Here is a 72,089-nt window from a genome sequence, read left to right as displayed (position 1 = left end):
GTAACATCTCTTTAGATTGTCTTCCCATCCTAAATGCTTGGCTAATCATTCAAAATTCAGAAAGAAGTTCTCTAGATCTTCGCCTTCTAGGTATTGTTGAAGTATCCCCTGTGGTAGACGGGGTCTTTCTTTTAACTTGACCCATTTTGTCAAGTTTTCTTGAAGCCCAGCTTCAGCCTGAACTAGATGGGCAGTCAATTGGGCCATGACAGGTGTTAGGTCGGCCATTTCCTCCGGTGGGGTAAGGATTCCGTTGGTGTTTTTTTCTGAATCGGAAAAGAAACAGGTCTTGACTCCTTCAGATAAGATTTTGAAGTTGAGTGACACTTCTGAGTCTGATTCCCCCAAAGGGAATTACTTAAATAGATTGGTCTCTAACCCTGATGGACCTAGGACCAATGGTAACTGGCTACCAAAAAAGGGTCTGGGGTGAAGGGGGGTTTTCAATATGATTCTATCCCACTGTTGGATATTATAATGAGATAGTGTGAGTGTGTCTAATAAGAATTGGGTTTTAAAAAACAAATATTATTGACCAGTTGGGATGTGCAGCTGAGAGAGCAAAACCTCTTGGATACACGGTCATAGTCAAGAGGTTCAATGACTCTTTTTCCCCTTCTGGTGGTAACAACTATCAGCATGGATTCTAAAATGTTATCAATTGAGTCACATTCCACCCCTGACACCACACGTAAGGAAGGCATGGTATCAACAGTAAGGCAGACACAATTGTTTTCAACACGGGACAAGGCTGTTCACTCAAGCGTAGCACAATCTCTGGCTTCCTTAGCATGAGGATACAGTTCAATCATTAGCATCAGGGCCTTGTATGCCCAAGTCTCCTTGCCTATCAAAGCCTCTTCAAGCAGAAGGCTTGATGTGACAAAACAAACAATGCGTTATTTTTCTCTTACAAGTACTCAATTCAGGTGATTCACTATTCACCCCAGATCCCCCTCAGATGGGCTCAGATACCTTTAATACATTGATCGTAACTTTGGATCCCCCTCATCTGGGCTCAGAACGTCTTTAACAATTTTCATAGGATATTGGATGACTCACAGTTCACTCCAGATCCCCCACAGCCAGTTTCAGATCCACTTCTTAATAAAATTAGTCTCCCTCAGATGGGTTCGCACCAATTTCAGTTAGCACCAACTATCAAAGACTTTCGAATATGCACATGGTTTGGCTTGACTCGTTGCAGGACCACTTCAATTTCGCAATTCCTTTTTTAATTTGCCACCATCAGTTGGATACCTAGGAGAGACCTTCGAATGAACACAAATGTGGCGCTGGACCACTCTGTTTATGGTATCTGTGTTGGCTTCAAAAGTTCAGTCAATGATCTGCTGTTTATTATATTTGCATTGTTTGTCGTGTATGCTTCACACACTGTTCTCTTCAGTTTTCTCTATACAATGTTGCCCCTTGCAACCTTTGCTTCAACATAGAACGGTCTGGTATCAGTCTCCCCAAATCACTGGCTGTGCTGTCTTTACTGGCGCTGCTTTGTTGTAGGAGCCAAGGACAGTACCACGGCAGCCATTAATCCTACATGCCCTGGCTATCAACGTGGGAGGGCGCTGGGTACCTCCGACACACAATGCATGTTTCTTCAGCTTTGATTGCGGGTATTACATTTCTTATTCTCGAAGGCTCATGAAAGTAATGGATTTTCTCTGAAAAGGTCAAGGGCACTTCCCTCCTTGCAACCCTCTTTGGCCTAGCGGTCTTTCTCCTTGTATTAAACTGCCATTTTGGAACTGCTGATTCCTCGTGTGCCTTGCCTTGCCTCCGGTATGCTTTTGTGCTCTGCCTTTTATAAGTGTGGGTAAGTGTGATGGAAGTCAGGTGTGTGCAATGATCAGTAATTGCCTGACCATTGTATTGGGACATGTCAGGTATACGGCTCAGGTGTTAGTCCATTTTCTCTCACAGTGAGTTCCTAAGTATCCTACCTGGTATGATGGGGAAAAGATGGTACAGGGAAGGGGATACCGCGTTTCTCTGTCCGGTGTCCCACTTCCACTCCCTAAAGACCCCTCATCCAGGTGATCCTCCTGCACTGTTACACCCCGAGGAACTGGATCCAAAAGTGATGGCCGTGTCCTGGCCACCTGGATGAAAGATCCCCGGGGACTAGCGGGTGAGACATGTTCAGGTTTCTCACAGCACTTAATAAATGTAAAAATAATTATAGCGACCTGTGTTGGTCGGATAGCAGAAAGGCAGATGCATAAACCTTTGATGTTCATGGATGCAGGTCAGAAGTACCCATTACCTGTGTGTAGATACAAGCATCTCTATGTTGTTTGTAGTTGGTACCGAGCAAGAAAGTCAGTCATATGGGCAGCCCCCAAACAGCATGGTGTTTGATAGAAGATGGATAGGGATTGAATCTGATAAGTGCACTAGACCTAGAAGGTTATCTTTAGGAGTGTGGTAGGTGTAGCAATGCAAGATTCTAGTAATGACTAGTTAGTTGAGGGATGATAGGGTGGAGAGTGGGGGTGAGAGTGTTATCACCTCTTGGCTCTTGGTGGAAGATTTCACTGAGATTAAAGGTGTGGACCAGTGTCTCACAGGAGAGGTTCCATGAGTCAACCTGTTTCCAACAGATGGTCGTGCCAAGAGTTTTGAAACATTCTTGCTGTGAATTAGCACAAGTTTCTGGTGCACAATTTTTTATCGGTTGGTATTATTTTCCTTTTCTTTCAAATTGGTTGGTTGAAAGGCCAAGCCTTGAGCTGTTTCCTGAAAGTCAGGTGGTTCTCAAGGTGGAGAGTTTTGGGTAGGGTGTTTCACTGTTTCGTGGCCAGAACTGTAAAAGAGGATGTTCCTTGCTGATTCTTGTTGAAGTTGTGGACTAGTACTAGTGCATCATTGCTGGACCTTAGTGCTTTGGAAGGAGTGTAGTGTTGAAACTTACTTCTGAAGGAAGCAGGGCCCCCTCCATGGAATGAATGATGGTAATGCACAAGGTTTTCAAACTAACCCCTATTTTAATGGGGTTTTTAATTTAGTGGAGAATACGTAACACTGGCGTGATATGTGAAAATCACTTCATTCTGAGAAGTATACTTCCCGGTGAATTTGGAAATCTTTTAATTTTCCTCATTAGGTAATCTGAGTCTGAGATAGAGACTGTTTGCATAGTCTAGTTTGGATACAGTTAGAGAAATTATGGCCATGGCCCTGTGGGTGAATGTTAAGTAAGGTATAATGCAGCATTAGGCACCCCTTATTAGTTTTGGTTATCTGGTAGTGCCTAAGAGCTGCCTATGAGCCAAAACTTTTACACTGGATTACATATAGGAGATATATAAGATTTCAGGAAAGGCACACAGCTTGTGGGTGTTGTTTGGTTATTGACTCACCCATTGAATACCCCATGCTAGAAATCCCTATCGCCATACCAGCTCACTACCTGCATCTTCCCAACCAAAACATATCCTCATGAGAACTCTTTGAACAAGCTCTATCAAACGGTAACACCAAACTTTGTGCAGTAGATGGCCTTACAGTGTTATTTCTAAGCAGTCTTCTGAGAGTTATTGGCTCAACTCCCCCACCTATCTTGAGACTGGGGAATCTGCTCCCTCCTCTTTCCTCCCCTGTTTGCTTGCATATTCATTGCTGCTAAACTGAATACAAATTGTGAAATTGTGGGGGGGCAGATTTTTCCCCCTATGGACGGCCATGTCCTATGCCCATGGCAGCATACCATGCACAGCTGGGAGAGTCAGATTCTGATGATGGCTTTGACCTGTGGATCAAGAGTGAGGATGTTGTCCATTTTATTTCCAAGATGTCTTACTATGGCTGACGGGTTTGGGCACGGTCCCATCTCGTCAGGGCACAGGATTGTGGTGGAGTTAGAACCCGTAGGATTACAGAACACCACCTCTGTGTTGCTGGGAATGTTTTGGTCTGTTTGCTGCCATCCATGCGTTCACCTGTGACAGACAGTTTTTAATGTCTCGGGTGTTTGGTGACGGGGGTTTCATAAATGTGCAGATTTTGTGTGTGTCATCCACTTAGTTGTAGCAGAAGATATCAGATCTATTGATGATGTCAAGTAGGGGTGTCATGTAGATTTTTAAAAGTAGAGGTGAGAGTGTGGATCCTTGGGGTACTTCACAGGTAAGTGGGCAAGGCAGAGAATAGAAGGGGCCCAAGATGTTGGTTTCCATTCTGCCCATGAGGAAGGGGTGATCCAGTGTAGAACTGATTCTTTAATGCCAATATCTTCCAGTCTCTTCAGCAGGATCGCGTGATTGACGGTGCCAAAAGCTGCTGAGATGTCTAGCAGGATGCGTGCACTCTCTTTGTTTTCATCTCCATTGTTTTTAAGTGTATGCTAGATGGAGCACAGAGCTGATTATGCACTCTTGGAAGGTCTAAAATCACTGTGCTGTGCCTCATTGAAGAGTTGGTTTGCTTTGATAAAGTCTCAGAGTTGAAGATATATGATTTTTCCAGACGTTTCCCAAGGAAATGTGTTTTTGAGATGGGGCTATAGCTGGCAAGGTCATACAGCTCTGCTCTAGGCAAAGCTCTGATGTATGCAGGTTTCAACTTAGCTAAGACTCCTCTGGAGCTTGTGGAGTCATTGAGGAGGGATAGGAAGATGGGCACTACGTCTGGAGATTTATTGATTTCTAAAGATTGGGGGACATGGATCCTCAGTAGATCCTGATGGGTTGCATAATTCAATGATAGCTTGTAGGACATCTGCAGACAGAAGTAAGAAAGACAATACAGAAGAGGTAGTTGGAGGTAGAGTTGTCTAATTTGCCTATTGTGGTATTCTGGGCTGAGGAAATACTTTGATTTTAAGAGGGGTGTCAAGGTGAACCAGTACTGTAACTGTAAGGAACTCATGCTGGCAACAGTAAAGACAGACACAAGTGATCACAGTTCAAGGGTTTTTATTAAACTGTAAATGCAGGGTGGAAAAACGCCTAACCTAAACCTAAATCTAAGATGGGAGCAAGCGTTGACCATCAAATGAAAAATAAGGCTGTCCTTGTGGCGGTTTGTCAAAGTAAATAGGCCTATACTAAAAAAAAAAAAACACTATTGCCAAATCCTTACAACTAATTATAGAAAGAGTGTGGGAAAGGGTTTTCAATAAAGAAAGAAGTGTCCACAAATAATAAGTCAGGATGTGATTGCCAGGGGTCTACCTTCACCATGTGTTCAGCATAGGACAAGGTGGAACTACTGAGCACAGCACACACTTGAACTTTTCCAGAACGAGCCGACAGTCCTGCTCGAGTAATCAGGTTCTCCAAAGGTTTCAATAAAAAGTCTCTTGTCTTCAAGGGGGCCTGATAGTTTCAACAAACAAACACCAAAATTCTGTTTCACGTATGGCTTTGGGTGATGGCTTCACCCCTGGGTCCCCCTCTTTCGGGTGCACACCCCTCACAAATCATATTCAACAAATCGACTAAACAGTTCCTTTCTCAATGAACTTTGTGTGTTGACTTTTCACCTCTGGATCGCCCTTGGCCGGGCTCGGTCCCTAAATGACAAGTGGGACAGTTCACTTCTCCTTGTCTTGCAATACTTCTTGATTTCACCCATCTTAATGTCTTTTTAAACAACAGCACAAGATTCACCCCTGTGTGTCGGCCTCCCTCTGCCGGGTTCACTCTGGCCACCTTTTGCAGAACAGTTCACTGTGGACATCCCTCGATAGAGTTCACTCCTGTCAACATTCTGTACATAGGGACTTTAGGCTTCGGCCCTTTCCATTAGCATACCTCTGCCGGGCTCACTCTTGCCAACCTTTACAAAACAGTTCACAAAGGGTCTTTTAGACTTCACCCATTCTCATTAGCATCCATCCGCTGGGTTCACTCCTGTCAACACAGTGTTCATGGGACTTCAGATTTCGTCCCCTCTGGTTAGCATCTGTCTGCCGGGTTCACTCTTTTTACCATGCAGGATTTGTTCCCTTTTTCTTTCCTAATCATCAGTCAGTCAAAGACTCTCGACTGTGCAGAGGATTTGACCCGACCCCCATATGACCACTTTGACCACTCTTCTCGGCTTTCTCCCAAGGCCTTCTGGTTACTGTAGCCTAATCGCAGGGTAATCGCCTAGCCTTTCTCAATTGAACACTGTAGGGTATTTTGTGGAGATTTGGGGCCTGACGGTATTTTCTTACCGCCAAAAAATAACTTAGCAACAATCACTCCTTGTATTCAGATTGGGCCATGTACAACAATAATACAGTGGACATGCATTATTTCAGCACCCAGACATGCGTATTTGGTATGCGTGGTTGGTATGCGTGGTTGGTGGTATTTTGGTGAGCAAAATTCCCTTGTTTTATTTGTGGCCCCAATATCCAGAATCCCTTATTTTTGCTTAGATTTTTCGTGTAATCACTAGAGAGACCTCAGGCTTGCATTTCTGGAACACCACATTTTCATTTTTAGTGTGCCACCATGGGCAATTTCTCTCTGTCTTATCTACGGCAGCGAGCTATCATGTGGTATTTTCACTATCTTATATACGGTAGTGAACTATGTCCCGGGCCTCCCTTTTTGCCGACTCATAGACCTCCGACAAACTACAACACACACAGTTAGTTATAACTGCTCATACTGAATTACATTGTGCACACGGCTGCAACCAAATTTGATGTTTAGCTACCTTGAAAATGACAATTGCACTGTCTAAACATCTCCCCACATCATCAGCACTGCTTTGGTAAATATAAAACACACTACCCGTCTGCTTTCAAATATTTTTGTGTATTATAAAAGTTGCATTTAAACACGATCTCACTCTTTACAGAAATAAATAAAATAGCACAGTAACAGCATTGTCTGTGATACACTGAAAAGAGAGTGGCGGAGACAAGAACTCAATTTGCAACATTAACATGTGATTAAAGCACAGGAATCTCCTTTCCTACACTGACTGAATATTCCCGTACACACTCAGCCCCCACACTTCTGTAATTACCTTATCTGTTCAGCCTGAGTTTTCTTCAGCTGTTCTCTTTCTGAATTTGGCTCCCTTGAAGATTAACCCCGGTGAAAACAAGCGTCTTTCGTTCTCAAACCGGGTTTATTGCCTGGAACTCTCAGCTTTTGCAGCAGGAATGCTCCAGCCAGGAAAACAGGTCCTTCTCCCAGCTCTCCAAATCCCGACTATCCTCCCCCTCTCTTCAAACTCCCCCCAGCAAAACTCTCATCACTGCCTCTAGCATGATACTTGCTATGACGCTGCTCCAATCAGAAATTAATCATGCCATCTCCTCCCTCTCTAGACAATGGCTCCTTTTTACAGTAACCATTTGTAACCAACTGATTTCCTGTACCTTCGAGTCCTTGGCTTCCTGTAGTTATGTGGACAGAGCAGCAGAGAAAAAGAAAAAAAATGAATGTGCGTTTAAAAGTTCACTTTCAGAGTAGGCCTATTTCTGCAGTGGAGACACATTTTTATTAGTGGGTTATGTTAAATGCAGTTTTATTAGTCAGGTTAGTTATTAAGAATGTTAGTTATTAATTTTCAAATGTGTCTCTTGCACCATAGGCATTTCAGGTGAAAAATAGTGTGCATTTTTGAATGTGCACGTGTGCTTTTAACTGTAAAAATAGATTTGCATCTTATATGTTAAAATCGTTTTTGACTGAATAGCCTGTCTTTACTTATATGTCCATGTTAATCTGGTAACACATATAGCAATGCACCACACCCATGTGGTGGTGCTGCATAAAAAAAAAATGCTACCTGTGCAGTAGTGCTGTACTCTGTGCTGTAACACGCCAAATATCCTTACATACCCTCCTTTTGTTTTTAGAACCTGGCTACAATCCAAGCCAATTCCTAAAAACAACTTGTTCTTTTTTTTTCTTTTAAAATGCATGTGTATTGGGATATCTTTCTCTTCCTGACGTAGCTAGTAAAATCGGTAACATTTTCATTTTTACTGATAGCACAATCAACCATCCACCCATGATTAGCACCAGGACAGCCAAACCCACTATTGAGCGTTCCCCCCAGGTTCCCCAATTAAATCTTTCACTTCTATTATCCCCAGATTACTAATTGTAATATTGTTTTTTCTCAAATTCATTTTTATAACATGTCTTTCTTTGTGATTCAATAAATATTCCACATCCGGATCTATTGGAAAAGTATCCCTTTGAAAAAAATCGATATTTTCCACTTGGCTTTCCCAAACATCATTTGTTACATGAAACAATGTTAACCCCCCAATTGACACAATTGTATCCTTTGGAACCTGTAAATAAAAAATCATTATATTTCACCTGTTTAACCACGTATGTTCCATGGTTTAAATGTACTACCGTCATGTTCTTTAAACAGGTGCTGATCAACCATTTACCTCTGACCATCTTAGCCTGTGCCATTTCTTCACTCCCCATATTGCTAATAATCACTTCACATCCCTCTGATATACTTGGGTCAGATTTCAAACCACAAATAGCATCTGTGGCATCAGGAACAAACGGTTTACCTGGACACATATAATTTTGTTCTTTAAATTTTACACATGTTTCCAGGTTTGGTATTAAATAAACTTCAGGTTCCCATGACTGAAATGCCACCACTTCTGGAGTCTTAATCTTAATAAATTTGTCCTCTTGCCAAAATCCCACGTTGTGTACCCACTTCGTTTGATAAATAAGTTCAGGGGCTACATATGGGATGCATAGCAAAAATCCGATCTCTAGTCTTTCCAAGTCCACATATAACGGCATTGCATTACCCATTTCAAATGCAATTTTTACCTGTATTATATCAATTTCCCTCCTGGTCAATCTTTCTATCATTTGACGAATAATATCCTGCGAAACAAAATACAAGGGGATATGTCCTTGAATCAATTGTGAAACTGCAGTTTGAACTTCTCTCATATAATTCGTTAATAGTTTATCAACAGGACTCATTATGTTCAATATTTCATTTAAAGTTCTGTCATGCTTAAGTATTATTTTAGTCGCCCGTTGCATTACATCCGCTTGTTCATTTAGAATGATTGCAGTTTCATTTATGAATCTTACTTGTTCACCCAGTCCCCCTCTAATTCCATCAAAAGTTTTTTGTATTATTTCTAGGTCAATACTCAGTTGTTGCGCTTTAGTACTCAGTGTTCCTACCGAAATAGAATTGGCTGTTGATATTGTGGTACCTATTATGGCTCCAACTATAGACATTACCAATGATATCGCGAGCATCACCGCACCTCTCTTTCCTCTCTTCTTCTTAATGTCTGCTGAATTCACGAATGTTTTTTCCAATTGCATTAATATATCTCTTATTGACTGCTTAGTGTCCTCTTTTCTTATTTCCAGCCACTCTTTAGTCTGTTCAATCTTAATTCTGGTATTGTTCAAGTGTTTTTCAATCAAAATCTCAGGATTCAATGGTATGTATATATTTTGGAAAATCATCCTTCTATCACTCATGATGAATCCTGGTGCCTCTTCCACCGCGATACCAGATGCTGGTCCAGGTTCAATGACAACCTGTGCTTCTGAATTCTTGAAGATCCCTCCAAATATCATCATCATTAACCATATCATCGGTATCATCTTCAATGCTGATCGCTTTGCAGCCTTGGTCTTCACCCCTCTTTGGGGCTTTCCCGGAATCCGTCCACGTGGGCTCCAGGACTCCATCGTCTCCCGTGGGCTCTGATCCCGGAACCTCCGACCAAATAATGTTAATTTTCTAAATCAAATAGAAAATAAACAAATTAAGTACATAGCACAATACTAACTTCACCCTTTTGCCAAAAATAAAACATGCTTGGTAAAATATTTCGTTTATTTATTTTTTTTTTTCTGAAATTAAACACAAGTTAAAAGAAAACAAGCACATATAAAACAGCATTCAATATTTAATACATTTTCTCTCTGCACACCAACCATGAGCTTCCATTATATATTTATGTATTTATTTATTTATTTTATATTATATATTTTTACATATATTACAGTGTTTATGTGCCATTATAACAATCAACTTTTAAACTTCTTTGTCACTGCCTCCTGATTGTACCCATTTATTTTCTCTTTTTGTGTTCAAGGGACTTTATCTGTTCTACATGCTCAAGCTGCCTGATCTCATGTCTGGGATGGCATGGTTTGATTTGATTTACATGGACAAACTGCTCTATTGCCGTTTCACCTTCATTTTTCAAAATTTTATAAACTACAGGGGAGACCTTATCTATAATTCGAAATGGCCCCTGCCAGGCTGCTAGAAATTTAGAATTTTTCTGTTTACTTTTTCCAAAATGAAACTTGTACACCTGATCCCCTACACTGTATTCCTTTACTGATGTCTTTTTGTCATAATAAGACTTTGCACTGTCAGCAGCTCTTTCCAGATTTCTCTGCACAAAAGCAAATGCATGTTGCAAATGCCTCCTCAGTTCATCAATATATTCATGAACTGTGGATGCACTCACAAGTGTCTGCTCATGTGTTCTGTATAGTAGGTGTTGTGGTAACACCATTTTCCTACCTGTCAAGACCTCATGGGGGCTAACACCTGTTGCTTTGGCAGGAGTTGATCTGATTGCCATCAAAACCAACAGTAAACGTAAATCCCAGCTGGAACCTGCTTCTGCCACAAATTTCTTTAAAATATCCACAACAGACCTATTGCTTCTTTCAACTGTACCTGAAGACGCCGCCCGATATGCGATATGTAGTTTCCTTTTCACACCTAGTATTTGCCATACCTTACTCATTAGAGTACTTGTGAAATGACTTCCTCTGTCTGACTCAATTCTTTGTGGCAACCCAAACCTTGAGAACACATGGTTCACCAGCAATGTGGCTGCTGTTTGCGCACTACAATCTGGTGCAGGAATGCATTCAATCCACTTCGACATCAAACATACCACACTCAAAATATAACGGTGTCCCCTGCTCGACCTTTTTAAAGGACCTACATAGTCTATTTGCAAATCTGACCATGTGAGAGTTAGGCCACTTTTCATCAATGGTGCTCTATGCATTGGTGAAGCAGGTTTAAATTGGGTGCATACTAGACATCCTCTAGTATATAATTCCACATCTTGGGACATATGTGGCCAGTAAGCATAATCTTTTAGTATGTCTAATGTTTTTTGTGAACCTATATGGCCTGCAGTTATGGCAGCATGTGCATGGTGTAGCATTAGTCCTCTGAATGAAAGGGGTACTACCCACTGTATTTGTCCTGTTATGGACTCTCTAATCATGAGTCCATCCTGTAATCTAATTCGTGTTTTGTTCTTTAATAGCACCCTCAACTCTTCTTTTCCCATACAATCATTTTCTGTTAAAGAATTTTGTTCGGGATCTATCAAATGATTATAATAGATTCCCAAAATTTGATCATTCTTTTGTGCCTCAATCAAATCTTGGTCTGGTGTGTCATGACTCCACTGCACCACCGGTTGATCTACCTCCTTTGGTGCTTTAGAACGTGTGACTGCATCAATTTGTATTTCACCCATTAAATAATCAATAGGTAGCAATTCTCCCATCACAGCCCCAATCTTAGCCAGGTGGTCTGCCTTATCATTTCCCTCCTTATCCTCTCCTGGTGTTTTTAAATGCCCACAAATTTTTCTCCAGTATATTGTTAACTTATTCTCTGACACCAATTTGTCTATGGCTTGTATCATTTTTCCATGCTTAAGTGCCTTTTTGTTGTATGTAACCATGCCTCTTGCTTTCCAACCAGGCAAATACTCCACAAAGCTATTCCGTGCATAGTCAGAATCAGTCACCAGGACAATTTCACTGAACTTTTTTATCAACTGCAGTAGCAATTGCTTTATAAATGGCTGCCAATTCCGCCACCTGACTGCTCCTATCTCCAATCCTCATCCCTATACTTGGGACACCTTCACATTTCAACCAGACATTTCCTATTCCTGCCACTAACTGTTTATTACTGTCATTTTCAATGTGAAAAGCACAACCATCCACATATACAGTTGGCAAATCCTTGCATGTTTTTTCATCAAAAGCTTTGTGTGGTGATTGTTCAAATTCCTGCAAACTAGTTTCCACTTCCATTTCATTTGGTATTTGTTCAGCTGCACAGTCATGTAAGTGAGCTAACCCTTGAGCAATTGGGTTCTTTTTATTTTGTCCATATCTCACTTCTACGGGAAAACCTTGTAATGCCAGCGTCCATGAAGTGATTCTGGATTGCGCTAGATTACCTGATCTAATTCTTTTACTCTCTAAAAATTGCAAAGGTTGATGATTTGTTTCAATAATCACCTTTTCTCCCTGAACAATGGGGCGGAAATGTTGTAGCGCCCACACAGTGGTTAATAGGGCCTTTTCACATTCATTAAATTTCATTTCAACTTTGGAAAATGCCTTACTTGCATATGCAATGGTTTTGTGATTCAAATCGTGTTTTTGTGATAACACTGCTGACATACAATGTTCAGAAAAACCTATTTCTATAAAGAAATCCCTGTCCTTTATGGGGTATGCTAAACATGGTGCCTTTACAAGACATTCCTTTAATTTAGCCACTGCATCAGACTGCTCTTTTTCCCATTTCCAGGGAGTATTCAGTTTAAGCAGTTTAGTCAATGGTTGAGTGATTTCTGCATAATTTTCAATGAACTTTCTGTTATAGCCTGTCATCCCTAATAAACGTTTTACTCCTTTCACATTTTTAGGATCTTTTAATCTTTGTATGGCCTCTATTTTCTTCTTTTGTGGATTTAGCCCATGTTCAGTCACTTCATGCCCTAGAAAGTTCACTTTGTTCTTGCACCATTGTGCTTTTTGCAAAGATACTTTGGTGCCTGCTTTCTGCAATTGGCCAAGTACATGTCTTATTTCATCAAAATGGCTTTTCAGGCTTTTATTTTTTATCAGGACATCGTCCACATAAACTATTGTTCCTCTTTCTGCTGCATCCGGCATGGCCTTTCTCAAAAATATGCCAAATTCACTCCCACTATTGATGTACTCGAACGGAGCTCTAAGCCAGGCATATTGAGTAATGTCAAATGTAAAGGAAAATAAATGTTGTATCTCCTCTGCCAATGGCACGCACCAATATCCAGAGGTGAGATCTAATGTGGTAAATACATTTGAACCATGTATCTGAGCTAGGCCCTGATCAATGAATGGCAGTGGCCATCTAGATACTGGTACTCTTTTATTTAACTCTCTCAAATCTGCACACAGCCGCCATTGACCATTTGGCTTTAACACACCTAAAATAGGTGTATTGGATGTGCTATGAATGGGTCTGATGATTCCCCGCGATTCCAAATTTTTAATAATCTCTGCCAATGATTCTAAACATGCCAGCGGTAGTCTATACTGGCATACAAACACTGGATTTCTGCTACACCCTTCTGGTAGTGTGGCCACATGTAAATCAGTTAAACCACAATCATAAGCATCTTTTGCAAATACATCCTTAAACTCCATAAATATCTCCCTCAGATTGTCCCTATCTTCATTGCTTTCACACGCATTCGCTAAGGAGATCTGCTCTTCTACCATTTTGGAAAATTCTGGAAAATCTTCTGGGAAGGGAATCTCGGCGCTTTCCTCTAACTGTGTGGCTATGTCTTTTTGTAAAACTGCCACTTTTAAATATTTTGGCATATCAGCTTCCACTTCAATGGGCTGATTTTCTGTTTCATTTTCATTTAAATTAAATATTATGCAATCCTCTTGATGGCAGCACACTGTCTCATTTGAATCATAAGGATACACAGAATGAATTTTAAATATTCCTTTGGGCTGAGAGTCCAGGTATTCTGGCAACTCACCCTTGGCATCTACATACTTTTCAGGAATATTTCCAATCACCATGTTATTTAAATCTGCCGTATAATGTGATTTTTGTATGGCCATTCCTAATGGGGAGTTTTCCTCTAAATGAATATCCTGACAACCTTTATTATTTACCATAATTTTTACAGATCCTTCACCAATATCTACCAATGGAATGTATTCATAAACCAGGCCTTGCTGTTTTATGGATTCATTCAGGCATACAAATGCATCAGAGCCTTTCATCTGCTGTCCATTTTTGCACTTCAGTGTTATTGCAAACTGTTTTGTAAATGCAGGAATAATAGTATCTTTCCTCATTTGTAATTCGATTGCATAAGGAACCAGTTGTGCACAATGATAAGCCCTTCTTTTGTCTTCAAATTCAGGTGCCGGACCACCTAGGCGTGACCATATTTTTTGATTAAGGAAATATAACACCATACACATTCTGTGCATGATGTCATTGCCCATGTAAAATTCATTTTGTGCTCCACTCACTATCCATACATTATGGTAAATTGTTTTCCGCCCAATGCTAATTTTAAGCATGCATCTGCCTGCAATTCGGTTTTCAAAGTCTGGACTGTCCAACCCAGAAACATATTGGTTTTTAATCCTAAATCTCGGGATTTCTTCCCTCTCCATTATTTTTTGCAACAATTTCTCATTAATGAAACTCCTTTCATGTTCAAGCGCTAAAGTGGCTTTTATTGTTTTAAAATAGTCATTTATACCAACATGAACCCATGGTTGCTCATCTTCCATGTGTATTTCTGCCAGAGTGGTAATGTGTTTTTCTGAATCTGTTTTAGGAGCAATATTCTGTTTGCATGTTTTCTCTTTTAAATAAAAACGTAATGTGTGCTCATCTATGGCAGTCTGCCAATTTTTCCTTGGGTCCAAGTATATTTGTACAGGTAGTTTTTCATTGTCGCTCTGCATTTTGTCTTGACACATTAATATAACAGTGACACTAGGTATGCAGCTATTCTGGAGATATACCTCCACAGCATCATTTGTTTTGGCAATGGTGTGACATTCATTTATACTGCTGTTTTGTGATTTTAGTTTCTTAGGCCTCAAAGGTTTTTTGGTTAAGGACCACAGCACTCCATTCACCCCATCTATTAGAGGAGACAATCTTTTCAGACAATCTGTCCCCATCAGAAATGGAATTTCACAAATAGATGTGATCAATACCTCTTGTTTCATTCTGTGCTTTCCTATTTTTATGTCAACCTCAGTTACACCTATGATGGGCACCTCCTCCCCATTAAAGTTATGCACTGGGCCTTGATTTTCCTTCACTGTGATCTGACTACGTGGGGGTCTCCCTTCATTGATACTCTTTACCAGCTCCTTGGACATAATTGTGGCCTGTGCGCCAGTGTCAATCATAGCAAACGTGTGGCATTTTTCTTCTACAGTGATGGGTGCATAATATCTGTCCTCAACTTCCTCTAATACACATAAGAAATTTGAATTCTTACTGATTTCAGGGCTCACCTTTCTCAGGTCTTTTTCACTTTTGGCTAAACACATTGGTAAATGGAAAGACATTTTTCCCTCCTTTTTACCCATTTCTGCGCGAGAGACTTTATTCATTTCTCCATGATCAGAGGTTTTTTGGAGTGTGGCCACTGTTCGCCCATCCATCTGGGTAACATCAGAGACCACATTACAACCTTCCAACTGAACATGTGTAACAACATCATTCAGCAATTTGTCATTTTTTAATTCTGTGCATTTGTGATCATTTAGTGTGATACCAGCCCTTTCAGCCTCTTCAAAAATATGTGGCTCAACGAATTCTTCAGGTGATTGACTTGTACCCTCCTTGTGAGTATTTCCTTTTTCTGTCTGTGTTTGGTCATTGTTTTGCTTGCCCAGGGAAGGAGCTATAGCATCCCCACTTACTCCCTGTCCACTGGTATTCCCCATGCATGAGTCATTTTTCTTAAGTCTGTCCCTTTGTTCTTTTGGAATTCCTAATGTTTCTTTTTCATTTGTACAAATCTTTACTGTTTTATTTAGCTCTAGGTTAAACCGTACCTCTTTTTTAGAAGTATTTGCACTTTCTGTCACAAGTTAATTTACTGGCACTTTCACATTTAATCCATTAGGCATCTCAGAGTTGTTATGCAAAATTATATCAGAGCAATCTGTCATTTTGGCACTGCAGTTATCATGAGTACTTAGTCACTTTTCGGAAGCCCCCCGGTCATTGCTATGGCCATCAGCCCCCTCTTTGGAAGGTTGTTTTTGCGCTGTACAGAGCTTTCCTATTTGCTCAGCTAACATTTTCACTTGGGCCTCAAGGCACTGGAACCTTTCCATCTCTCTAGGATCCTCTTTCTGTGGTCTAGGTCGATATTGGTTGTTTTCCCCCTGATTGGATCTATTCTGATACCTCTCAGGTGAATGATGTCGGTTGGGATGGTTTCTGAACTCTTGATTCATTTGTGGAGGGGAGCGGGTTGCACCCATCCTTTGATTATAGTCCCCTGGTGGGGAATCATTCTACTGGCGTGGATTGTAGTTCACGTTTTGCCTCATGTCCTGTCTCTCAGATTGTGGGTACTGGCCCCTAGGTTGATTTCCATTATCAGTAAATCGATCCACATATCGGGGCCTATCCTGATTACCATATATCATGGTGTTGGGATCAAATCTGCTCTGTGTTCCCAATGACTGGTAGGGACCATCATTTCTTTGATCTTGATTTTGTCTCTGGTTATTGTTCATACCTGCCATATCAGGCCGATATCCTACCCGGGGTCTGTCCCCTAAATACCTAGGGCTGATGTAGCTCTCTCTATTACTAGGATCATGTGATTGGAACATTGGTACAGGAAATTACGATCTTTGTTGATTACCCCTTTGTTCAGGTGTCACATTATTTTTACCTTGGCTTTGAGCAGACTCAAGGGACATTTTGGCTGACCTGATTTCCATTACTGTGGCTGAGGATTCTTTAGATTTAGGTCTAGTATCTTTCATTTTATCACTTTCTCTACCCTGACAATAGAGTACCTCATATAGTTTTGTGCTTTGATGTACAATCCATTCAAGGGACTTGTCACGGTCAAATTCACGGACCAATTGGGATATGATGTCTTTCTGTAGCCCATAGAAGTATGCAGTTTTAAACTCATTGGAATTTGAGTCAAAAGATACATCAAAGCAAGAAAATGCTCTTTTTAAGTCTTGTAAAAATTGGCGAGGGGATGTATTAGGTCCAGCAGTAATTGTGTAAGCGACTTTCTTTGCCTCCTGCAATGACTGAAAAGGAGAAAAATGACGCCTAATTTCTTTTTCAAACTCCAACCAGGTCATATTCTGCTGTTCATTTAATCCCCTTATGATGCTGGCCGTCGGGGCATCTAAAGTTAAATGAAAATATTGTCTGTACTGTTCCTTAGGTATCTGGAGTGCTTTAAAAATGTCCTGCACCGCTTCTAAGTGATCCTCAATGCAGCATTCACCTCCCTTTTTAAATGGTTTGATCAGGGCTTTAATGGATTTCATTATTTTTATGGGGCTACTTGTTGCAATGCATGGAATTGCACTATTTTGTGATTCAATCCTGTTTTCAGGTGTATGAGATTGGTGGCTGCCCCCAATGGGAGTATCAAATCCCCCAAGGGCGCTGCAACCAAGTTCAGTCACCGGCCCAGTCACTTGAGCACTAGTTCTTTGGGCAGAGCTAGAATTCACCTCCACTCCATTGAATGTGGTACCCTGCCGCCTCTCCTGGGTCCTGGGAATGCACATTTGCTGTTCTAAGTTCTTACACTTTTTAAGGAGTCTGTTGGCTTCATTTTGCAAATAGTTGTTTTCATCACTCATCTTATTAATCACCTCCTGCATGTCGCACATTTGCATTTGGCATTCATTGAACTCTTTATTTCTCTTGTCTCTTTCTTGAATCATTTTAATCATTTCTTGTTCTGCGCTCTGGAGATCACATTCTTTTTCACAATGTTCTTTTTGTAAAATCTGCATTTCTGAAACAACCTCATCTTTATCCTGTCTAATGTGGTCCACTAAGGCTTTTAAGTGTACCAATTCTTGCTCACTATTCTCAAATTGTTTCTTGCTTTTGGATAACTGAGTATCAAAGTCTCTGCATTTTAATTGCATGTCTTTTTGGCATACATCCAATTCTGCTCTCAACATTTCCTGATTTTTACTTGCCCCATCTAATTCAGTCTTTAACCTGTTAATTAGCTGAGTATCATTCTCCTGCATTCGCAGGGAGTTATTTAAAATAAACCATATTTTGCCGCATAGCCGTATTAAACAGTCTTTCTCTGCACTTTTATCGGCTGCATTCAATAATCTTGTAAGGCAGACCTGAATTATGCTGCCTTCTGCAAAAATATTGTCTAGTTTTTCTTTCTGCACCTCACCCTGAATGCGTTCACGCCATTCTAACGTGCTATTCGATGACCAATTTCCATGTGCAAACAACTTTGCCTCTAAATATTGCACTAGATCTGAGAATGTGGTTTCCCTTTGCGACATTCTGAAATTCGTTTTTAGTGGCACACTGCTATTATAAAATGGGTTCCCTTTAATGTGCAAATGGCAGTGTGAGACACGCTTGCCACGCCCAGTAGGTACTCTATGATCACTTTCCCGGCCTGCAACGCACCATAAATATGTAGGGTATTTTGTGGAGATTTGGGGCCTGACGGTATTTTCTTACCGCCGAAAAATAACTTAGCAACAATCACTCCTTGTATTCAGATTGGGCCATGTACAACAATAATACAGTGGACATGCATTATTTCAGCACCCAGACATGCATATTTGGTATGCTTGGTTGGTATGCGTGGTTGGTGGTATTTTGGTGAGCATAATTCCCTTGTTTTATTTGTGGCCCCAATATCCAGAATCCCTTATTTTTGCTTAGATTTTTCGTGTAATCACTAGAGAGACCTCAGGCTTGCATTTCTGGAACACCACATTTTGATTTGTAGTGTGCCACCATGGGCAATTTCTCTCTGTCTTATCTACGGCAGCGAGCTATCATGTGGTATTTTCACCATCTTATATACGGTAGTGAACTATGTCCCGGGCCTCCCTTTTTGCCGACTCATAGACCTCCGACAAACTACAACACACACAGTTAGTTATAACTGCTCATACTGAATTACATTGTGCACACGGCTGCAACCAAATTTGATGTTTAGCTACCTTGAAAATGACAATTGCACTGTCTAAACATCTCCCCACATCATCAGCACTGCTTTGGTAAATATAAAACACACTACCCGTCTGCTTTCAAATATTTTTGTGTATTATAAAAGTTGCATTTAAACACGATCTCACTCTTTACAGAAATAAATAAAATAGCACAGTAACAGCATTGTCTGTGATACACTGAAAAGAGAGTGGCGGAGACAAGAACTCAATTTGCAACATTAACATGTGATTAAAGCACAGGAATCTCCTTTCCTACACTGACTGAATATTCCAGTACACACTCAGCCCCCACACTTCTGTAATTACCTTATCTGTTCAGCCTGAGTTTTCTTCAGCTGTTCTCTTTCTGAATTTGGCTCCCTTGAAGATTAACCCCGGTGAAAACAAGCGTCTTTCGTTCTCAAACCGGGGTTATTGCCTGGAACTCTCAGCTTTTGCAGCAGGAATGCTCCAGCCAGGAAAACAGGTCCTTCTCCCAGCTCTCCAAATCCCGACTGTCCTCCCCCTCTCTTCAAACTCCCCCCAGCAAAACTCTCATCCCTGCCTCTAGCATGATACTTGCTATGACGCTGCTCCAATCAGAAATTAATCATGCCATCTCCTCCCTCTCTACACAATGGCTCCTTTTTACAGTAACCATTTGTAACCAACTGATTTCCTGTACCTTTGAGTCCTTGGCTTCCTGTAGTTATGTGGACAGAGCAGCAGAGAAAAAGAAAAAAAATGAATGTGCGTTTAAAAGTTCACTTTCAGAGTAGGCCTATTTCTGCAGTGGAGACACATTTTTATTAGTGGGTTATGTTAAATGCAGTTTTATTAGTCAGGTTAGTTATTAAGAATGTTAGTTATTAATGTTCAAATGTGTCTCTTGCACCATAGGCATTTCAGGTGAAAAATAGTGTGCATTTTTGAATGTGCACGTGTGCTTTTAACTGTAAAAATAGATTTGGATCTTATATGTTAAAATCGTTTTTGACTGAAAGCCTGTCTTTACTTATATGTCCATGTTAATCTGGTAACACATATAGCAATGCACCACACCGATGTGGTGGTGCTGCATAAAAACAAAATTGCTACCTGTGCAGTAGTGCTGTACTCTGTGCTGTAACACGCCAAATATACATACAACACCCACATGGTGTTTGATTCTGTTATGCTGACTTCCCCTTTTCAGTAAGCAATAAGTTCTTTGTTTATTCAAAGTTCAATTAACCACTTGCTACTTTTGTTGAGCACAGTTTGGTTTCTTTATCGGCTCTCCGCTCGACTCAAAGACTGTGATGAACTGCTCTGCTTTCTTGTCTTGTAGAGTCAAGGGCGGTACCAATGGGCGTCTCTCCCTTGATTGGCTGTCAGCAGAGGAGGCGTCCGGGTACCATTGACATCTGCTGCAACACATGCTGGCTATTTTGCTTGCAGTTTTACAATTCCTTCTCTTGAGGCTCTGTCGATAAGGGCAAGGTCACTTCTCCCCTTGGTAGCCTCTCAACTCGCACCATCTTTCGCCTTGAAGGTGCCTTGCTGAGTTAGCGCTCACGTTGTGCGTTCTGCCTTGCTTGTAGTGTGCTGTTGTGCTCCACCTTTTATCCCTGTGGGGAAGGGAATGGGCTGTCATGTGTGTTTGATTCTGATCAATTGCCTGACTTTGCCTGATCCCTGTTTTGAGACATGTCAGGTAAACGGCTCTGGTGTTAGTCTGTTGTCTTTCGTGGGAAAAGACTGTGTTCGGGTTGGAAAAAGGAGGGCCTAGTGTGTTTGGTTGTTCTACATAGTAAGATGGGGAAAAGGTGCTATATAGAAATACAACCTTGCTACTCTCTGTGAGGTATGATTGAAAGGGTTTGTGAGACAGACGGGAATAGTATTGTTTTGTCCGAGTAAAGGGGTGTACAGGAAATAATAATCAGAGGGAAGGGAAAAAGAATAACTGGGAGTATTCGGGTAGAATGTGGAAAAGCAGGGATTCTTAGAGAGGGTGTTTCTGGATGTAACTGGGTTTGGGATCCTAAGGGATTTGTTATATTTAGGTAAGAGAGATTTAATGGGAGGAATGGGTGTAGAAGTATTACAGCCAACAAAGGCCTCCTGTATCTCGTCCTCCTCTCCTTCTTCCCCGGTACAATACTGCGTCTCTCCTGGGGTTCCTCTATCCAGGTGATCCTCTCTTGCTTGTCTGGTCCTAGGGATGGAGTTTCAAATGTTGGCCCTTCCCAGGTCACCTGAATAAGGGCTCCCCGAGGTCTGCTAGGGAGAATACCCACAGGTTTCTCACATGACCCAAACAGCACAGTATCACATTAACATTTTTTAAAGGGAGTGTCCAATCAGGGTTCCATAAAAACATATCTACTTTGATAAAAAGCACACCATCTGCATGTACACAGAAAAGGATCCAGGAATTTTGAAGACAGAGATTGTGAATTATCTCTGTATATAGAGATGCTAAGGAGGATTTGGTGAGAGAAGTTTAGGGGCAGGTTTGTGAGAGTAACAATAGATGTGATGATGGACGTGGTGCCAGATGCAACTGTATTCTATTGGTTACAACATAACGGGCTAGGGTAATGTTGTTCGAAGTCAATTGTTATAGTTATGCAGCACATACTGCAAAGGCTTGGTGTGGAGTGCTATGTGGCAACTGGGCAAGATTTTACGTGTTACTCAGTTGTATCCTATGGGTTGCAGCATGAGTGAGGGTGAGCGGGATAAGTGAGAAGCCTATTCAATCCTAAAAAAACTGATTTCAGTTGCATGCTTTGCTGCACGTGGTTACAGGCAGGTATATTGGGAGCGAAATGGATGGTCAACGCTGTATTTCCATTTATCATTACTGTCTTTGTGTTGAGCAGTAACTATTATGTTGGCTTTATGTGTGGATATGATATTTCGTAGTCACCTATGGAGGATTGAGCTCGATGTCCATGTTATTGCCAATCTCATGTCTCATGGGAGTATACGGACATCATGAGAGAGCCCACACATTATTCGCTGAGATGCTCCACAAATCTGAGTACTCTGGGTGTATGATTCCCCACTAGGGAGATTTATGGAGGAATAGGAAATTGTGTTGGGCAAGAGGTTTGGATTATGTATGCAAGGGCGCAGAGGGGAAGAGCAACCTAGGTTTTGAATGCTTTCTAGAAGGCGAGGATGTACTTTATGCGATGAATGGCTAATGGCAGGGAGTTCCAGCTTGTAAAAGGCATGATAGGTGATACACATCACCTTGAAGGAATATCGCTACAATATCTGAAGCAAGTGTAGGATACAGGGAAGATTTGATCTCTGGGGCCTCTAGTATAATTTATAGTGTTTTGGAGTACACTGCCACTGTATATGATCAGATTACTGCTATAATGAGGCACACATATAGCCAGCCATATGTCGCCAGTGTAACATATGGATATGCAAATGTCGACAGGCTACAGATTTAAAAGCACCAGAATATATATACATATATTTTTTCTTTTTCCCTCATTTGAAATGCCTCATTTACAGGAGACTACATTAGTTGTCTAATTGACTGATTTAATTAACAAATACGAACACTAGTACTAATCCAATAACATTATAATGTGCTCTCCATGTGGAAAAAGAGGCAGAAAAGACATGCTCTGAGAGTCATTTTTAAACGTGAATTTAGATTTTTTTTTTCTTGCTCTCTCTGTTCACTGTGTTACAGGAAGCGAAATCTGCATGCCAGGAAATGAGTTTAGATACAGTTGCTTACTGTAAAAGTAGAGCTATTGTTGAATGAAGGGAGATGCTGTCTCTTGAAATTGATTGGTGACACGTAATAATGGGGGGATGCAACAGAGGTTTGCTGGACGAGCTCTGACAGAATTAAGTGGAGATCGCTTTGGCTGAGCTGCTGGGAGGAGATCGCTTTGGCTGAGCTGCTGTGAAGAGTTTGCTTTGGCTGGGTTGCTGACCTTCAGAAACTGGGCATTTCTGGTCTCACTTAGCACGGCTTGAGAACTGTAGATTGAACTGCATGCTTTCGCTGTGCATTTTAATCCTTCAAAATTAAAAAGAAAACCCGGGCCCATTCCTCGGAGACGAGCGCAGGAAGGTCGCGTGTGGGAGAACTACAGATAGCTGGTAATTATCAAAGTGAATGGAGATTACTGTGACTGCTGTGCGAATTATCTAATATTAGGCAGGCAGAGTAGCGATAGGGAATCCCCTGTGTTTAATTGACACGCTGTAATGTTGCAAAGTGAATGTGCTTTCACTGTATTTTTTTCCTTCTTGTTACAGATGCCAAGAGGATCTCATTCTGCTGCTGTACATTTTTCTGTTTATCTCTGTAAAACAGAAGGGTGAGGTGTTATTTTGAAATGCAATTGTTTATAATATAAGTATAATGTACATAAATCATGTAGAGGGTCTTTGTGTTGTCATTTTCTTTGGTGCATCTAGAATAATATGATAGGAAATGGGGAGGATTTTTTTTTAGGTAATACATGTGTCAAGTTTCCAATGCAGATGAAATAATAACACTAGCAATTATAAATAGCTGCGTGTGTGTTTCCACTCAGTGTGGTGTTTGAGTGGCTTATAATACAATAGATATTCCTGGGCGTACATGAATCAGCAAAGAGGCCTATGGAAAAAATAGTTCACTAATGTATATAAATTAGTGATAATACCACATGCTATTATGAATACTATATGGAAACATAGTTCACTGGTGTAGATAAATCAGTGATAACAGCCACAGGTGGCACTCTAAATGAAAATGTGGTGTTTCTGAATAATGTAAGTCCAAGGCTCTCTATAGATCACAGAAATATTATAAGAATAAGGAATGTTTCATATGATGGGGCTATAATGAAGGGAAGGAAAATCATGCTCACCACTAAGTAATTTACCACCAGAAAATACCACCTACAAAAATGTATACCACTAAATAATCCTATATAATGTAATAAGGAATGCTCACTGAAAGGAAGTAAGGCCAAACCCAATCTAAATGCAAGTAGACATCACCAAATTACCATTATTTTGGGGGTAAGAAAATACCCAGGCCCAAACCTACATAAAATACCCAACATATTTATGGTGCGTTGCAGGCCGGGAAAGTGATCATAGAGCACCTACTGGGCATGGCAAGTGTGTCTCACACTACCATCTGTACATTAAAGGGAACCCATTTCACAATAGCAGTGTGTTACTAAAAACAAATTTCAGAATGTCTCAAATGGAAGCCACATTCTCAGAACTAGTGCAATACTTGGAGGCAAAGTTATATGCACATGGGACGTGGTCATCAAACACTGCCACAGAATGGCACGACCACATTCATGGTGAAGTGCAGAAAGAAAAACTAGACAATATTTTTGCAGAAGGCAACATAATTCAGGTCTGCCTTCTGAGATTATTAAATGCAGCTGATAAACATGCAGAGAAAGATTGTCTGATACGTCTATGCGCAAAGATTTGGTTTATTTTGAATAGGTCCCTGCAAGAAAATGATACCAATCTGATTAACAGGTTAAAAGCCGACCTAGATGGGGCAAGTAAAAAGGAACAAATGTTAAGAGCAGAATTAGAAGGGTGTACAAAAGACATGCAGTTAAAATGTAGAGATCTTGATATTCAATTGTCCAAAGGCAAGAAACAGCTTGAGGACAGTGAACAATAATTGGTACACTTAAAAGCATTGGTGGACCACATTAGCCAAGATAAAGATGAGATTGTTTCAGAAATGCAAGTTTTACAAAAAGAACATTATGAAAAAGAAAGTGATCTCCTAAATGCAGAACAGGAAATGGTTAAAATGCTTCAAGAAAGAGACAAGAGAAACAAAGAATTCAATGAATGCCAAATGCAAATGTGCGACATGCAGAGGTAATTAATAAAATGAGTGATGAAAACAATTACTTGCAAAATGAGGCAGACAGGCTCCTTAAGAAGTGTAAGGATTTGGAACAGCAAATGTGCATTCCCAGGTCACAGGAAAGACGGCAGGGCAACACATTCAATGGAGTTGAGGTGAATTCTATTTCTACCCAAAGAGCCAGTGCCCCAATGACTGGGCCGGTGACTGAACTTGGTTGCAGCACCCTTGGGGGATTTGATACACCCATTGGGGGCCGCCACCAATCCCATACACCTGGAACCAGGGTTGAATCACCAAGTAATGCAATTCCATGCATTGCAACAAGTAGCCCCATAAAGATAATGAAATCCATTAAAGCCCTGATCAAACCATTTAAAAAGGGAGGGGAATGCTGCATAAAGGACCACTTAGAAGCGGTGCATGACATATTTAAAGCCCTCCAGATACCTAAGGAACAATACAGGCATTATTTTCATTTAACCCTAGATGCTCCCACAGCCAGTATCATAAGAAGATTAAATGAACAGCAGAATAAGACATGGGAAGAGTTTGAAAAAGAGATTAGGCGTCATTTTTCTCCTTTCCAGTCATTGCAGGAGGCAAAGAAAGTTGCTTATACAATCACTGCTGGGTCTAACACATCCTCTCGCCAGTTCTTACAAGACTTAAAAATAGCATTTTCTCGCTGCTTTGATGTATCTTTTGACCCCAATTCCAATGAGTTTAAAACTGCCTACTTATATGGGCTACAGAAAGACATCATATCCCAATTGGTCCGTGAATTTGACCGTGACGAGTCCCTTGAATGGATTGTACACCAAAGCACAAAACCATATGAGGTACTATATTGTCAGGGTAGAGAAAGTGATAAAATGAAAGATACTAGGCCTAAATCTAAAGGACCCTCAGCAACAGTGATGGAAATCAGGTCAGCCAAAATGTCCCTTGAGTCTGCTGAAAGTCCAGGTAAAAATAATTTGGCACCTGAAAAAAGGGGTAATCAACAAAGGTCATCACACCCTGCACCAATGTTTCAATCACATGATCCTAGTAATAGGAAGAGCTACATTAGCCCTAGGTTCTATGGAGACAGACCGCGGGCAGGATATAGGCCTGATATGTCAGGTTTGAATAATAATCAGAGACAAGGCCATGATCAAAGAAATAATGGACCCTACCAGACATTGGGGACACAAAGTAGATTTGATCCTAATACCATGATATATGGTAATCAGGACAGCCCCTGATATGTGGATCGGTTTACTGATAATGGGAATCAGCATAGGGGACAGTTCCCACAAAATGAGAGACAGGACACGAGGCAGAATATGAATTATGCTCCACGTCAATACAATGATTCACCACCATCAGGGGACTACAATCAAAGGATGGGTGCACCCACTCCCCTCCACATACGAATCAAGAGTTCAGGAACAATCCCAAAAGAAATCATTCCACTGAGAGGTATCAGAATAGATCCAATCAGGGGGAAAACAATCAATATCGATCTAGGCCACAGAGAGAGGATTCTAGAGAGATGGAAAGATTCCAGTGTCTCGAGGCCCAAGTGAAAATGTTAGCTGAACAAATAGGAAATCTCTGTACAGCACAAAAACAGTCATCCAAGGAGGGGACAGAAGGACATAGCAATGACCGGATGGCTTCTGAAAAGTGACTAAGTGCTTGTAATACCTGCAGTGCCAAGAAAACAGATTGCTCTGATGTGATTTTCCATAATGACTCTGAGATGTATAAGGATTCAAAAATAAAGATACCGGTAAATAAACCTGTGATAGAAAGTACAAATACCCATTTGAAAGAGGTACGGTTTAATCTAGAGCTAAATCAAACATTGGAGATTTGTACAAATGAAAAAGGAAAACCTGAAATTCCAAAGGAACAAAGAGACAGATTTAGGAAAGATGACTCATGCATGGGGAATATCAATGAACAGGGAGTAAGTGGGGATGCTATAATTCCTTCCCTGGGCAATCAAAGCACTGACCAAACACAGGCAGAAAAAAGAAATACTCAAAAGGAGGGTACAGGTCAATCACCTGAAGAATTCTCTGAGCCACATATTTTTGAAGAGGTTAAAAGGACTAGTACCATATTAAATAACCACAAACCCACAGAGTTAGACAATGACAAATTGCCAAGTGATGTTGTTACACATGTTCAGTTGGAGGTTTGTAATGTGACCTCTGATGATACCTGGATGGATAGACGAACAGTGGCCACACTCCAAAAAACCTCTGAACATGGAGAAATGAATAAAGTCTCTCACACAGAAATGTGCAAAAAGGAGGGAAAAATCTCTTTCCATTTACCAATGTGCTTAGCCAAAAGTGAAAAAGGCCTGAGAAAAATGAGCCCTGAAATCAGTAAGAATTCACATTTCTTATGTGTGTTAGAGGAAGTTGAAGACAGGTATTATGCTCCCATCACTGTAGAAGAAAAATGCAATACATTTGCAATGATTGACACTGGCGCACAGGCCAAAATTATGTGTAAAGAATTGGTAAAGAGTATTAATGAAGGGAGATCCCCACAGTATCAGATCACAGTGAAGGAGAAATCAAGGTCCAGTGCATAATTTTAACGGGGTGGAGGTGACTATTATAGGTGTCACCGAGGTTGACATAAAGATAGGAAAGCACAGAATGAATCAGGAGGTATTGATCACATCTATTTGTGAAATTCCATTTCTGATGGGAACAGATTCCTGAAAAGATTGTCTTCTCTCTCAGTTGGGGTGAATGGAGTACTGTGGTCCTTAAGCAAAAAAACATTGAGACCTAAGAAACTAAAATCACAAAACAGCAATATAAATGAATGTCACACCGTTGCCAAAACAAATGATGCAGTGGAGGTATATCTCCAGAATAGCTGCATACCTAGAGTCACATTATCTTAATGTGTCAAGACAAAATGCAGAGTGAAGATGAGAAACAATCTGTACAAATATACTTGGACCCAAGAAAAAAATGGCAAACTGTCATAGATGAGCACACATTATGTTTTTATTTAAAAGAGAAAACATGCAAACAGAATACTGATCCTAAAACAAATACAGAAAAACACATCACCACTCTTGCTGAAATACACATGGAAGATGAGCAACCATGGCTTCACATTGGTATAAATGACTATTCTAAAACAACAAAAGCCATTTTAGCACTTGAACAGGAAAGGAGTTTCATTAATGAGAAATTGTTGCAAAAAATAATGGAGAGGGAGGAGATCCCAAAAATTAGAATTAAAAACCAATATGTCTCTGGTTTGGATAGTCCAGACTTTGAAAACCGAATTGCAGGCAGATGCATGCTGAAAATTAGTATTGGACAAAAAACAATTCACCATAATGTTTGGATAGTGAGTGGGACACAAAATGACTTTTACATGGGCAATGATATAATGCACAGAATGTGTACGGTGTTAGATTTCCTTAATCAAAAAATATGGTCACGCCTAGGTGGGCCAGCACCTGAATTTGAAGACAAAGGAATGGCTTGTCATTGCGCACAACTGGTCCCATATGCAATTGAATTACAGCTGAGGAAGGATACAATTATCCCTGCATTCACCAAACAGGTTACAATAACACTGAAATGCAAAAATGGACAGTAGATGGAAGACTCTGATGCATTTGTGTGCTTGAATGAATCCATAAGACAGCAAGGCCTGGATTATGAATGCATTCCATTGATAGATAATGGTGAAGGGTCTGTACAAATTATGGTGAATAATAAAGGTTGTCAAGATATTAATTTAGAGGAAAACTTCTCATTATGAATGGCTATACAAAAATCACATTATGCTGCAGATCTAAATAACATGGTGATTGGAAATATACCTGAAAAGTATGTAGATGCCAAGGGTGAGTTGCCAGAATACCTGAATTCTCAGCCCAAAGGAATATTTAAAATTCATTCTGTGTACCTTATGATTCAAATGAGACAGTGTGCTCTCATCAAGAGGATTGCATAACATTTAACTTAGATGAAAATGAAACAGAAAATCAGCCCATTCAAGTGGAAGCTGATATGCCAAAATATTTAAAAGTGGCAGCTTTACAGAGAAACACAGCCACACAGTTAGAGGAAAGCACAGGGATTCATCTACTGGAAGATTTTCCAGAATTTTCAAGAATGGTGGAGGAGCAGATTTTATCAGCACATGCATTTGACAGCAATGAGGACAGAAATGAATTCAGGAAGATATTTATGGAGTTTAAAGATGTATTTGCAAAAGATGCTTATGATTGCGGTATAACTAATTTACATGTGGCCAGGCTACCGGAAAGGTGTAGTAGAAGCCCAGTATTTGTGCGCCAATATAGATTACCACTGGCATGTTTAGAATCATTGACAGAGATAATTAAAAAGTTGGAGTCTCGGGGAATTATCAGGCCTATTCATAGCACATCCAACACACCTATTTTAGGTGTGTTAAAGCCAAATGGTCAATGGTGGCTATGTGCAGATTTGAGAGAATTAAATAAAAGAGTGCCAGTATCCAGATGGCCACTGCCATTCATTGATCAAGGACTAGCTCAGGTACATGGTTCAAAAGTGTTTACCACGTAAGATCTCACCTCTGGATATTGGTGCGTGCCATTGGCAGAGGAGATTCAGAATTTATTTTCATTTTCATTTGATAAGACTCAATACGCATGGGTTAGAGTTCCATTTGGGTATGTCAATAGTGGGAGTGAATTTGGAATATTTTTGAGAAAGGCCATGCCTGATGCAGCGGAAAGAGGTACCATAGTTTATGTGGATGATGTACTGATAAAAAATGAGAGCTTGAAAAACCATTTTGATGAAATAAGGCATGTTCTTGGACAATTGCAGAAAGCAGGTGCCAAAGTATATTTACAGAAAGCACAATGGTGCAAGAAAAAAGTGAATTTTCTAGGCCACGAAGTGACTGATCAAGAACAAAACCCACAAAAGAAGAAAATAGAGGCCATACAAAAACTAAAAGACCCTAAAAATGTGAAAGCGGTAAAAAGTTTATTGGGAATGACAGGCTATAACGGGAAATTCATTGAAAATGATGCTGAAATTACTCAACCATTGACTAAACTGCTAAAGCTGAATACACCCTGGAAATGGGAAAAATAGCAGTCTGAGGCAGTGGCTAAATTAAAGGAATATCTTGCAAAGTAGCCATGTTTAGCATACCCCATAAAGGATAGGGATTTCTTTATAGAAATAGGTTTCTCTGAACATTGTATGTCAGCAGTGTTATCACAAAAACATGATTTGAATCACAAAACCATTGCCTATGCAAGCAAAGCATTTTCCCAAGTGGAAATTAAATTCAGTGAATGTGAAACGACCCTTTTGACCACTGTGTGGGCGCTAGAGCATTTCTGCCCCATTGTTCAGGGAGAAAAGGTGATTATTGAGACAAATCATCAACCTTTGCAGTTTTTAGAGAGTAAAAGAATTAGGCCAGTTAACCTAGCACAGTCCAGAACCACTTTATGGACACTGGCATTGCAGGGTTCTCCTGTAGAAGTGAGATATGGCCAAAATAAAAAAGAGCCCAGTTGCTCAAGGTTTAGTAGATCTACATGACTGTGCAGCTGAACATGTATCAAATGAAGTAGAAGTGGAATCTAGTTTACAGGAATTTGGGCAATCACCACACAAAGCTTTTGATGAAAAGACATGCAAGGATTTGCCAACTGAATATGTTGATGGTTGTGCTTTCCACATTGAAAATGACAGTAATAAACTATTAGTGTCAGGAATAGGAAATGTCTGGTTGAAATGTGAAGGCGTCCCCAGTATAGGGATGAGAATTGGAGCTAGGAGCAGTCAAGTAGCGGAATTGGCAGCCATTTATAAAGCAATTACTACTGCAGTTGATAATAAATTTAGTGAAATTGTCCTGGTAACTGATTCTGATTATGCACGAAATAGCTTTGTGGAATATTTACCTGGCTGGAAAGCAAGAGGCATGGTTACATACAATAAAAAGCCACTTAAGCATGGAAAAATGATACAAGCCATAGACAAATTGGTGTCAGAGAATAATTTGACAATATACTGGAGAAAAATTATTTGGCATTTAAAAACTCCAGGAGAGGATAAGGAGGGAAATGATGAGGCAGATCACCTGGCTAAAATTGGGGTTGTGATGGGAGAGTTGCTACCTATTGAACATTTACTTGGTGAAATACAAATTCATGCAGTAACACGCTCTAAAGCGCCAAAAGAGGTGGATCAACCAATAGTACAATGGAGTTACGATACACCAGATCAAGATCTGATTAAGACACAAAAGGATGATCCAATTTTGGGAATATATTATAATCAATTAATAGACCCTGAACAAAACCCTTTAACAGAAAATGATTGTGTGGGAAAAGAAGAGTTGAGGGTTCTATTAAAGAATAAGAAACAAATTATACTACAGGATGGGCTCATGATTAGAGAGTCCATAAAAGGACAAATACAGTCGGTGGTGCCCCTTTCATTCAGAGGGCTAATGCTACACCATGCACATGATGCGATAACTGCAGGCCACAGAGGTTCACAAAAAACATTGGAGATACTAAAAGATTATGCTTACTGGCCACTTATGTCTCAGGATGTGGGATTATATACTAGAGGATGTCTAGTATGTGCCCAATTCAAACCTGCTTCACCAAAGCTTAGAGCCCCATTAATGAAAAGAGGCTTAACTCTTCCATGTCAGATTTGCAAATAGACTATGTAGGGCCTGTAAAGAGGTCGGGCAGGGGGAACCAGTATATTTTGAGTGTGGTGTGTTTGATGTCAAAATGGATTGAGTGTATTCCTGCACCAGATTGTAGTACACAAACAGCAGCTACATTACTGGTGAATCATGTGTTTTCAAGGTTTGGGTTACCACAAAGAATAGAATCAGACAGGGGTAGTCATTTCACAAGCGCTCTCATGAATAAGGTATGGCAAATACTGGGAGTGAAAAGAAAATTACACATTGCATATCAAGCTGCTTCTTCTGGGGGAGTTGAACGCTGTAATAGGTCTGTTTTGGACATATTAAAGAAGTTTGTAGAAGAGGCAGGTTCCAGTTGGGATTTGCGTTTACCTTTGGTTTTGATGGCAATCAGATCAACTCCTGCCAAGGCAACAGGTATTAGCCCCCATGAAGTGTTGACAGGTAGGAAGATGGTGTTGCTGCAAAACCTACTATACAGAACACATGAGCAGACACTTTTAAGCGCATCTACAGTTCATGAATACATGGATGAACTGAGGAAGCATTTACAACATGTATTTGCTTTTGTGCAGCGAAATCTAGAAAGAGCTGCTGACAGTGCAAAGTCATTTTATGATAAAAAGTCATCAGTGTATTGTTTGGGCGATCAGGTGTATAAATTCCATTTTGGAAAAGGTAAAAAGAAAAATTCAAAATTTCTGGAAGCCTGGCAGGGGCCATTTCGAATTATAGATAAGATTTCTCCCGTGGTGTACAACATTTTTAAAACTGAAGGTGAAACATCAACAGAACAGTTTGTTCATATAAACCAAATTAAACCATGGCACCCCAAACATGAGGTAAGGAGACATGAGCGTGTAGAAACAGATAGAGTCCCTTAAATACATTAAAAAATAAATAAATGAGTTTAGTCATAGGGCAGTGACAGAGAAATAAAAATAGATGTGATTGATTATTGTGATGGAACACAAATACTGTGACATATATTTATGTTATTAAAAAAAATAAAAAAATGGGGGCTGAAACTAATGGAGTTATTTTACAAAATTAAAATGTGTTAAATGTTGAGTGCTACTTTATGTATGTTTGTTTTCTCTCTAACATGTGCTTGATTTCAGAAGGTGAAAAGAAAAGGGCAAAGTGATTTACAAAGTGCATGGATATTTTCTTTTTGGCAAAGGGTGAAGTTAATATTGTGCTATATACTTAATTTGTTTATTTTCTATTTGATTTAGAATACCAACACATATGTGGTCAGAGGACACGGGAGGATGGAGTCTTGGTGTCCCCTGGATGAAGATCAAGTGATGCCTGCCTCCGGGTGGAGGTGAAGACAAAGTAACCGGGATGCCAAAAGAGATGACTCCTATGGAAAAAGCATCCAAGAGTGCCAGGATGAAAGAGTGTGCCAAATGAACCAGATGATGGGATGTTGCTTATCGGGACGTCTCAGGGGCAGACAACAGTAGAAGAATAATGAACTTGCAGCATTGTTGGTGCATGAATTCCGATGTATCCTGGAGTATAGAGTTCCACACCTTTATTATTTTAATTAATTATTTTAATCTGTTATTTGAATTTGTATTTGAATTATTTATATAAGAACAGGACAATGAACTATAAACACTTCAATTGGGAACAAATATGTAAAATATTTTATAAGAACTGATGGACTCATTTGGAATGGATTTTGATTTTATGGTGGTTGACCAGTGATTTTTCATTATTCATTTTGTTGAATTGCTATGATTTAAAAGAAAAAAAGGAACAAGTTGGGTTTCTTCCAATTGTGGCTTGGACCATTGCCAAATTCTCAGAAAAAGGGGGATGATGTAGTATAATTTATAGTGTTTTGGAGTACAGCGCCACTGTATATGATCACATTATTGCTATAATGTCGCACACATATAGCCAGCCATATGTCGCCAGTGTAACATATGGATATGCAAATGGAGACAGGCTACAGATTTAAAAGCATCAGAATATATATACATATATTTTTTCTTTTTCTCTCATTTGAAATGCCTCATTTACAGGAGAGTACATTAGCTGTCTAATTGACTGATTTAATGAACAAATACTAACACTAGTACCAATCCAATAGCATTATAATGTGCTCTCCATGTGGAAAAAGAGGCAGAAAAGACATGCTCTGAGAGTCATTTTTAAACGTGCATTTAGATTTCTTTTCTTGCTCTCTCTGTTCACTGTGTTGCAGGAAGCGAAATCTGCATGCCAGGAAATGAGTTTGGATACAGTTTCATACAGTAAAAGCAGAGCTATTGTTGAATGAAGGAGGATACCGTCTCTTGAAATTGATTGGTGACAAGCAATAATGGGGGGATGCAACAGAGGTTTGCTGGACGAGTTCTGACATAATTAAGTGGAGATCGCTTTGGCTGAGCTGCTGGGAGGAGATCGGTTTGGCTGAGCTGCTGTGAAGAGTTTGCTTTGGCTGGGCTGCTAACCATCAGAGACTGGGCATTTCTGGTCTCACTTAGCACGGCTTGAGAACTGTAGATTGAATTGCATGTTCTCGCTGTGCATTTTAATCCTTCAAAATTAAAACAAAAACCCGGGCCCATTCCTCGGAGACGAGCGCAGGAAGGTCGCGTGTGGGAGAACTACAGATAGCTGGTAATTATCAAAGTGAATGGAGATTACTGTGACTGCTGTGCGAATGATCTAATATTAGGCAGGCAGAGTAGCGATAGGGAATCCCCTGTGTTTAATTGACACGCTGTAATGTTGCAAAGTGAATGTTCTTTCGCCATATTTTTTTCCTTCTTGTTACAGATGGCAAGTGGATCTCATTCTGCTGCTGTACATTTTTCTGTTTAACTCTGTAAAACAGAAGGGTGAGGTGTTATTTTGAAATGCAATTGTTTATAATATCAGTATAAATCGTGTAGAGTGTCTTTGTTTTGTCATTTTCTTTGGTGCATCTAGAATAATATGATAGGAAATGGGGAAGATTTTTTTTAAGGTAATACATGTGTCATTTTTCCCATGCAGATGAAATAATAACACTAGCAATTATAAATAGCTGCGTGTGTGTTTCCACTCAGTGTGGTGTTTGAGTGGAATATAATACAATAGATATTGCTGGGCGTACATGAATCAGCAAAGAGGCCTATGGAAAAAAAACAGTTCACTAATGTATATAAATTAGTGATAATACCACATTTTATTATGAATACTATATGGAAACATAGTTCACTGGTGTAGATAAATCAGTGATTACAGCCACAGGTGGCACTCTAAATGAAAATGTGGTGTTTCCGAATAATGTAAGTCCAAGGCTCTCTATAGATCACAGAAATATTATAAGAATAAGGAAGGTTTCATATGATGGGGCTATAATGAAGGGAAGGAAAATCATGCTCACCACTAAGTAATTTACCACCAGAAAATACCACCAACAAAAATGTATACCACTAAATAATCCTATATAATGTAATAAGGAATGCTCACTGAAAGGAAGTAAGGAAGTATCACCAAATTACCATTATTTTGGCGGTAAGAAAATACCGCCAGGCCCCAAACCTACACAAAATACCCAACAGGCCAAGGGCTAGGAGGAGTCTTGCTGCAGTGTTTTGTACCTATCAGAGTTTTTTCAGCTGCAAGGTGGGAGCCCTTATGTAAAGTCCGTTAGCATAGTCCAGTCGTGAAACGATGCTTGCAACGATCACTGTGACTCTCTGTGGGAAGGTCAGGAAAGGGAAAAGGTGGCAAAGGATGCATGTGTGGAGGACAAAGCTTTTAACTACAGTGTTGATGTACTGTGTGTGGGTCAGGTCTGCGTCCATAAGACACCCATAGTTTTTTGCTGTGTTGTAGGCGGTTGAAGGTGAACCTAGGTAGAGTGGCCCCGGGGTGGGTTGAGGGAAGTGGGTGGTTTTCCCACATAACATGATCTCGGTTTTGTCTAGATTGAGTAAGACGTGATTGGCAATCATCCAAAATGTAATCTCAGAGAGGCAGGTTGCAAGATCTGCAGAGGTAGGGGCCTGTTTGGGATTTTGAATATATATGAGTTGGGTGTTGTCAGCGTAATTGTAGCATGATAAACCTTGAGATCAAATAGATGCAGGCAGCAGGCTCATGTACAGGTTATATATAACAGGGGAGAGAGAGTCACCTTGCGTTACTCGTGGGCAACTGGGATGGGAGATGAGTAGGAAGGGGGCATGTGTTCTATTTGAGGTCTATTGGAATGGAAGGATATCCAGTTCAGAGCCATATCCCTGATGCCTAAAGTATGCAATCTCTTGGTGAGGATTGGGTTGCTGGTCTAGCAGTTCGGGCTGGGCTGCTACCATTGGTGGCAGTACCTGACTGATTTGCATATTGCTGGACCCCTTTTGCAATGGCGCAGATGGGCTAAAAAACAAACAGTGGTGTGGAAGGTTGCCCAAATCAATGCCAGAGGTTCAGATTCATTCAGAACCTTCCACCCATGACTTTTGTGGTTATAGTTTGTCTCACTATGTGAACAAGGGTATGCCCAGACATGGGCCCTTTGCTCGCTGTGCCATAGGGAACCAATCTGCACCTCACTGAGGAGGCCCAACAAGGCTGAAACTTGTCTGGGGTTGCTTGTGTTTCCATGCACAGGGGACCTGGCCTAGCAGTAAAGGCTGTGCTGCTACCATTGGTGGCAGTACCTGACTGATTTGCATATGGCTTGACCCTTATTGCAATGGTGCAAACAGGCTAACAAAACAGTGGTGTGGAGGGCTGCAATGCCAGTGGTTCAGATTCCATCAAAACCTTCCACCTATCACTTTTGTAATTATTGTGGTCTATTGTATCAAATACTGTCGAGAGGTTGAGTAGGATTAAGGCACTGCAGCCATATGAGTCTGTGTGTCTTTTACGGTTGGTCCCAGATGGAGTGTAAGCAGCATTCTGTTCCTCTTAATGGTCTGAATCCTGATTGGGCAGAGTCAAGAATCTTGTGATTCTCAGAAGAGACAATGTTGTGTGAGTATGCCGCTCGGTCTGCTAATTTGGCTATGTAGTGGTTGCTCAAGATGGGTCTGTAGTTGGTCCAGTCAAGAGGGTTGAGGGAGGGCTTTTTAAGGTGGGGCTTGATGTACGAGGTCTAACATGCTGCTGGGAAGATACCAGATGTGAGTGATGTATTGATGATGGATCTTGCCAGATTGCTGGCACAAGTGGGTGTCAAGATTTCTTTTCATAGCAAGTGGGGCCAGGGATCTCCAGGGGAGCCTGATGGCCAGCTATGTGCTAGTAGTTTGAGGAATTCTAGGGGAAGAGTGGTAAGAAGGTGGAGAAAAGTGGGAGGGTGGAAATTGGTTCTGATGATATGGACTAGGTGGCAGAGGAAGGGTGGGAGTGTTGAGATTTTGGAGAGGTTGTGTCTCTGTGGGGTTTTGTTGTGGAAGTGGTTTGAAAGAGAGTCACAAAGAGATTGAGTGTTCCTGGTGTACAGGAGGGCAGAGCATCTTCTGACGGGCCCATAGGTCAGAACTCACCCTCTTGCACTTGTAAGACAAGATAGCTGCACCTTGAGGAGGTTAGGGAGCAGGATTAATTTACTACAACACACTTCAATAAGGACAACTCAAAGATTTGGGAAAGGGAAGTCCGTTCAATGACAAGTACAAAAAACGAGGAAACAAATGGTAATCATCAATGGTGCGATCGCCTGTCTCGCTTCAACTCCCACAAACTTCAGTTGAACAGCAACTTTTATACATAAAACTCATCATTCACTGATGTCCACCTCGACAAATTCGTTATGCAATATAGTTGGTTAGGAAAGGTAACTTAAGTATAGGTGCTATATCTGTATATGGTAACAGGGCAAACGGATTGGATAACTCTTATCGGGTGGGCATCTATGCCCATCCCACTACATCACTCGTGATAGACGTCACTATGACGTCCTATTGGTTCTACTAGCTATAGGACCCTAGATTATTTGGTCCATTGTGATTGGGTGGGTTACACCCCTAGGCATAAATCTCTATTTTAATAAGCAGCATGCAGACTGGATACCCAGGTGCCTAGTGTCCCACGATTCACAGTGCCTCCCTTCCATCAATCAGGGCTTTTGAGCTATGTGTCAATTAGTTGGCTGGGCATGGCCTCGAAGCTGTAGACTCTTATCTGGAGAAGTTATGGCACCCTTTCATCTGGGTGACATCAGACGTTGGTAATTCTTCACGCCTGACTGGTCACATGTCTGTTCACCATGAATCTGCTTCAGTTTCCAACTTATTGTGTATTTGATTCTTCTTTAGCCTTGCCACCTGCCTGGGCCCCCCTTATCTTGACCTTCACGGAGCAGGCTGGTATGCTCTGAAGTTTCGATTCTCTAGCGTTGCCGCTCTCCCCCTTTCCTTTGGTTGACCTCGAATTCCCAGGCATGAGCTGCTCTTTGTTGACTTTAGATTCCGCTCTTCTTTCTGGCTTCAGCTGGAATATTAAACCCTGACCTAGTACGCCTCTGGCCGACTGGGCATACTTCTGCTTAACAAAATGGAGTCACACTTGTATAATGTGCCTTATTGAGGTATATATCTGGTTGGTGCTTGCCGCTCTATTCTTCTACTAACCATTGCAAGCAGTATCGTTTTCTTAGCTTCTTGCGTTCCAAGCCTATTTACACGCGTTAACTGGTTGGTTACTTCCATCTTGTCTCATAGCAACGTTTCCTTACGTTTAACATCGTCTCTTTCCTGTGTCCATTACATCTATTTTCATAGCTCCTCGCACTGGCGTGCTATCCCTGATAGCTGTTTTCGTTCATTCGTGAGTCTGTCCAGGCCCTTGTGTCATTTCCACTGGCCATCCATTAAGGCTCTTTGGGTCTCTTTGTGGACCATCTGTAGGTACAGATGGTCCACGATGGTACATTTCGTCTCAGCTGCTGGTATGGTTGCCTAAGAGGGTATTGTGCAGCCCATGGCTGTCTGATTATGGGCGCTTCAACCGGTACGGCTCTTCTGATGTACTCTGGGCAGAGTCCCAGTGCGGCTCTCTGTTGGTTCATTTGCTCCTCATACGTCACATACCTTGAGTACGCTCCTGGTACCTCAAAATGGGGTGCAGGGGTGCCAGCCATGCCCGGGACCTCCTCTACACTGGGAATGAAGGTAGAGCATGCAGGGGCATTGAATTCAGAGATGAGCTCAAAGAGTTCACTGGATGGGTGGGGGGCTTCAGAGATTCCATTCCGACAGTTGGATTTTTTGGCTTTTCATACTTCTGAAATATTTTGAGCTGTGACGCATAAGCAATTCTACTGGATGAGGATGGGACTGCCCACCATCTACGGTCCAGGATATTGTTCAAGGGTTTCAGTTGCTTGAGGGCTGGAGTCACACTTCTGGGCGCATTGCATTTTCCGTTTGAGAAAGATCTGATGGGCGAGATTGAATAAACTGCGTCAGAGAGCCAGAGATTGAAGTTAGAGATGGTGACTTGGCCCTGTGATAGGGAGGTGGTGGTCTGACAGCCAAATAGAATCTCTGCAAGATCAGGAGTCATTTTAATTTTCATCTCAAAGGTGGGATTGGGTTAGTGGCCCTGGGGCTGCCAGAAGGGCCAGGGGCTCCACAGAGGATAGGATGAAGAGGATGATGGAGTGGTCTGATCCATCAAGAGGCATAGGGTTTGTGTGGAAAACAGGTCAGAAGATATTAATATTGCCTCAAGGGTCTAACCAGAAGTGTGGGGTGGGGCTGAGACTCATTGGGTTATCTGCAAAGTTTCCATATTGTCCAGTAGTGATCAGGTTATAGTGTAACAGAGCATGTCAAACTATATCTCGAAATCCCCTAATGCTGTGAGGTAGGTGTGGGAGACCATGATGCCTAAGATGGAATCACTAAGGCATTCTGTAAACTTCTGTTAAACAGGCTAAAAAGAAGTTCTTTACTTATCAAATTGAGAACTCTATCACTCTGCCTAAAGAGCTTTTAATGGAAGTGCGCTCTCTGACTGCCAAAGTATCTTTTGATGACTCTATTCTTCTGACCCAAGAACGTTGTGATTCCATGGCTGATTTTTGGGTCCGTAAAATAGACCATATTCGGGATCATATCTCTGCCACTCACAATCTGGTTGTGCTGACGCCAGACTTGTACTCGATGCTGCTCCCATGGCCTATGTTACCATTTGGTGTACTCTGGGACTCCTTTCTGCTTTTCACCGCTGCGCATATTACTTCAGCAGTTGACAGAATTAATTTGGGTTCTCCTACTGATGATATCCCTTTCAGAATGGTGAAAGACATCCTACCCCTGATTATGTCTAACATTATGGCTGCAGTTAATCATTCCTGTTTAACCGGGACCATTTCCTCTATTTTAAAATGTGACACAGTGATTCCACTGTTAAAAAAAATCCTCCTTGGACCATATAGTCCTTGCAAACTTTCACCCTATTTCACTCCTGCCATTTTTCATGAAGTTGCTGGAATCCCTGGTCTCCCCGTTACTTGGGCAGTTTTGTGAAAATATGTCCGTGTTTGATGATTTTCAGTCGGGTTTCAGGCCTGGATGCGGTACTGAGACTGTGTTGGTCTTGGTGCTTGATGACCTGGCACTCATTGCTGATCAGGGTGAAGTGGCAGCATTGATCCTGTTGGTCTCTCTTCTGCCTTTGATACTGTTGAATACTTCATCCTGATCAGTCGTCTATTAGCGGCTGATGTGTCTGTGTCTGTTCTCTCATGGTTCCATTCTTTTCTCTCTGACCGCTCACAGCTGCTATCACCCCAGCCCTTTCTTTTTGCCGTTTCTGCTTTGGTGTGTGGGGTCCCTCAAGGTTCCACCTTATCTCCCACTCTCTTTAATATTTACATCCAGCCTCTAGTCACTCTCATCTGCTCCCATGGGTTCAGATGTTACTCGTATGCTAATGATACTTAGATTCTTGTTCGGCTTGACCTCTCCCACCGAGCCCATGCCACTCAGCTTCAAGATTGTCTGCCTGCTGTGGGGTGCTGGATGAGCGACAATTGGCTCAAACTGAACGAGGATAAGTCTGAGGTTATGGTTATGGCTTCTACTGCTGTCCTGTCCCCTTGCACCCTGTCTTTTTGGCCTTCTTCCTTTGGTTCCTTTCCTGCTGTTTTCCCTGTGATCAAAAATGTGGATGTTAAGCTGTCTGCTTCTCTCTCTATGAATTCCCAGATCAGCTCAGTCTGTCAGGCAGGTCATTTCCAGCTGAAGATACTCAGAAGTGTTTTGCAGTTGATTCCTCTACATCTGCACTCTACGGTGGTTTCTGCTTTGGTCCTTACTCTGATCGATTATTGTAATTCTCTTTATCTGGCCCAGCCTCACTACCTGTTATGCTGCCTTCGAATTCTTCAAATTTCTCCCGCCCGTTTTGCTACGGGTGCTTCCTATCGGGATCACATCTCCCCAGTTCTTAATGCTCTACATTGGCTGCCAGTGGCTAAGAGTGTGCACTTCAAATATCTTTGCTTGATGCATATTGCTTTTCATGCTGTTGGCCCCGAGTATTTGCTGTCAAAGTTTCTTCCTTACATCACTGCCCGCATGCTACGTTCTAGAGACCGCTTCCTTCTTGTGGTCCCTAGGTTTCACTGTTCTAGAATTGACAGACATTCATTTCCTGGAAAAGCTGCTATGTTGTGAAATGCCCTACCCATTGATCTCCGCTCTGTGGCCACCCATATGCAATTTAGAAAGGCTCTGAAAACCCTACACTTCTAAACCCTTCTTCTCCCTTTAATAGTGTTACTCAGTCTTAGCGCCAGGTTGCCTTTGGGTGTTGGTTGCACTGTACCTTGGTACGAAAAATCCTAACATAACATAACATCTGTTGCGTCCCAGGATAAAGCACATGAACACGATGCTGTGAGCGGATGAGAGTGAGAGCAGGAATTCGACCAAGAGTGATTTGCAGTCTATGTTGCAGGCCTGGTTGTCAATGTGCAATGTGGATAGCAATGCTTTGTGGACGATGGCAAAGCTCCTGGCCCGGTTTTGGAAAATTAGTTTGTAGTCTGGTGGGAAGGCTTCATGTGCAATCAGGGCAAAGTATTTGGTGAACCAAGTTTCAGTGATATATCATTTCTTTGTGACTGATCTGACATGGATAAATGTGCAATTCAGTCTGTCTTCTATTTAGATGTTTATATTAAGTGTGGGTTAGGTTTTGGGAGGGTGCTAGGTGAGGTGGAGGGATGACTCCTGAAGGCTGGAGTTGGCTAGATGTGGAAGAGGGGATGGGGAGGGGTTATGCAGTGAAGAGGGCTGTATAGGTAAAGAAAGGCTGGGTGGAGAGGTTAGAAAGTCAACTTGTGATGTGACATAGTGAGAAGGAGGGGTTTGGTTGATGGGTGAGAGCTATGTGTGGAGGAGGGGTATCAGCAGAGGGAGATGGTTGGTTGCAGGCGGAGGGAGATGGGGCAGCAGCCTGACGTGGTAAAGGTAGATGTTTGGTGAGAGCTAAGATGGATGGAGAGTTCCGGAGGTCAGTTGCTAATGTGTCTTGGAGGGTTCAAGGAGTATGAGGGGTAGAGTGTGACTTAGTGAGGTGCTGTAGTCAGTGCATCGGATATCCTGTAGTGTAAGATTCGAGGGTGTATGCGGTAGGTCTCTGAATTGGAACTGGCGTTCCAGCAGGTGAGGCAGGTCAGGTGCCCGTCTCCTGCTAGTGCATGTGGGAAGTGCTTGGCGTGCAGGCATTGACAGCTGTTTGGCAGGTTTGGTAAGGATTTCACTGGATTTCGTGCTGCGTGGGTGCGGGTGAGAGTGTAGGCGTTAGAGTTATTACTATGTCTGGGAGGCCAGTAAGGTGTTTATTTCTCAAGTTTTCTGAGGGAGTTGGGGACATGTGAACAAGAGTAGGAGGCTTGGTTGAGAGGAGTGGTGGCAAGAATTGCTTGCATGGTGCTTAGAGATGCACAGTGAGGGACAGAGTGTGGTGGTTTTGGTAGAGATGAGCGGGTGGTGCCTGTAATATAAACAATAAAATAATACAAGAATTAAAAATGAAAGCCTACATACATGCCAAATGTCAGGTTTGTAGCATGTTGGGAAGTATGCTGAACATTTATAATTGTTCACACACACTTATCCACATATGGCTTTTGAGGGGTAAGCATTGCAGACCACCTAGAGAATTACAAACACATATATCTTATACTTTTTTCATTGTCTACACCATGGAACATATCCACATGCCAAATTTCACGTTTGTAGTATGTTGGGAAGTTTGCATGTCGAACAGACACACACACATATCCACATAATCCAGGGGTGAGCATTGCAGACTGCTTATCTTTTATTCACTATTCATTGTCTGCACCATAGAACCTACCAACATGCGAAATTCCAGGTTTGTAGCATGTTGATGAAGGGAAAGCAAATTACAACAGCAGTTCACCTCCACTGCAAAACAAATATTCCATATTGCACCAACAAATCATCAGGAAGCATCAGATGTACTTTAACTACACTACTCTACTAGAACCAGATATGCTGTGTAGGACACCTTTGGCTATATTATGAGTGTGGCGGTCCAAAAATAAGGGTACCGCTAGCAACGTACTGGTACCCTTTCCAGACCGCCACACTCCAACTCTGCGGGCGGGGGCAGTTACGCTCGACAGATCTGACCTGCCAAGTGAAAACTCCCCAGATGGCAGAGTTTTCATGGAAGCACCGGCACTGTTAGCAATGGTGCTGGTGCTTCCGTGAACCTATTCCCATGCCACTCCACGGGAATGGGGATTTCCCGAATCCGCTGTCTGATAATGTGCGCCGCTGTGACTTGTAATGTCCCTGTGGCAACGGGATATCAGGTAGCGGATTCGGTGTTAAGAGGATGGCAGCAACCCGCCGGTAGCACCAGAGGGTTACTTCCGTCTTCGTAATGAGGCCCATTATGTCATTCAGGTGCATGATGAAGGAAGTAGCCATCAGCATGTGAGGTTTACTGCAGCTCTCTACGTCTAGCAAATTCGGTAGGAACCTTTAAAACTTTAAAAACTTCCAAAATGTATACTTAAAATGTAGTTCTCAGGAACACACATTATACAGGACAGCATTGGAACAATCAAAGAAAACAAACTACATGAGATTGGGTGTGCATCTTCCTTCAACAACCACATTTCAGGAATGACTATTCAGTCTATAGTATTAATTACAGGTCATAAGTAATTATGCATACATAATTAGCCTATTATTGGTAAGCTTCTAGGAAACACGGTCAGTAACACAATACTGAAGGCAGTAATAGTAGCCGCGCTGCAGTAACATTCATGTGCATCATTGGCCAAACGCACATCAAACAAGAGCGAAATGAAAAAGCATATCATCTTTCAGAAGCCACAATGTATCTCTTTTACTTTGGAATTTGCAGCACTAAAACAAAATGCAAGGGCGACCTTCGAGCCCTGCTGAGAGCCGACCCCCCAAGCTCTCAAAAAAAAAGTGAAAGTCATGAAGAAGACTGCCTTTTTAGAATCAAGCCATACATATTTCACCTAGCATAGAAACAAGGGGGTGGAGTTCAAATGTACCTGCCGCAACTGCGCATGGACAGTAACATGTGAATGACTTTGATGGAGACATCTTTTGGTGTGTGGGCAGCTCTTGAGTGGGCACTGGTATTTTAAAGATGAAAAGGAAGTAGTGGTTTGTGAATATTTTTATAGGAGGGGCAGTGACATTGTGCATTAATGTGCATCATTGACCGAGCCGTAAATAATATCAAGGTGTTTGCATGGTATCTCCACTCTGAAAACATTTTTTTTAAAAAAATGTGTTTAAAAGGTGCATTTTACAGCACAAAGACACATTAGATAACATGCCATACAATTTACAATTATAATACATGGAAACATCCAGCAGATTTCATGTCACTAATAGTAACATATGCCAGTAGTTGCTCCCATGATACATACCACTATAAATCACGTCATGAAGCTGCACTCATAATACATGCAGCAGTTCCTGTGTAAATCATTTTGATGCTGCAGACTCAATCTATGCCAGTATTTATATTGTAAGTCACTTTGATAAATCACTTTCACAAACCTATGACAGTTTGGTCACTGTAGATCACATTTTTGACGATGTGGACACATTCTATAATTGTATGGTCACAGTAAATCATAAAATGGAAGCTGAGGACATTCTTTAACAGTATTCAGGATGTGCTTTAAAATACTCAAAATGCACAAAACACATTCTGATTTGCACACTTGCACAAAAGGGTTGACAAAGTTCATATATATGTACATATTCAGCTGCTGCTTGTAAATTCTGCACCATAGCTGTAAATCACTTTCATGTTTTGTGGGCAGAGTCTTCTCCAGTAGTATGAATTTTGTAAATCACTTTCATGAAGCTGCAATCACAATCTGTGCTAGTATCATTACTGTAATTAACTTTCAGGAAGCTGCAGCCACAAGCATTGCCAGTGTGGTCACTGTGAATTGCTTTCCTAAAGCTGCAACCACTATCGATGCTGGTGTGGTCAATGGAAATACTTTTCATGCAGATGCATACACAATCCGGAATATTCTTACACTTCCCTGCTTATGAAAGACACCTAGACCCATGTTCTTGTCCTGAGATTGTGTGATTTTAAGCCTATATTTAACATTGAAATGACAACTGAAAGTTCCAGAATGCCAAGCAAAGAAATGTGACTTGATGAGCGTGCTGAATCAATAATCGCATGGTCACTGTAAATTACTTTTAGGAAGCTGCAACCACAGACTATAGCAGATTTCTCATCATAACACTTTGCATGCATTATCACTCAACATAGCTGTCTTGATGTAGTCCAGTAGTAGCCTTTCCATCAACTAGGAAAACAAAGGCATGCATCTCTCTCTTTCTCCTTTCTCTCTCTCTCTCTCTCTCTCTCTTTCTCTATCTGTCTCTCTCTCTTGCTCTCTTTCTCCCTCTGGCTCTCTGTATTTCTCTCTCGCACAGACACACACAGCCAGCCAGTAAGTCTCACACACAGAGAATCAATCACACCTACAACCCCCCCCACCACAAAATACACACAGCCACAGACAGTCAGCCTCACACATACACACACACAGCTTGTTATGCATTCAAAGATGCATGCATATACATGCAGTTATGTTCTATTTGACTTACCTTGACATAATGCTGCTGTGGGCCCTTCTTGCAGCCCTGGTGTCTGAATAGTAAATCAGCTATGCCATTGACTGTCCTAGCCACTCTTCTCCACCACCACCTGTGGCCCGTGCTGCTACCTCTGAAGTCAAGAGGGGGGGAGTAAGTCACAGAGGCCAGGGGGACACCCCCACTACCAAGCCTCTGTCTGAGGATGCTGAGGGGTGGGAATGGTTCCAAAAATTCCTCATAAAGCAAATAACGCAAAATAAATGCAATTTGGAAGATTGAAAGCTGGAACACCAGGGGGCATAAAACATTTTTGACCAATAAGGAATCATTGTCGCTGCTGTCTGAGTTTGATATATTTCTCCTCCAGGAGACATGACTAACCTCCCCAGTGGTTTTTGATGAGTACATTGTGCATAAGGAACTAGCAGAAAAAGGTCCAAGGGGTCGCCCCTTTTAGGGAATTGATTGTAACCATAAAGCAAAAATTGGCAAACCACTCTACCAAATTACCATATAATTGTTGTAATGTCTTGGCGGTAGAGGTAACATTGAACAAGGGGATTGTGGCCCAGGATATTTTGATCCTGAATGTGTAAAAGCCCCCTGGGTGTTTCCAGTTTGGATAAGATCCATAACAACATTGACACACTATGTGCAGATTGGATAACTGAAAAGGGGCATGACATCGTCTTCTTCAGGGGAGACCTTAATGCAGGATGTGTAGACATGGATATATGTGCAAACTACCACTCTGTTAAAGCCAAAAGCTTAATGTAGCTCCAAAAGGGAAACTGAAAGGGAAAGCAGTGGCTTAACTTTATGAAGGAATGGGAGATGATCATGCTAAATGGTAGAACAGATGGAGATATTCCGGGCCAGAGCACATGGGCATCTTCTTCTGCAACAAGAGTGGCACTGAAAAAGTAGAACCGGTGAAGGTAACAGATACGGAATATATTGACCATTCTATCATTGAGTTGCAAATCAGCATGCACGAGGGAGAGAGGAGAATGTCAGGTGCACCGGCGATAGCAGTAAATCATGCTGATAATGGGATCAAATGGTCTGAGAAGAATGTAGATAAGCCATGTAATTTAGCAGGTTGTTAGGGAGAATTCTCAAGAATGTGCTAATTTCCCTTACCTTTTGAGACCCCTAGCAACTTTTCTGCATTTTTAAGATTTTATTTTTTACCTGGGAAGAGTGTGAGCCTTTTTTTACCACTCTTCAATGTGTTTTGAAGTGTGTTTTACTTTTGTGTTCTTTGGATATGGAGTTTTAAAACAACTCCATAGGCATGAACTTTTTCTGTGTGTCACACAGCACCTTCAGTGCAGTGGCACAGGGGTGTCTATTAGACTCACCAAGGTTTAAATACTTTCTCTGGGACTACTGGCTCCCAGAGTATGTAAAGTTAAATTGACTTTACTAGTCTTTTTAAATGTACACACCCAGCACACACTATCTTCACTTAGAGTGCTGGAGGGGTTGCCTAGCTTCCCCTGAGTCTAAACATCATGTAACAGTCAAATGTTACCCTTTCCCACTTGAAATGGTTGGTAGCAGTGGTTTTAAACAAACTACCATGATTTTTCCCGACCACGTACACCGGTAGCTAAAAATCGGGTCAGCCAATGTTTTCCAATATTTTCCAATATGGCGCCCAAGACCTATCTGTGAAAACAGACTCCGGTCTACTTTTTTCGCCATTTCTTTTTGGAAACGTCCTTCTTGTGTTTGCCTCTGCACGCGAAACCAGGTTTGGTGCCTTTGTTCGTTGGCCTTTGGCGGGCTTCAATGCTGATGCCCTCCTCTGGTGCCTGGGTGTCTGGGGTGGACAGGATGTGTGGGAGGTGCCGAAACTCCCTGTGCTTAGTCTCCTAGGAGACCTGAATGCACTTTGGTGTGATTGGCTGGCTGGCTGTCCGGAAAGGTGTGTGAGTGACAGCCAGGCTGGAATGAATGGGGGAAAACTGATTAAAAGCAGGTCTCTGGGACTTGGAAAGCAGAGTCGACCACTGGAACAAAAGACGAGCTGAAGGAAGACCACTTCTGCAACTCCTGATCCACCCGTGAAGCCCTGCTGCAGGTACGAATTGCCTAAAACTCCATCGACAGAGAAGCACTTCAAGGTTAACTTCTCCCCTTGAGTTTGGTGGGAACAACCAACTCGTAAGCCGCCTGGACACCGTCCCCATACTGGTCAAAGTTTCTCCAGAGTGCTGTTGATAGCCGATAGGAAGGATACCAGTTTGTGGTCTTTAAGGCACTCACACCTTAAACCGACATTTTGCCAAGCTTGTGGCCTCTTCCCTGGGCAGTGCAGGAACCTCCCGAGGTCCTCCTTCTTGTCCCCACGACTGAAGATCAGACCAGTGTGATCTGCAGGAACTGCCAGGAACAACTGCCTCAGCTACAGCTTTTCTTCATTTACAAGGTATTGTGCAAGTGCAGTGCAGAACTCAGTTCAGCCGGGTGAAAGTTTGTGAAACTTTCCCGACTTTGAAGGCTTGTCCTTCCCTAAACCAACATCTAACGTTTTGTCTGACCAAATTCTTCTAAGATCCATGGCAAAGACTTAACGGTTTACTACCAAAACTCTGATATCCTATACAAGACACTGAACCATTGACTTTGGCCCAGGCCCATTGAATTTAATTGCTGGTTGTAGTGAACTGAAAACCTTTGCCCTCCCTATGAAAGTATTTGTGCACTTGATCCTAATAACCTTGTCTTTTTACCCCTTTTTAAAGTAACCGAAGTGCCATTTTGCGCCCACTTCAGGAGAGCTGAACTTATTCAGAAACTGATTGGTTGTGTATTGTAGTGTATTGGAGTGTGATATTGAGCTGCTTTTGCTAGTGGCATGTTTTCCAAATGACTGTGTAAATGAATGTATAGTCATTTACAAAGAAACCTTGAGTAAGTGTTTATTTGAATCACTGTAATTGTTAGTCCTTTGTGTAACCTGTTGTACTTCTCACTTTACTCTTGAGATCTGCTCAGCCACTGCTACCAGATTACTGTGTAGTACAGGCTTGTACCAAAGGTGAAATTGTACTGACACTTGCAGTCTTAATTGTGTGTAGTGTTCCCAAAGGGTACTGCGTATGATTCTGCCTAACACAGGTATTTTGATATCTTTGGAACTTAGGGAACAGGCTCGAGCAAATTCAAACACATTTGAAGAACTCCTAAAACAACTGGTCTCTAATGCTGGGAAAGTGGTTCCAAGGGGATTGGCATTACAACCAGACAACATCAAAACCCCTTTCATAAAGCAATTAGAGACACAAAACAGGAAATGCACAGGAAGATCAGATGGGTCAAAGTGGCTGGGGACCCTGCTGACAAGACCCACACAAAAATAAAAAAAAATCAAGGAAAAATATGGGGCTTGGCTGAAGAGATGAAGATATTCCTCCAACAACATAAGGTGGCAACAAATGCTTGAAGCAGTCCGAAGTAATATATGGCAAATCCTCTCTTTGGCCAAAGTGGATAGTCGCGAGAATATTGTGATCCCCATCAGTGAGGAAAAGTGGATAGACCACATAGGTGCTAAGTCTAATGCCCCTGCTCGCAAAGCCATGAGAAGAGAAGGAACGACCCATGGCATTTATCAATAGTCTGGGAAGAAATACATGCAGCCATCAGAGGGCTGAAAAGCTCCTGCGTGCCGGGGCCTAATGGGTTATCAAATACAGAATTGAAAAGAGACCCTGGCAAGTGGGCCACAATATTGAATGTCCTTTTTGACAATGTCTGGGGGATAGAGATCTCCTTGAAAACTACAGACTCCTCTCATTACTGGACATGACCGTACATTATTTGGCTCTTTTGTGCTGGCAGCATTGGAAAATTGGGTTACTACCTTTCATGTATTGCACCCAATGCAGACTGGTTACAGGCCAGGGTCGGTCGCCACCCATAATATCAGGTTGCTAGACAAATTGATTCAGGAGGCCAGGATGCAAGGGATCCTAGGGCTGTACTTGATGTTTGTAGATTTCTTGGCAGCTTTTGATTCTGTTATTAGAAGAACCCTTTGGCAGAAGCTGCAAGAACTGGGCTGCACGGAATGGCTTGGAACAATCATTATAATGCTGCATACCAGTACAAGTATTCATGTGAGGCTGGGTGGACTGGGATCTCTCTTAGGTCCTTTGGGAAGCAGCACGGGGGGTGAAACAAGGTTGTGTGATCCCTCTACTGTTCAATGTGTACCTGACAGATCTTTTGGCATGCCTGTTGAAAACCGTAGGCTGCCCTGTCAAGCTTGGCGATATCCCACTGGTAGGCATGATATACGCTGACTAACTTTTATTAATTGATCGCACAATCAGTGGGGTTAAAGCTAAGTTTGACAAACTGATAAGATATGTGGCAGAAAATGATTTAACAATTAACATGACCAAGACAAAGGGAATGGTGGTGTCCAGCCGCAAATTTAACCATGCAGCATTGGGGTACAAATGGGACCTATTGAGTATGTGGAACACTATCGTTATCTGGGTCAGGAAATTGACAACCGCAGAGATTATAATGACATCGAAGTGGCCAAAAAAGGAAAGCGAACCGTATGACTGCTGTTATTAGTAAGTTTGCAAATTGAACGGCAGGATACTTGATTGAAGTTATTATTATGCTTTATAAGCAGAGATTCTGCCCTGCCATACTGTACAAATTAGAATCCTAGCCATGAAAGGCCTGAAATGGCTTGACATACTAGAACAGAACTTTTGGGAAAAGATGCTAAATCTCCTGCCTTCAAACCGGATGGAACTCTTATGCCTGGGGTTGGGTCTTGTCTCACTCAGTAGCTAAGTGTTGATGCGAGGTGGAACTTTGTATATCAAATCCAAAGCTAGCCAGCTTTGCCATATGCTTATCATTTTAGGGGCCTTGCAGGAGCCTCCCCGGTGTAATAAAAGGAATGGGTATTTTTGCAATATAAACCAGGCTTGCTTAATAAACTGGCAGCCTGATTGTCCAAAGAGTATGGGATTCTCGATGTTAAAATACATCCTGAAAAAGAAAATTTAACAATGGGGTTGGATACACAATTATGACCACCTAAGCACCCTGAACATCTAAAGATATGTCACCAGATTCATCCATGACTATTTTAAGCCAAAGGTGTACCTACTACAGTCCCAGAGCCTGTCCGTCTGCAATTTAACATTACAAATAAGAATGAACCAACTACCATTGTGGGCGGTACAGGAGGCTTATTTAAAATAATACCTTGCACCCAACGTTTATGCCGTCTGGGCAAACGCAGATGTTAGGGAAAATTCTCCAAAATGGCTAATTTCCCTTACCTGTTCAGTCCCTCAGCAGCTTTGCTGGATTTCTAAGATTTATTTTTTTCACCTGGTAAGAGTGTGAGCCTGTCTTCCCACTCTGACATGTGTTTTTGCTGTGTGTTGTACTTTTTTGTGCTCATGGAACGAAATATGGAGTCTCATCCACTCCGTAGGCATCATCTTCTTGCTATATGTCACACAGCACCTTTAGTGCAGTGACAAAGGGTTGTCTTTTTAGACTTCCCACTTTAAACTCCTTTTTCTGGGACTGACTACTGTCTCCCAGAACATGTAAAGTTGCCATTGACTTTAATAGTCTTTTTAAAGCTACTGACCCAGTAGAACATATCTTCCCATAGAGTACTGGAAGGGTTATTAGCTATCCCTTTTTGTCTGATTCTCATGGAACACTATTTTGTTTCCCTTTCTCTAAGATTTGGCTGGTGGCAGTGGTATCTACCATTTTTATTGTACCGCGGACTATGAAAATAGCCTCAGTACTGTTAGAGGTTATGGTGGTAGCCTCAAACTCTAACCCGCTGGACCATTGTGATTGACAGCCAGGCTGTGTGAATGGGGGAAAACTGCTTAAAAGCAGGTCTCTCGGACTTAGAAGGCAGATTCGCCACTGGAGCGAGAGAACCAACAAGGAGCTGAAGGAAGAGGACTGCTGCAACTACTGGACATCCTGGTGAAGCCCTGCTGCAGGTCCGAATCACCCGAAACTCTGATGACAGAGAAGATCTGCAAGGAATCTTCTTCCATTGAGCTTGGTGGGACCAACCAGCTCGCCAAACACCAAACGCTGGCCTCCCTCTCCAGTCGAATTTGCTGTGCATCGCTGCAGTGAACTGGATAGCCAGGAGGAACGGAATCTGTTTGGGTTTTAAAGTGCGCACCTTTTTTTCAATGCTTTCTCTGCTGCTGGTTTCTTCTTTGGGCTGTGCAGGACCCTGAAGTCTTCATCCTTCGTGTCACCACGACAGTCACTTCAGGAACCATGAGCCTGCAGGAACTGCCAGGAACAACCGCCTCAGCTACAGCATTCTTCTTCATTTAAGGTAATGTGCAAATTTGATTGTTCCGTCGGACCGTGGTGAAAGTGTTTGAAATCTTTCGCCTCTCGAAGGCTTGTCCTTCTCTTCTCATTTAAATAACTTTTGTTCTGACCAACTTTGTTTTGAACTCTTGGCAAAGACTTAATCGCAAACTACTCTAAACTGTCTGATCCTCTGCAAAGACTCTGAACCATTAACATTGGCCCAGGCCTATTGACTTGAATCCTAGTTGTAGTAAGCCTTTTCTAGAGTGCCCTGCCTATAACATGTTGGTGCTGATTGATTGTTGATAACCTTGTCTTTCCTCCCTTTTAAATTACTGGAGTGCCACTTTACTCACACTTCATTTTTTAGCCTATCTTGTCCAGAATTGATTCGGGGTCATTGTAGTGTATAAAGATTGTGATTTTCTGCTGCTTTATATCAGTGAACTGTTTTATAACTGATGGTGTATATAAATGTATATTATTCTACCCAGAAACCTTGAATCAGTGTTTATTTTAACCATAGTAATTGTTGTCCTTTGTGTAACCTCTTGTACTGCTCACTTTACTCTTGAGATAAGTCTGGCTGCTCATCCATTGCTACCACTTTACTGTGTAGTACAGGCTTGTACCAAAGGTGAAATTGTACTTACACTTGTAGTCTTAATTGTGTGTGGTTTTCCCAAAGGGTACTGCATATGATTCTGCCTAAGACTGGAAATGGCCAGACACGTTCTTACATAATGCTGTACGATTGGCCCTGTTTACATGTGTCTATTGGGTCAGTTTGTTAGCCATTACGATTCGATTAAGTCTGATGAATTCTGGAACTACTGCATTCTTTCTGAAATTTTTACCTTGCATATTGCACTTTAGAATGTTTGTCGTCGTTTCAATTTACTACTGAACATTGTACCAATCAATTAATGGTCCTTTTAACTCATCTAATACTTTTTATGATTCCATTTTATGAAGAACATGGAGATTTTATTAGTACTACAGGAGATGTGAAATGTTTTAATGCATGCATTTATTATTGCACAAACTGTTTGTAAAAGTTCGTATGAACTAGTACACATAAATTACATAAACAAGATGTTGCTTTTAAGTGACACATATACTCTAAAGCTTTCTACACCGGTGTTGTTTAACAAATAAATATATTTATGATAATTACCTGTGTGGAAAAACTGTACTTGTGTAAGTTAACTGTAGTAATCACTGGTGCCCTGATGTGCAGGTCCAGTAAGGTTGGCTTCGAAGACCACACACACACACACCACGCACGCACGCACGCACGCACACACTCTCTCTCTCTCTCTCTCTTTAAACTCTGTAGCAAGTGCTTAACTCACACAACAGATTCCTATCCACACACATCTGTTAGGCAGACGATTATTCACATATTATGTACCACTTTCATTGCACATCTTGTGATAAACCCCTCCTCCCCCAAAATAAACATTTTTGATTGCTATTTTCAAGCCCTAAAAGCAAGGAATAACCATCAATATGCATCATTAAGTTGGCTTAGTAAGAATCAAAAAATAATATATTTGTGTTTAGTTATGTCAGAAATCTTTTATACTGCTACGAAATCCGTGAAATACAGACAATTACTGTGAATTAGATCCTATGGGCCTCTCTACGAGTTGGGCGGTATTGTGGTGGTAAATCCACCACAATAACATCCAACGGAATTACCATTACTGCCACTTGGTCTGGCAGAATTACTGCTGGATTACAAATTGCAGTGGTGGAATTAATCCCTGAGTTCACTGGATTCTATCGGGTATTTTTGGCAGAATTACTGCCGGCGGTAATTCCACTGATTTTGTCAATTTTCGGTAGTAAGTGGGAGGATTTACCTCCAGCATGATACTGGGGGTAAATCCCCTGCTCCAGGGCCATACTCGTAGTATGGTGGTGCGGGAAATGTGGTAATTCGTTGCTGCCAATTTTTGCCAGCACTGCCATACTTATATCTTGAATGTACAAATTAGAATAGAAAATTCTAAGGTGTCTGTTGAATATTCAGGAGATTAGTATACAGACATATTCAAGATGTTTGACCTGCTCATTGTAAATCTGTTAATCTCCAATTTCAAAACATTGCTTGCCAAATGGAGGCTAGATAGTGCACGAGTCTGCATTTGAAATAAGTACAGTGCAATATTTTAACGAACACTGGTTGTTTATCAAACACGTCAGGCCATGCCCCACTTGTTCTCTCAGCGAATGAACGAGGAAGGTTTCTTCTGAAGATAAATGTTCTGCATGCTTTTGGGAAGTTTGTCGTGTTTTAATTGCTCAGAATATATTCTGTATTTGCTGGTGCCATCCTTCAGTAATGGGGAAAGATTTGCTGAAAGTGTGTCAACTATCCCAAGAGCTTTGGACTAATGACAGTGATAAATGTGCAGGTCTGGGCAATGGGGGAGGGGGTAAGAACGTAATTGTATCTAATTAATGAAGGTGGTATAACAACTCAGTTTGCCTAATTCCGTATTACATATGCATTGTGATGTGGGTTTCGGTGTTGAACATCAATAGTGGGTAATGTCAGGCTTTCAAGCACGTCATACTTATTAAGAGCAGATTGGAGGAAATCAGAAGAATTCAAGCACTTAGGCCATTTGAGGCTGATTTGCGAAGTAAATATATGCACGCACATGTCGTGACACACCCAACAATGAACGTTTGGTGTCTCTGAAGTAGAATGCAATTTGCTCTAAAAAATATTTGTAAGATGCAGCTTGAAAAAACTGTTAAACTTAACTGTGACTGTAGAATATGTAGTGTGTCCACAAATCACACTCAGGGACTCATTTACAAAAAAAGCACTATAATCTTGCACAGTAGTTAGTGCATGAAAGAATATTGCTCAAATGAAAAGATTTGTCCTGGGAGTTGATTCATGAAATTAAATGTGTGCAGAAACTGCAGTTAAAAGAATAACAACACGCTCCCATTACAAACAGAACACAGCAGCGTTGAATAGCCTTTTGCACTGGACCATGGAGAAAAGTAATCAGAGATTACTTACCAGTAATCACCATTACTCCCACTCCACTCCTGCAACCGACAAATCCACGTCCCAGCACCCCCCACGAAACTTCACATCTGCTACCAACTTAAAGCAGCACCACATACCCTGATGAAACTGCACCTCTGCCCCTTAACTTAAAGTAGCACCTATGCACCCCAACAAATCTGTGCCTCAGCACCCTAATTTTAAGCAGCACCTGCGTACCCCAACAAAACTGAAATTCCGGCCCCTAACTGAAAGCAGCACCCACGCACACAGATGAAACTGTGCCTCGGCCCCCTAACCTAAAGCAGCACCCGCCAGTCTGACCTCATCCCAGTCACACCCTGACATGTGCCCCAAACCCCAAACTCAAGGAAGCACCTGCAAGTCCGTCCTTGTCCCAGTACCCCACCAGAGCTGAGCCTCAGCCCCCGAATCCAAGGCAGCACCCGCAAGTCAGCCTTCGTACCAGTACTCCCACTGACCTGTGCCCCAACACCAGAATCCAAGGCAGCACCCGCAAGTCTGCCCTGTCCCAGTACCAAATATGAGGTCATACTTTAGCCGGGCATAGTAGACCTACAATCAACGTCTCCCCTAATTACACTCTCATCCTGTTTTTTCTGTACCCAACCATATGGCACATTCTACCTATTAACAAGTTGTCTGCTAAATATATAAGTGTATAAGTGGATGGTTTACACCTGAGGTTATATGTAAACATGCTACGTTGAACTTTTAACATAGCCATGTGTATGTTCATTACAATTGTCATCATGTACTGTCATGTATATATAAATACTTAAATATTTTGAAAAAGAAAAAGCATCAGCCAATGAATAATAAAAAGCGGGCACTTTCCATATGAGTAAGAGATATGTGTTTACCAGCAGCGAGCGTGTTGTTTCTAACAATGGCTGCCCCAACTGTATGGGCATCCAAAAGGGTCTAAAACCAGTTTGCACTTTAATTATTTTGCATTCCTTTGACTTATAGAGGGTAGGACAACCCCCTAGTTATAGCTGTCCCAGTACCGCACCTGACCTGTGCCTCAACCCCTGAATCCAAGGAAGCACCTGCAAGTCCCCCCTCATCCCAGTACCCCACTGACCTGTTCCTGAACCCTCAAACCCAAGGCAGCACCCGCAAGTCCACCCTCGTCCCAGTACCCCTAATGACCTGTGCCCCAACCCCTGAAACCAAAGCAGCACCCACAAGTCTACCCCCATCCCAGTACATCCACTGACCTGTTTCCCATCCCCTGAATCCAACTACTCTGGCCTGGGTCTGCCATGGAGCAGACTTGCCAGATATCCTCCTCTAACTTCAACACCTGCTAGCAGTGCCATTGAATCCAGGACTGTAGCCTCTTCCATGGCTCCCTCTTAGATCACTCAGTTGAACATCAACAGCTAACCATACTGTTACAGCAGCTACACTTTGATCCCTCGATGTACATGTGACATAGTGCACATGTGATGTGCGTAGCCCAGAGATCCACAGTGAGGCGATCCCTCCTCAACATCCACAATGCCAATGAGCCATACATGTGAATGAAGTGTGTCCACTTCCACATTGACAAGCAAATTCCAAAGGGGCTCCAAAACATCAGTGGACCAGAAAGGAACACAACATACAATAAACATAACCTCGAGAAGTGAATGGGTAGAGTTGAATGAGATGTCACCAGACACAACCATCATCTAAACCATATGCAACATGCGGCAAGACACATGCAGCAATTAGTTCCCAATCTCCAAAGAGGCCAACCACCATCATGAAACATCTCACCAAATGCATCCCCACATTAACAACATTAATCACACAAAATAAAGTCACTCAACAAACACTGTCACACCAACACCAAACATGCATTGCCCTATCACAAGTAATTGCATCAGAAAACCATCCCTTGGCACTTCTAGCCATCCATGTGATGGTCCCTCCCCTACATGTGAAACACAAGTCCACATGTCCAAGACAATCCAAGTAATGCCACCATGTCAAAGCCAAACAACCCACAACATTACTTAACATCCATGAACATATTCACCAAAGAAGTTCCATGCCAACCACAGCATACATCTATCACACACCCATGCACAACATATACGCAAATGCCACCATGCCTTTACTGCAAAGCAAATAATCAGTCAAGCAACAGATGTGTATGAAAAAGACGTGAAACACATGAATCCCAAAACATGTCAACTCTCCACATCTACAATAGACCACATATGTTCACACACACAAAGCATGCAAACAATTCCTCAGCAAACAGCACAGTAACAACATGACCCACAGAGGGTGTCCCTAACCCACATGTCAAACATAGGATATACTCACTTGGAAAACATGGCCAAACCATAGGTGCACATGGGAAAAGGACTGCTTGCGGTTTGGTATAATTGTGATATTAAAATGTATTGAACAAAAACTATGTACAAAAAAGGGACAGGGAAAAAGTGTCCATGAAAAAATAAATAAAAAGGAAACCTTCTACTAAAGAACTATGTACCTGAGTAAGAGTGCATTTTGATTTCCGACAAATGCCTCAGTCAAGGCGGTTTCCCCTTCCATCTCCAACACTTGCATGTGGGCCTCCATTGTTGCATTGAGGGTTTGCAGGACTTCCCTCATCCGAGATTCTATCTCCTCCACTGCCCTGCAAGTCTCCCCCAGCATGGCAGCCGTTCCCGCAGCATCCTCTCTTCCACCTCAGCCCTGCCCTGGTTTTCGTCACATCACGTTCCTGCTGCCTGTCCACCTCCTGCTGCCTCATATAGTACTCCTGGACAGACACCAGAGCCTGAATGCAACATCATGTCCCCAGGCTCACTTATGGCATGTTTGTGCCTGCTTGCTCCTGCTGCCTGTGTGTGTGCAGAGCAGGTACTCCCTCTGACTGGATGACAGTCTGCATCGGGGGAGTATAGCACCTGCACTGCTCTCTTGTGCCTGGTGTACCTCCCAGCCTGTGTCCCTGTAGTTACTGGGCTGGCTCAGTGACCACCTTATCTGACATTGAAAGGACTTCCATCTCCACAAGGGACACTGGCACATTCAGACTTGGGAATGGTGGGACAGGTGCACAGCAGGCCATAGTGGTAGTTGGTACAGAAGCCTCAGTGGAGGATGACTGGGGGACTGAATAGTAGGAGGCGGAAGGGTCCATTGCAGTGGCCAGCCCAGAGAGACCACCGGAAAGAAGTGCTATTGCCAATTGTATAAAGAGGCGGCCCATCTGCATGTGGTGCTCAACAAGCAGCTCAAAAGATGCTTTCACAGCATCAAACATAGAAGATTGCCACCGGAAGACACCCATCAGCAGGAGCAGCCCCTCATCCAGATGTCCACATCGGATGGAAGTTCAGTAGAGGGCCCTGGGACAGGAGATTGTGTTGAACCTTCCACAGTGGTCTCAGGGACAGGTGTGCAGCTTGCACACCCTCCTCAGTACCCCCACCTGACACTGTGGGCAGGGCTGAAATGGCGTCCTCCTCCATCAACCCAGATACCTCCAGCGTGATCTCCCTGGTTTGAGGCTACTGACGAGGTATTCACCACAATGATGGAATCCTGGGACTCACCGTAAGCAGCATTGCCCAATGTATGTGATGCTCCCCCAGCCACATCACCCTCAGAAGATGTGAACACAACTGGGAGTGTTTGGGGTCTCAGCCTCAGTCTGGGGGCCTTGTCCCAGGGTTACAGCTCCACAGCTCCACAAAACTGCTTGCACCATCTTAGTCAGCCTCAGCAACTGTGGGAAAGGGAAAATAACACTGCCATCAATCAACAGTGCCAATGCATGTTCAGGCTACACAATAGTACCAGTAGTATGCCAGTCAGCATGAGTCAACTAGCAACTGCAACACACACATGCCCATGCCCTGCATTCAGAATGAATACAGTCACACAGGTGTAGGTTAAATGGCAAGTCACATTTATGAGATGTGCACATGTGAACCCGGCACATTGACGTGTTGCCGCATACACATGGCAACAAATATTCCACATCACAGTACCAATGCTGCAGTGGCCACATGTGACCATAGCACCATAGACACATCTACATCCAACCACAACTAGCAACATTGCAGAGTATCAAGCAGCAAGGCTGCTCTTCCCAGCCGCAACAAATGCCACAATGACATTCCATGTATGGCCCCTCATTCAGGGACCTGATAGATCACAATGCTGTCCCAGATAGTAAAATACACTAAATTTCCATTACCACACATCTCTACACATATCCAATTCACAGATGTGTGCCATCACATATGCCCAGCAATGGCATGAGGCTGCATGGTAGTTAGGAATTGTGCAAAACACATGCTGTATAAAGAACAGACTTACTCACATCATGCATAGCCATGCAGGACACACATCCCTGTTTAAAACTGCACACTGTGCGCACTCACCAGCAGATTGGATCCGTGCCTGCATGTCAAGTACCTGGGCATGCATTTCTGGTTTAACCTTCATCAGGACCCAGAGATGCATGGAGCACCTCCAAAGTAGCACCTGACTCGAGGGACACCTCAAACTTTTCGAGGCTCCAGATCCTGAAGTCATCCCAGCACTTCTTGATGTGGTCCATGGTATGGATCACCACCACCTCAATGTTGATGGCAGCCATGAGGTGCACCCAGATCTTCACAGTCCCACACATTCCAATCTGCTGCTGTGAATTGAAGAGGGCATCATAATGGTCCAGAACCTGCTCATCCAGGATGCCAACTTCTCCAGCAGTGAAGCTGACAGCCCTCAGCCTTGCCTTGGCGGTGTCGGTTGATGTCCTGGACATGGCTCCACTTGAAGCAAGTGGTGTGTTTGCTGGGCCCTGGTGTTGCATGTTGTTGAGCAGTAGTGGCGGAACAAAGGTGTAGAAGTTCCAAGATTGCAGATGAGGTGGTCGCAGAGTCTGACAGGTGAGCCACATGAGGACAGGCTATAAGGAAATACGAGGTACTCCAAGGCAGTTCTGGAGGTCAACAACCACTCATCCTGTAACAGACAGCAGGAGATGGTGAGGTTTGGAGGCAATCTATGGCAGGAAGAGTCAGGTGTCTCCCATACATTCATGAGGCAGCAGTGTGAAGATCAGAGGAAGAAGCCTAAGCCTTAATTTATGCAAAGCATTCTTTGTGCCTACGTGCCAAATGCCGTATATGATGTGCGCTCCCTTGCATGCTCAGTGCCAGAGACGCTTGAGGGTGCAACACACATTTGGTGGAGTGCGCAGAGACTGAGACATGTAGGGGTGTAACGTGCAGCGCATTTCATGTTGTGCATGGAGACAGAGATTGTTAGGGGGTGCAACACTAATTTCCTGTCATGTTCGAAGACAGACATTGTTATGGGTGCAACACGCATTTCGGGGTGGTGCCACGGGGATTTTGTGCCCAGATTTATGGGTAGCTTCCCCTAACTGCACAATGAGTGGGATGGCCTTGATGGAGAGGGAGAGGACAAGGACAGAGAAAAGGGCAGAAGAAGGGTCCACCTGCTGTATGTGGTGGTGAGCCTACAGATACCCCTGCACAACCAATGTCCACCAGGGGCAAGAGGGGCTAGCCTGCAGAACAGGAAGAGGTAGCACCCCATGAAGAGGCACTGGTCAGGGAGCAGTGGCCACCAATTAAGAAGCACTTTCAATGAACACCCGGCTCACCTGTACTTTTGTATTGGCAGTACCCATGACCCAGCGGTGGAGGATGTGGCAGGAGGTCAGAGACCACATAAATGCTTGTGGTGTGGAGAGATGAATTGCGGAAAAGGTTCACAAGAGGATAGGGGACATCATGCAACAGTCCAAGGAGAAGCTTGGCAGCAATGTGGCCAAATCCCAGGCTACTGACCGTGGATCACCACTTGTGGATGAGATCACTCCATTTGAAGAGGTCACCAGTGGACTCATACGCAGTGAGCCGGTGGTTGGAGTGGGAGGTTTAGACACCAATCCAGCCACATCAGGTGAGTGCCAAGTGTGCATGTCATATATGCTTTCATCTACACATCATATGCTGTCAAATGAGTGGTACAGTTGGATGGGGTCCTCCTGACCCATCCTTGGGTACTGCAATAATGTTGCCATAGTCACTTCCATCACATGTTGTGCATTCTAGGAGGTGAATTCTTGGTGTCCATGTGCAGTTGACATTGATCTCACAGTACACATCACAGTATACAGAATTTCACTGCTACGCAAATCCACCTATGTTTGGAAATGGCATGCAAGACACATCTCATTGTAAACGCTCACAGTGTCATGTGTGCAGATTGTGCATTGTGAATGCAAATCATGACTCACATGGAATTACTGTTGAGGATGTTAGAGTCATCCATTCACAGTCCCTGGTCGTAGTGGCCATGATGAGTGAGACTGTCAGTGCAAAGACGCATGAGGGTATGTTCCAGACAGGCATTGCAGTGGCTGGCAAGAGATGTTTGAGTGATGTTCATTCCACATTTGGAGTGTCAGTGGCTCAGTCACCAATGAAGTTTGCAATGGTCATGTCCATTTCACATTCTCTTCACACATGGTGCAGATGCATGCGAGGATAACTAACCATGAATCTGACCAAGGGCAATGTGGCAATGGGGTTTATGGGGATAATGCTAACACATATGCCTGCATGCAGGTTTGGTAAGCAGATGTAAAGGTGTGACTTCTACATGTTGCGAGTAGAGATGTTTGGAGTAGGGTAGGGGCTCAGTAATGATGCAGACCTCCATCGATCCACTGGTGTGACTTCCATTCTAATAAATGTCTGTGTGTATGTATGTCCTCCTGCTCCTCCAAACCATGGCATGCTGCAGGGCCTAACATGCACCAAAGTGTCAATGATCTGTGCTGTTCAGGTCACACTGTTCTCAATTCCAATGTGTAATGTAGGTGTTGCTGTCCTATTATGCATTGCAATTCACAAATACATGTTCTGCCAGGTAGTCACCCCTCTGTATATTGTCTGTCTTTTTTCAGGTGTTGAAACAACAGATGAGAAGGACAAGGACTAGTATGGGGATGAGGAGGAGAATGAGGATGAGGCACAACCATCCACCACTGCAACCCGGGGTCCTGAGCACAGTGAGAATGCCCATGTGCTGCTGAGCATCATCAGAAGTCCTGCCGGCTCTTTTGATGATGCTGCCGAATATGATGTGGAGGGCATACTGAGGGACATGGTGGAGGGTCCACCAATGAGTAGTCCAGATGCTATGGAACTCCTTGAGTTAAATGAGGCTGTTGAATCTGATGAGGAGAGCCATGAAACCCTGGGCCCCGGAAGTAGAAAGCCCTGATTCCATGATGGATTCACTGTCTGCAAGATTTAAGTTCGAGGCTACCAAGATAGCCTAAAACATAGCTAACAACATAGGCTATTTACATAGATCGCGGTAGGAAAAATATCCAAGCCAAATCTTAAAGAAGGGGGAACAAAATAATGTTCCATGAGGGATATACAAAAAGGAATAATTATTAACCCTTTCCAATACTCTATGGAAGATAGTTTGTACTGGGTCTGTGTATTTAAAAAGACTAATACAGTCAATGGCAACTTTACATGTTCTGGGAGACAGAGGTCAGTCTCAGAATATGGAGTTTAAAGTCTGAAAAAGACAACCCTGTGTCACTGCACTAAAGGTGCTGTGTGACACACAGTAAAAAGATGATTCCTATGGAGTAGGTGAGGCTCCACAGTCTATGAACACAAAAATGTAAAACACACAGCAAAAAACATGTAAGAGTGGGAAAAAAGGCCCACACTCTTACCAGGTGAAAAAAAAAATCATCCTAGAAATTCAGCAAAGCTGCTGAGGGACTCAGTAGGTAAGGGAAATTAGCAATTCTGGAGAATTCTCCCTAACACCAGAAGGTCACCCTGTTCCAAGAAACTCTGCCCACCAGGTCAGAGATCAGAAATCCATCTTAACAGGCAGTCGTAGCTTCTTCTGGATGTTCTCCCTATAATTCCGCCACCGGCGGTCATCGGTTACCCGCTTGTCATCAATCACCCCCGGCTCTCGGTCTCTGCCATCTGGAAGGAGACCACATGGGCATCTCTGAAACATGACACGTGTGGGGGACACACCAATGGACCTGTGTGGAGTCGCCCTGTACTCCCTCAGAAACTGATAGAGTGCTTGATGCAAAGATTGTCCCTGTCCGTGAGCTATCCTGAACACTTTGTTCAATGTCCACATGAAGCACTCAGCTTCCGCATTAGCTCTGAGCCGGTATCTGACTCCACACTCATTCAAGAAGGTTGTAAAACTCTCCTCTTGGAAGGGCAGGCCGTTGTCGGTGCATACCTCCTCCGAGAACCCATATGACGCAAATATCTTTTACTCTGCTGGTACATTGTTCTCAAACGATGTTGACTCAATAAATTCCACTTCCGGGTATCGGTTCCACTCATCAATCGCCACGAGGAAGTGTGTCTCTCTTCCTACCGAGCCAAAATCCATATGCACCACTTACCATGGCTTTGTCCCTCTTGGCATCAACTCGATCTGGGATTCCTTCTGCACAGGGGCTGCAGCCCTGCACCACACGCAGTTCCTCACAAACTCGTCAGCGAGCAGTTCTAGATGGGGGAACCAAACCTTTAACCTTAGCCGTGAATTGGTTTTGGCGGACCCCTGATGCCCATGATGTGCCAGAGCTATGACCTTGTCCACCAGTGCTGACGGTTTCACTATCTTCTGGGGCCTCATTAGACATCCCGACTCAGAGAAGGACAACTCATTTGTCACCTTCCAGAGTTGCTCTAGCGTGACCTTCACCTTGTCCATCTCCACAAGGGCCCATTCCCAGTCTCCTTTGTTTTCCGACGCAAACAGAAATATTTGTCATCGGCAGAGCGGTCTGCCATCTCCAGCACTGACATGGAGTTTGGTACATTAAACTCCACCACCATTTTCACATACTCCTCGACATCCATGTACGCGTTCTCCGCAATGGACTTCACAGGGTGCCTGGACAGATAGAATGCAATGTTGTTTGCCCCTGGCCGATGTACCAGAGAGACATCATACTCAAAGAGGACCAGCATCCATCGCCCGATGGGTGCTAGAGGCATTCAATGACAATCCTGCTAGTATGGGTAGCAGCAGTTTGTGATCGTCACCACCATCAGTGGCCTTCTCAATATGTAGAGCCAAAAATGCATGTACACCAAGAGCCCGCAAGAGCCTCCCGCACTGTCTGGGTGGATTGTTGCTCAGTGTCCGTCAGAGCCCTGCTTGCAAACGCTACTGGCAGGACGCCTCTTCTTGAGGTGTGCTGGGTCAGTACTGCTGCCAGTCCAAATGGGCTTGCATTGACCACGATCTCTGATGCCAGGGCTGTATTGAAGAATGCTGTAGTATTTTCCACCATCAGGGCTGCCTTGATCTCTTTGAATGCATTCTGTTCAAGCGGGCCCCACTGCCATGTGCATTCCTTCTTGGTCAGGTTTCGCAGTGGCTCTGACAGAGTTGCTAGGTTGTGGATGAAGTGTCTGCAGTATGTTACCATACCGAGGAATCTTTTTACCTTGGTGACTGACTCGGGAGGTACTGCTTCCTTGATGCCCTTAACCTTTTTGGGGTCTGATGAAACTCCCCCTTGGTGGAATACAAAGCCAAATAACTTCATTTTGTCTTTGAAAAACTCACACTTCTCATTGTGTTGAGTCAGTTCCAGTAACCAGTTTCTTTCAAGTGTCTTCTCCAGTCTCTCCATTTGCTATATTTAAGACACGGCAAACGCCAAGATGTAATCACTAATGTTAGTCACTCAGGCCAGGTCGGCCAGTACTCCCCACACTATCTTTTGAAAAACCTCTGCAGTCGACGATACACCAAAACTAAGCCTCTTGTATCTATCTATACAGGCCTCTGTGAGTCATAAACTTTGTGATGTATTGCGACTCGGGTACAGGACCACCTGATGATAGCCGGGTCTAAAGTCCAACTTAGAGAAGAACTTCGCCCCTTGCAGCTCTGCAATGATGTCATCCAGGGTGTGTGATGTGATGTTCTTGCTTGATGGCCTTGTTGAGAAGGCGCATGTCGATACAAATCCGGACTAAATCTGGATGTTTTGGCTTGCGGGCCAACACAATTGGTGACACCCACGCGGTTGCCCCCCCCCCCACCGTCTCAATGATGTCCATATTGACTAGACATTCTATTTTCTTGTCCACTTGGTCCCTGAAATTGAATTCGACCCTCCTGTGTTTGAGAGCCACGGGAGGATGGATTAATCTATGTGCAGCTTGATGGGGTCCACTTTTAACTTACCCACGCCAGCCAATACCTCCTCAAATCTCCACAGCAGCTCATGGATATCCTCTACGTAGACCCCATACGCAAATCTGACAATCTTCAGCTGCGGCACAACTTAACAGAGTGTCTTTGCTAACATTGGTTATGAAGAACCTCACTTTGATGGTGTTTGGCCCATGCCCTACTCTTGACACAAAGGACCCTTTTAGGGGAAGCGGTTCTTTGCAGACAGAAGTAAAGATTCTTACTTGTGTCTCTGCTAAGGGCATTGTACGAACGGACCAAAAAAAGTCTGAAAAATGCTAGTTCGAACCTTTGGTGGTAGTATGCATTGAAGGTAAGTTAAAAAAAAAAGACTGCAGGGGCTGAGGGTGTGTCCCCCGCAACACCCCACTATCTATACTGTATAGTATAGTAATATAGTACTGTATAGTAAAGTGAGCGGGGGCTGGAGGGGACACCCATGCTGCACACCGGCAATAAAAAATAAATAAAATAAATAAACAGGTGCTGCAGGGGTGTCCCCCGCAACACCCCGCTCATGCCATTGCTGGGCATATGTGATGTGATGCCAACACATTATAATGTGTGATATAGGGAGTGGGGTGTTGCAGGTGACACCCCACAGCACACCTGAGAACAAAATAAATAAATAATAATTTTTAAAAAACGGGGGCTGAGGGAGTTGGCCCCACAATGCCCCGCTCACTATACTTTACAGTATAGGCAGGGGAAACCCCTGCAGCCTTCTGTAAAAAAAAAAAGAAAAAACAAAAAAAAGAAAATGACCCGTGGCACCGCAGGGACTCAGCATGTAAAAAAGGTAAGTAGGGTTTGTTTATGTTGGGGGTGTGGGTGTGGGGTGTTGTGGGTGTGGGTGTGGTTGTGGGTGTGTTGTGGGTGTGGGTGGGGGTTTGGTTGTGCAGGGGTTTTGAATGTGTGTTTGCTGGAGATAAAAAACCTCTTTCTCTTCATCCTCGTGGTCTGGGTTGTGCACTTGCTGATTGACATCCTGGTCCACCTGTGCAAGTCTTGGGTAATGTCTTTGAGCAAAAGTGCTCATTTTGGCAGGACCTTGTGGTGTGGCAACCGGCCCGAGGCTTTACACATGTGTGCAAAGTCATCCACTGAACTGCTTATCCCACACACGCACCCTTTCACTGGGCATTCATTTGCACTGAGCATTGAGCTGTCATTTGCGACCAATGTCTTTCCTGGCACTCATTCCTCACCGACCACCTCTGGCGCCTTGCTGGTGTCCAATGGCACACACTTCCTCCAGCTTTACCATCTTCATGGCTTCATCCATTTTGTCTGCTTGTGCGCTTCTGTGTCCGCCAGCTCATAGGATCATCTCATTTCAAGTTTCCTGGCTCCCTCAGGATTTGTCTCTTCTGTTTCCCTGAGGCACATCCCTGAATCAGCTGGTTGCGTACCACCTCTTCCTCACTAGTCCATGCGCACATGGCTGCTAGGTGTCTTAGCCTGCCATGGAATGAGTCTAGCAACTCATTGTCCTGCTGCTTGGCCCCACACATTACAAACCTCTCGTAGTCCAGATTTACCAATGGGATGAAATGGTCCCTCAGAGAGTTCTTTGCAGCATTATAGGATCCATCTGCCGGCCTCAAAGTGTGAAATATCTTCGGGACCGCTGCTCCAGCCGCATACACTAGTGTTGAATACTTCGCCTGGTCGTCCACCTCGCCAACCGCCAAGAAGTACACCTCCAGGCGTTTCAGCCACAGTTTCCATCTGGGGCCCAGGGCTGCCGGCAACCCTGAAACATCAAATTCCGGCATACGAGCCAATGCCCCTTGTTGGTAATGCACCAGTGCCACTGCTGGGGCAGTTACATGTGCTGTAGGTTCATCCCCCATGCTGGCATAAAACTGTGCACTGTGATCTCATGCTCTGCGCACATGCACCCTCCTCCAACACAGAGCAGCCATGAGACAAGATGTGCCCAGTAGCAGAGTCAACCGAATTAATGATGAAGGCGTAAAGAAAAAATCTCTCAAAACTGCTCTGCCATTGGGAGAAAAACTGGAAAGAAAAACAATTCCTGCCTTTTTTTAAATGTCCAAATGTACTCTTGGGTGCTCTAAAAATTGTGCTCGAGATGCACGTGCACTTCCTTAACTTGGAAGCCGCATCCTCCTTTCACACAGCATTACAGGGCGAGTTTCACCTTCCCTCTGTGTGCCTTCACAGCTGCAAATGAAGTGAGCTGAACTGACGGGGGGCCCTTTTCAATTAGTAACACGTCATACAAGGATGGGGATGCAGAATAACTCTTACACCAAATAATAAAACCGGAATTGGCAAAATGAGTTACTACAGACATCAACAGACGTATGATCATGCTCTCAAACATTGTGCATAAAAAACACATTTATATATGAAAAATGTGTCATACATGACATCATACTATGTGGCAAACTAAGAAAAAGCTACGGGAGATTGTGATTGGCTGAAGGGGAACATCTAAGTATACTTTCCATTAGGGATCACAGTCAGGTCAACAACTCATGCCCACCCCTAGCTCAAGTCCTCTTCATCAGTTTCTAGATACATGATACACCATTGGCTATCAAACTATAAGGGCATTCGTTATATGGCCTTCTACAATTGGTTGGCATGCTTGTACCCTTCTGGAACATTCGATTCACTAGCAGCACGTAAGCTGGTACTCCAGGTGCCAGCGGGTGAACTTGAATGTGTCTCCAGACACAATTATCCCAACATCTCTCATCGCTCATGGATCCTGCCATTAAGATTGTCTTTCAACTTGGCCTTCCTATGTATCACTGCTCCTGAGAAAGAAGGGGCGTATAGGTATACAGTTATCGCAGTTCCGGTCTGTACGCCCAACTCCTATTTCCGTCCTTGAGTCACGTCCTAGAAGACCTTATGTCGGCATGTTTTGCAGCATTTAATTGTCTTGAATTAATAAACTTGGCACTCATGATGTTCTTTTGTGCACCTTAATAAGGTCTGCTTCAGTTTCTCATGTTTACAGTTCTTCAAGTATAGATAACCCGTTCTTGACTGCTCTATCCTTTCACACTAGGCCAGACAGCTATTCCAAGCCTTCCCCCGATCTTCAGCTGCTTTACTTACTGGAACACAGCTTTTGGGTCCTTCTTTCTACACGGGTCTGAGCTTACTAAATGTGTGACACTGATGTACAGAATTCTATATAATGGCTGCACCACCTGCAGTCTATTCACCACGTATAGCCAGCCTTTCAGATGACTTAATCAACTTGCGTTGCTGCATCTGTACAGTCATAAAACGGCTTGCATTTTCTGCGGTGCTCTTCACATGTGCAATCTTCATTTTGCGTATGAAAGTTTACTCGATTTTTTTACTTCGTCATCAGATTCTATGAGGTCTATGCATCTTCTTCTCTGACCACTCTTCTCAGTGCGTCACACTTTCTTGTGATGTCACCAGCCTCTTTTCCTCTTATCTTCATATTCCTTCGGGGACCTCCTCCAAGAGATTGCCATCTCTACGAGGGTACATCATATATGGTATTATCAATGGATACCTTTTCTCAAAGACTCTCTGTGGAATTGGCACAATCACTGGCGTCGTGCATGTCAGGATTTCTGGCTTCCAGCATGTAGGCAAAATGGGATGGGACTTCCTGCAAAGGCATCGAGCTGCTCGTCTACAGAGCATACTGATCCGTCTGTCAGCACAGATGATTGCACACGCGGATTCAGCAGAGCGGCTCCTTATCGCTATTGTGGTGAGGCCTAGCGGCCTTGCAGCATAGTAGCCCCCCTTTTATTCACCGCAACGGAGTTGTGTCACTCTGTCGCATGCCTCACGTCACCACAGCAATCAGCGGAACACAATGCTATTAAAGCTGACACAGTCCGGTAGAAGCACTCTCTTGTCGACCCATTATAATACTGCATTTTGCTTGGTAATTTGATTTAGGGTATATCTGAAGCCAACCCTGCTTTATAGTAGGTCCCATGACCTAATCCAAATAGCTGCACAGTCTGCAGGAAGTGTACTCTGATAGCTAAAACGTATCATCGTCAACTTTGGATGTTGTTATTGTTTTCACTGGTGTGAAGGTATTCATACAGATATTGGAAACTAATGAGCAGTAGTACTTGGTGAAGCTTAATCTTTGTAACCTCACATTCAAAGCACAGATGATTCAGAGATCCACAAGTAGCTCCTTCTGTTTCAGTGTTAGCAAAACTTCATTGGATCTCAGGATTGATGTTGTTTAGTGAGTGTTATTATATTATGTACCCAGTGAGTACTAAAGGTTAGCATTAACTTAGTATTTACGAAGGCGTGGCCAGCAGCCATCCGATGAGGACGTGAGCCCGTGCTGCTCCTGCGCCACTGGCCTTATCCTGCCGAAATCCTGCTAAAATATATATCCGAGCTGAATCTTGAAATACTCCAGTGGTGTGTGAGACGCTTCTGCACCGAACCGCGGTGCTCCGACGCAAATCCGTAAAAGGAATCGCCGTCCAGATCGAGTGGAAGTTGCAGGAACCTTGACAAGCGTGGAGCCCAAGATGGCCGCCATAACTGCGATCGCGCACTAACTGTCGGAACAGCTCCACCGGGCTCTGCAGTAAATATCCTGACCGCAGCGGCGGGGCGGTGCAGCGATCGCAGGTCCAGCCCGCCTGGCGAACGCCTCTGCCTGCGCGAGAACCTCCTCGAACCGGGGGCCTGAAGAGGGACCGGAGCGGGACGCTTGGTGTGTCAGTGTTGGCGCGGAAGAAGACACACGGCACACCGACGGGTGATCCGACTAGCGAGCCCCCTACAACCGGAGACGTGGTCCCGCTGCTCGAGGCCTGTAACATCCGGCGATGTGGTAAGGAGTGGGGAAGGTGGGATAGAGAGCGCTAGCGAACCACCTCCCCTCCCCCCACGGGCGAAGGACCTCCAGACGGATCCCTACCGGCACCTGCTGACAACTTGGGCTGTGAACCCCCCTCTCATTTCTGGGACACAACAACAGGCGGCCCTACAGCGGCGTGCAGCCCAGTGCGTGTGGCTGCTACCAGGGAACAGAACCACAGGGCCCCAGTGGGTGCTATAAAGCGGTGACCGATTCGCATATCACGCACCCACACCGTCTTGGCCCCCAGAACTGCTGAAAGTGTGGCTAATAGACATTGTTTAGACAAGGGAACTGTAAAGCTAGCACAAGCATAAATACCCGCCGGTCGCAACGTGCCCGGCACCACCATCAATAACTTATCAATAGTGCCTACCCCCAGCACCTGCCGGACCCCCCTACTCCGGGACCAGACATCAGCATACTGCAACAGTACCACAACAAGCAGAGAATGGGTAAGGAGAAGCCCGGGAAAACATCCACACAGAGCAGGATCGAGCAGTATGCAGCTATGCCAGCACCCCTTTCACCAGAGAGGCCACAGTCGGTCGACCCGGATCATGTGGACAATATTTCTCTAAGGGATATCATGAGCGCCATCACCAACTCCAGGACCTCGATGGAAAAAAAGATGGACAGTACTGGTGCAGACGTGTCCCTGCTACACCATGATCTGCAAAAGCTGACCTCCCGTACGGGAGAGGCAGAGACACGAATCTCTGAAACCGAGGATGGCCTGAGAGGTGTAAATCGGCAAGTGGCGAGTATGCTAGCACGGATAAAGACCCTGGAAGCAAGAGTGGACGATAGCGAGGGTAGATCCCGGCGCAATAATATCCGCATAATCGGCCTGCCGGAAAAAGCCGAAGGGGAATGTATGGAACTCTTCCTTGAGGACTGGCTGACAAATATCTATGACGGAGAGGCATTCTCTAAATTCTTCTCTATCGAGCGGGCCCACCGCATCCCAGCTGGCAAAGTGACACCAGGAGCTCCACCACGCACAGTAATTGCTAAATTTTTGAACTATAGAGATAGGGACACGGTACTCCAACTGGCAAGATCGAAGGGCACGGTCACATTCAACAGATCCAAAATAGCCTTCTTCCCCGATTTCACCAGGGAGGTACAGAAAGCATGACAGTCATTTGACCCGCTCCAGAAACGTCTACAATCAATGGGTGTCAAATATGGGCTGCTCTTCCCTGCCCAACTCAAGATATTCCATGGGGGCACGACCATGCACTTCACCGACCCCAGAGAGGCGTGGAACTGGGCCAAACGGCACATAGAAGGGGACTGGAACATGGAGGGAAGAAGGAGGGAGCGACGCAATAGTCCTCGCCCAGAGCATCCGCCAGAACAGGGCCAACAGCAGCAGCCACAACCAGGAAATCCGCTGTGGGAAGAAATATGAAATGGGCGCAGTTTTGGGCAGAATGCCAAAGCTACTAAACCTAGGAGCACCACAAATCTCTCACCCCCCACGCCAATCTATGCACGGAATACAACCAGGCCAGTGGCCGAACAGCCTCCCGCCCCACGAGCTAAGACTAAAACTAAAGAAGTCCGCGACAGCACCACGGACACGTGCTGTGAAATTTACGAAGTTCATGTGCCACTGAGGGTGGCTTAGTTAAGGTTTATTTGATCTGTTCAAATTTCGGGCGACAGATACTCCAGGTTGGGTGGGAGTATAGGGAGGGGGGTTAGGTAACACTACCGAGGCAGTAGATGCCTCCAGGGGAACGAGGGATTGAGTTGGGGGGAAGGGGAGTTCTTATTCTTGCAGTGGGTTTTGTCTTTATTTTTGTTC

The sequence above is a fragment of the Ambystoma mexicanum genome, chromosome 2p, assembly GCF_040938575.1.
Source record: "Ambystoma mexicanum isolate Mex_15411 chromosome 2p, UKY_AmexF1_1, whole genome shotgun sequence".
Classification (NCBI taxonomy): Eukaryota; Metazoa; Chordata; class Amphibia; order Caudata; family Ambystomatidae; genus Ambystoma; species Ambystoma mexicanum.
The sequence above is the reverse complement of the archived record's forward strand: the minus strand, read 5'-3'. Positions refer to the sequence as shown.